Source organism: Xyrauchen texanus, chromosome 31 (genome assembly GCF_025860055.1).
Source record: "Xyrauchen texanus isolate HMW12.3.18 chromosome 31, RBS_HiC_50CHRs, whole genome shotgun sequence".
Classification (NCBI taxonomy): domain Eukaryota; kingdom Metazoa; phylum Chordata; class Actinopteri; order Cypriniformes; family Catostomidae; genus Xyrauchen; species Xyrauchen texanus.
In genome coordinates this window covers 23,434,862-23,506,950 of record NC_068306.1, presented here as the reverse complement: position 1 = coordinate 23,506,950, position 72,089 = coordinate 23,434,862, and the positions used below count along the sequence as shown (strand labels likewise).

General features: G+C 40.2%; 1 long non-coding RNA gene across 1 annotated transcript; it reads right to left on the bottom strand.

The window, feature by feature from the left end:
• Positions 1-34,063: 34,063 nt before the first annotated feature.
• LOC127624568 (uncharacterized) lies at positions 34,064-71,273 on the bottom strand. Its single transcript, XR_007968195.1, has 5 exons — positions 70,919-71,273; positions 70,430-70,589; positions 69,959-70,073; positions 69,190-69,279; positions 34,064-34,565 (listed from the first exon to the last, which is right to left on the bottom strand). It is a non-coding gene; the product is annotated as an uncharacterized LOC127624568 (long non-coding RNA).
• Between the last annotated feature and the right edge of the window lie 816 nt (positions 71,274-72,089).

Here is a 72,089-nt window from a genome sequence, read left to right as displayed (position 1 = left end):
CACTTAAATGAGCAGAAGATAACCACGCTGGCCGAAGCCGCTGTATGCGCGGATGAATTTGTGCTTACGCATGGTAAGTTGTTTTTGCAGGAGGTACCAACTTACCAACAGCATAGTTATGTGTCATCCGCTGATAAATTTGTAAGAGAATATGCCCCTTCTCAAAGTTTTTCTCGCTCGTGGAAAAACGATGCTCGTCCAAAAATGACTGGTCGAAATTCGGCGCGTCAAGGGTAAGGAGCAGCCTGACTTAGGTGTTCAGTTCCCTTCTGCTTTTCCAGCATGTGCAGTGACACGGGCTCAAGTTCAAAAGTTTCGAGATGTTGTTAATCTCTCTGATTTGTTTTTAAAAACAGAATCCAAGACTGAAGAGTCAGATTTATGTGAGGTGAGCAATATGACAGATACTTCATTGATCCTTGAAGCTCCCTTTAATGTTGAAAAGGAGAAATTGTCAGCTGAGCAAAAAGCAGATGTTTCCTTAGCAGAATGTGTTAAAGCAGCGGTCAACGTGAAAGACAGAGTGGACGCTAAAATAGGTTATTTTTGGGAGAATGATTTGTTAATGCGTAAATGGAAACCGCTTTATGATGAAAAAGGTTTGCAGGAGACGTTTCAAATTGTTTTACCTGCTAGCTATCGCATTCCAGTTCTAAAATTGGCACGTGAAAATCTCATGGCAGGTCATTTAGGAGTGACGAAAACTGTTCGCCGCATTTCTAAATATTTCTTTTGGCCTGGTCTTCGATCCTCTGTTGTTAACTTTTGTCGCTCTTGTGATGTGTGTCAGCGCATTGGAAAGCCTAATCAGAAGGTACCCATTGCCCCTCTCTATCCCATACCGGTAATAGAAGAACCATTTGAACGACTTATTGTTGATTGTGTGGGTCCGCTTCCAAAGTCCAAATCAGGACACCAGTATGTGCTAACGATCATGTGTGCAGCCACTAGATTCCCTGAAGCCATTCCCTTGCGTTCGTTGAAAGCACAGACGGTGGTAAAAGACTTGGTTACGTTTTTTACTACGTTTGGTCTACCACGAGTAATACAGAGCGATCAAGGAACAAATTTCACTTCTAAAATATTCACACAAATCTTGAAGGAATTGGGAATTGAGCACCGAGTATCTAGTCCTTATCACCCTGAGTCACAAGGGGCCTTAGAAAGGTTCCATCAAACTCTAAAAACTATGATCCGCACATATTGTTTGCAGACGGGAAAAGACTGGGTGGAGGGGTTACCTTTTCTGTTGTTCGCTGCCAGAGAAGCAGTTCAGGAGTCCTTGGGATTTAGTCCCGCCGAACTAGTGTTCGGACATACCGTGAGGGGTCCGTTAAAATTGCTGTATGAACATTTGTTGATGAAAAATCCTTCTTCTGTGTCTCTCTTGGATTATGTGAGTTCTTTCAGAGAGAGACTTCATAAAGCGTGTGATGTCGCTAAGGCTCATCTAGTTGTCGCACAGTCGAAAATGAAGCAGCAGTTTGACAAAAAGAGTGTCAGGAGGAATGTGCAGGGTGATGACTCTGTTCTTGTGCTTTTGCCAGTGCCTGGTGATGCTTTGCAAGCAAAGTTTTCAGGACCATATGTCATAGAGAAAAAGCTCAGTGAAACTGATTACGTTATTCAAACTCCTGATCGTCGGCGAAAAACTAGAATTTGCCATGTGAACATGCTTAAGGCATATGTGGAGAGGGAACCGAAGAATGCTCTGTCTATAGACATGCCATTGGTTTCTTCCGCGGTCACCATAACTGCCTCTTGTGCGGTAGAGGATGATGGTGTTGCTCAAACTTCTACCCCTCATCTGAAGAATTCTAACATTTTGGGTGACTTACGCAGTTATCTGGTGCATTTATCTGAAAAACAGTATGAGGATGTGTGTAATTTGATCCAGTCTTTTCCCTCACTTTTTTCAGACGTGCCTAGCAGAACATCCGTATTATGTCATGACATTGAAGTGGGAAGTGCATCCCCGGTGAAACAGCATCCGTATAGGGTGAATCCAAAAAAACTTGAAATTATGAAGGGTGAGGTAGAATATCTATTAAAACATGGGTTAGCCGTACCAAGTCAGAGTCAATGGAGCTCCCCATGCTTGCTAGTACCCAAACCAGACTCCACATATCGCTTTTGTATGGACTATAGAAAAGTTAATAACCTTTCAAAACCTGACTCATTTCCACTGCCTCGCATTGAAGATTGTATCGATCGGGTGGGAGCAGCAAGATATGTGACAAAGCTGGATCTGTTGAAAGGTTACTGGCAGGTGCCTCTTACGCCACGGGCTTCAGAAATTTCCGCTTTTGCCACACCCGACAACTTTCTTCAATACACTGTCCTTGCGTTCGGGATGCGAAATGCTCCTGCGACGTTTCAAAGGCTTAGGCAGAAGGTTTTATCTGATGTACCGAAGTGTGATGCATATATAGATGATGTGGTATTGTATTCAGACAGTTGGACAGAACATATGACTAATCTTGAGTTATTGTTTACTCGATTGTCAGACTCTTCCCAGACTGTAAATCTCGCAAAGTGTGAATTTGCGAAAGCAGAGGTGACATACTTGGGAAAGAAGGTGGGTCAAGGAAGCGTGAGACCTGTAGAAGCGAAGGTTTCTGCGATAATAGCCTATCCATCTCCATCTAATAAACGTGAGCTCAGACGTTTTCTTGGAATGTGTGGGTATTATAGAAGTTTCTGCAAAAATTTCTCCAGCGTTGTGACCCCACTTACTGATCTACTTAGTGATAAAAGGAAATTTGTATGGTCTAATGAGTGCGAGCATGCCTTTTTATCTGCTAAAGACCTTCTGTGTTATGGCCCTGTTCTAAAGGCTCCGGATTTCCACCGCCCTTTTAAGCTGCACGTAGATGCGAGTTCATCTGGGGCAGGAGCAGTATTATTACAAGAGGACCATATGGAAATTGATCATCCTGTGTGCTATTTTTCCAAAAAGTTTTCGAGGTGCCAAAGTAATTACAGCACAATTGAGAAGAAAGCTCTTGCTTTAGTGCTGGCACTCCAGCACTTTGAGGTTTATTTGGGAGGTAGTAGTGTGCCCATTATTGTATTCACCGACCATAACCCTTTGACGTTTCTTTCCCGTATGTGTAATGCCAACCAGCGTTTGATGCGATGGGCATTAATTGTACAGGAATATAACCTGGATATTAAACATCTGAAAGGCACTGACAATGTCGTCGCGGATGCGCTGTCCAGGGTATAGTGTGTCCTAAGCCATAAGAAAGGTTGTTGTTGTTTTTTCTTTTTTTTTTTCCCCTTCCTATAATAAGGGGAATGGTGGGGGTGTTACGTCCAAGGACGTATTCATTGTGTGTCTGTAACATACCAGGAGTGTTATGTGCATGTGTATTTTTCTTTTCTCTCTCTTTCTCTTTTCTTTTTGTGTCTTTGATAGGATTAAGGGCTACCACCTGTGCTCGTTAACTCGGGAGAGCTGTCCGCGCACTGATTGGTGCGTGATTCCTGAGGAGTCAAATAAAGCAGCAGAGAAAATGCTGAGAAAGGGGGGAGAGATATTGCGGCGTTTGGGGTTGTTCCGCTCTCCAAGCCCAGACAAGCGAGTGCTGGTTGCGCTCTTTGGTGTGTGTGTGTCACAATGTGTGTCCTAGTGTGACTTGAGCTTACTTTTTTTTTCTCTTCTCCTTTTCTTTTTTTTGTATGATTAGTTAAGAGTTTGTGGGTAATGTAGGGTGGAGGATACCCATCATTTTTCTCCTGTTTAAAGGTTAGTTAGGGAGTGAGGGAAGTTATTTGTTCTTTTGTTTTGTTTTGTTTTCTGTTGTGTATAGGTAAGTTAATGTTATTTCTCCTTTTAGGTAGACGTTATTTTGTTTTCTTTTGAATTGGGCCCTCCTCCCGAGGTAATACTTTTTGTTTTAGATTTATTTGTAATGTGTTTCCCCACTTAATATTAATTATTTTCTAGCTTCGGCTAGAGTGTAGAAATAAAAGGCAGACATGCCATTTCAAGGTGAATGTTGTTTGGCTATTTTGTGAATCTGGGACTGGAGAGCTGGAGATCCTCAAAGTCTCTCCACTGTTTGTTCGTCGTTCCCTATTTTACCCCTAGACAAAAGGGGAAAGACGTAACACTATTTACAGGTGACCTGACTGAAGTGCCTGCTGAAGTTTTAGTAATTTGGTAACTAGAAACTCGTTCATCTTTAAACATAATTACGTTTCTTTAAAGGGGGTTTTTCATGTTTTCTGCTGTTTTGTGCACTTCTGCCAGACAGAACCACACCCTCCAAAGACAAACCTTAAGTCGGCAAACCAGAACAAGCCCAATGATTGTAGACAGGTAATTTCACAGGATACCTTTTTCAGTGATATCTTTCAGGTAAGAGCGTAATTTAATGTGTGGCATTCAACAACAAAAAAATCACTTTCACCTTTAATAAACCAATTTTAACTATGCTTCCCATAAAGAAATTAGTCACCTTTTTTTGTCTAATGTTTAAATACCTGCCGCTCTGTTGCGCAGCTCTGCCACAGCCAGATAACACACATGGAAATTAAGATATTTAGCAAGCTTTCTGGATTGTGCCAAAAGAAAAAAATTGCTGCTTCTAAAAGTGTGAGTAACCAGGGTCTGAGAACAGAGTGAATGGTGCTTCTGTAGTCATTGATTAACACAGCCATTGCCAACAGTGCCAACTGCATCATAACATTTTAACAGAACCATGAAAGCCATTTACTTTTCAAACAAATATATATTTTTTAACAGATAGACAGATTCAGTTGACTCCTACTGCGATCCAGCTGTGGAATTGAATAAACTGATCTGACAGCAGGTGGTAACAGTGTGTTCAAAAGAGATTCAACATGACTAGCTGGGCTGCACAATGCGGTTGTTCCCCACTTAAAATGTGTTCTTTGTGCCAGGTAGCAGATAACATGCTTCTAATTCAGCCACACTGCTCTTCTGGAGGTTGGAGCTGATATGTGGTAGTGTAGCACACCTCATTGATTTTAAATAGAATAGAACAGAATAGAATTTAATTGAAAACTTACATCCTGTCTGCACCAGACACCAGTGGTGTGTTGTGTCAAAAGCAATAGAACCCCTTAAAGTCAATGATGCTGTCTGCACTGGAAACCTCCATTGCTACTCACTACTACTGCAACAACAGAAGTAAATGGTTTAAAACATTATTGTTGATGCGTCCAGTTTAGGCAAGGTGTTTGACAGAATGACAACCCCTCACACCATTAAATTTCATTGCACACACACACACAGAATAGAAGCACTAGTATACTAGGCTTGACTAGCCTAGACTAAACTACACTAAACTAGACTAGACTAGACTAGACTAGACTAGAATAGAAAATTTGATGTTAGACAAAATGGCTACCTCAATCACCATTAACTTTAATTGAACACACACACACAGAATAGAACAGAGTAGACTAGACAAATAATAGAATGGAATAAAATAGAATCGAATAATTATGTTAGGCAGAATGACAGACTTAGTCACGATTTATTTTCATTGTATGGAATAAAAATGCATGAACAGAATAGAATTGAATTTAATTGAAAACTTACATGTAAGGCAGAATGACAGCCTCAGTCTCCATTTACTTTCATTGTATGGGAAAAAGAATTGTGACTAACACAAATGCCATGTCCATACTAATAAGTTTTTGTTTGAAATACTAGACATTTTGTGTTCCACAGAAAAAAGTAAGTCATACAGGTTTGGAAGTACATGAGGGTGAGTAAATGATGTCAGGAAGCCCAATCTTGGAACACTATTTGTCCAATAAAATTAGAGGACCAAAACTAACCATGTATTATAAAAAAAAAAATTTCATCACATGGTCAGATATAGTGTAACTTTTTTCCACAAATTTCACATGATGTCGCGATAGAAAAATGCCATGACAAGTAACACAGTCCCCATGGAGCAACCTTGCTCAAGGGCACAATGATGATGGCTCGTGGCTTGCTCCATAAGGGCATCAGTCTTAAGATTAACAGCTCTGAGCTTTCCAACCATGCCACAATTTATTCTTCTGATACCATTTTAAAAAAGGCAGAGTACATATGTTGCTGAAGTCTAAATGGGATGAGATTTCCATTTGCAGTCATACAGTCAAGAGACATACAAGTCACACTTAAAAGACATTTACTTCACAAGTTCCATTTCCACTTGGTCCTCGTAATCTATAACGCAGTATTGATCTAGATATAAATAAATGCTGTCTGGCTGCATTTACGTAAGCTGACATTTGTGTGGATCAGTGACAGTAGATAATAGGTCATTCACAGAGGACATCAAAGCTAACTAGACATAGTCACATTCTGCCACTGTGTGTTTGTCACCTAATCATAATTGAGGGCAGCAGGGCACCAAAGGCACATCCTTTCCTTTTTAGCATCTATTAAAAACTTCATAGAGATTTTTGCAAATGGATCCTTAAGAACCCATTTAGGACTTAATTGAGGGCACAAATGATGTCCTCTTTTCTAACTAAAATTCAATGTGTTTCTAATTGAGAGATGCTTTTCAAAGCTCAGCTGATGATTGATGGGTTTTTTATCTGTTCCTTTTCAGTCGTCTGACGTTAACAGGCATTTTAACGTGCCTGTCAAGTCATAACACCAGGGCTTAGAGCTGTAAAGATGGTAAAATCCTTTACATGTTAGGTGACATTAATTAAGTATTAATACATACAATGCAGAATCTATGAGGGAAAATTAAACAGACTAACAGAGCCAATGGGATTCCAACTGAACTGTACTGTATGTTCTGCTGTACATTACCATGTCTGAAATGCATATACAACAACTTTACAACAGTTGAGAAATGAGAACTAGTATTTATCTACAATCAAAGATCAGGAATCTACTTTAAAGTAAATTTTTTCAGACAATTTAAAAATCTGTGTAAACTGCCACTAAAAGAGGCCCTATTATGCTTTTTTGGATTTTGCCTTTCCTTTAGTGTGTAACTCTTTGAGCATGTAAAATGTCTGCAAAGTTACAAAGCACAAAGTCCATGCAAAAGGAAGTTATTCTCTCCCATGGACAACACTGCTCAAGAACTACACAAAACGGCTGGATTGTAGTCCAGTCATTTCTTCCATAAAGTATCTACGTCACTATGTAATACATTTGCATAATGCCCGCCTATGGGCTAATTTGGCCCTCCCTCAAACAAACATATTTAAAGCTGAGGCCAGGATGAGTTGGGTTAGTGTTTTCGCCATGACAAGAAGATGCTAACTTGCTATGTAATGTTATTGTTTTGGTAAGGGTTTACTATTCAGCTGTGGGCTGGCTTTTACTTAAAACTGTGTAACAAAATGGTCAATCTCAAGAATCTTATATAATGATATAATTACAGGCTGTAATGTTACAGCTAACTTGTTCACTACCTCTAATACAACTCGGTAATGTCCAACTGGGAGTAAGACTCTGGGGCCGGTTGCACTAGCTATACGTATGTTACAAATTAGCCTTGTTGTGGCGTAAATGGGCACTAAGTCAGAATTTACACACTATTAAATATTTAAGCATTGCTCTATTACATTTAGGACGTAACTCTACGTATAAACTAAATATTTACAGCATCCTCTGACCGAATGGAATGAAAAATTAATTCCATTTAATGGAATGCTCATTTAATGACATCAATGAGCTCATGATTTGCGTGACAGGCTTCAGTCCTTTCGACAAATGCAGCAAAATAAGAAACAACCCTTTTTAAGGACACTGTAATTTAAAGATAATTTTGTAAAAATCCAACTAACTATACAGATCATTATTGTAAAGGGTTTAAACAAAGTTTTTCATGCTTGTTCATTGTACCATAAACAATTAATGAACATGTACCTGTGGAACAGTTGTTAAGACACTAACAGCTTACAGATGGTCGGCAATTAAGGTCACAGTTATAAAAACTTAGGGCACTAAAGAGACTTTTTACTGACTCTGAAAAACACCAAAAGAAAGATGCCCAGGGTCCCTGCTCATCTGTGTGAATGTGCCTTAGGCATGCTGCATGGAGGCATGATGATTGTAGATGTGGCCAGGGCAATAAATTGCAATCTTAAAAATGTCTGTACAGTGAGACACATAAGACAGCACTACAGGGAGACAGGAAGGACAGCTGATTGTCCTCGCAGTTGCAGACCATGTGTAACAACACCTGTAAAAGATCAGAACATCCATAACACCTGCGGGACAGGTACAGGATGGCAACAACAACTGCTCGAGTTACACCAGCAATGCACAATCCCTACATTAGTGATCAGAATGTCCTCAATAGGCTGAGAGGGGCTGGACTGAGGGCTTGTAGGCCTGTTGTAAGGCAGGTCCATACCAGACATCACCGGCAACAATGTCGCCTATGGGCACAAACCCACCTTCGCTGTATCAGACAGGACTGGCAAAAAGTGCTCTTCACTGATGAGTCACACTTTTTTCTCACCAGGGGTGATGGTCTGACTTGCGTTTATCACCGAAGGAATGAGCGTTACAGTGAGGCTTGTACTCTGGAGTGGGATCGATTTGGAGGTGGATGGTCCGTCATGGTCTGGGGTAGTTTGTTATGGGCTGAGCTTGTTGTCATTGCAGGCAATCTCATCACTGTGTGTTACAGGGAAGATATCCTCCTCCCTCATGTGGTACCCTTCCTGCATGCTCATCCTGACATGACCCTCCAGCATGACAATGCCACCAGCCATAATGCTCGTTCTGTGTGTGATTTCCTGCAAGACAGGAATGTCAGTGTTCTGCCATGGCAAGCGAAGAGCCCGGATCTCAATCCCATTGAGCATGACTGGGCCTGTTGTATCGGAGGGTGAGGGCTAGGGCCATTCCATGGTCCGGGAACTTACAAGGGCCTTGTTAGAAGAGTGGGGTAACATCTCAGCAAGAACTGGCAAATTTGGTGGAGTCCATGAGAAGGAGATGCACTGCAGTACTTAATGCAGCTGGTGGCCACACCAGATACTGACTGTTACTTTTGATTTTGACACTGCACTACAGTATCAGTACAGATAAATATCATATTATGCGACTACGCATTACTTTACGGAGAGCTTACAACCTACTAGATAAGTCTTGCCTTAAGAACAGGTGGTCCAACCAAATTAAGCACTGACTTATGGGGCTTTTCCACTGCACAGAACAACTCGACTCGACTCTGCTCGTTTTTTGTGGGATAACAGCTAGCGGTCGTGTTATTGTTTATTGTTTTGTGTCATGTTTAAGATAATGTCATGGCAGTAGAGGCGGTGCAACTATGACGATCAGCCTATAATCCCTCCCACTTTGAGGTGGCACTTAACAGCAGAGGAAAAGCAAACTCAGAAAAGTAATGCTAGTAGAGTCAAGTCGAACTGTAATGTGGAAAGTGCCATTAGTTACAAACTAACAAGTAGATACTAAGCCCTTAAAATGAACTTTACATCTCAATTTAAGGGAGAACTTACACACAGCTGGTGCAACCCAGCCCTGTTCTCCATTCATAACTCGAGCTAAAAAAAAATTGGCTACACCCATTACAACAAAAGATAACTAACTTGCTATGTAATGTTATTGTAAGATGCACTATGTGTCTTTTACTAGAAGCTTTGTTAGGTTCACAATAATCAACAGCGTACTCATAAGAAAGCTACAAAAGTAAAACTTACCACTGTGAAACGTCCTGCTCAAGTCATGCTTGGGAAGGTGGTTTGGGTCGATCAGCTTGTTCTTCCAAACTTTCATTATTTCATTCATTATCAGACTAGGGCTAGAGCTGGTACAGCAAAAACCAATGACACTTTTACCTTAGTTACAGTAGTGTACAGTAGTGCTGCTCAGGAATATTTTCAGTTGGCCAATCACAACAGACTAGGCTATCTGACCAATCAGAGCAGACTGGGCTTTTTGGAAAGGGGGGCTTTAAAGAGACAAAATCAGAGTTAAATCAGAGCGTTTGAGCCAGTGGATGAAGAGAGGGGAAAAGAAACGTACAGTATGAGAAAAATATGTGTTTTTTTGAACATTAAAGCATGTAAACCTATTTAAGTAGAGCCCCAAAATAAACTTATGAACCTGTAAATTAGCATATTATGGGCTCTTTAACAAACATGACATGTCTCAGACAAACTAAATCAAAGGTACAGGTTCAGGAGAGACAAAGATTTCAAAGTTTCAAGAATTTTATTTAGTTATTCATTTTACAAGAATTGTATAATAGAGGAGGTTTCAATGTTTTTTATGCCATAGAAACCTAAATATAATTATCTACTTTCTAGAGCCTCTACATTATCAACATGATTAAAACATAGCTGAAAAACCTGTTGTAGCTGTGTACTAGATGTTTACTGCCTCCTGGTGAAATATTTCATGCTCTTTTGGAAATAGAAGACCTAGCAATATATTTTCCAAAATGGCTAATTTCACAGTATAATGTTCTCGTCTTTTTGATGTGAAATCTCAGCTGATTTTGATAAAGTAAAATGAACAATAATGATTATATTTTTACTGATATTTCAAAATGTGTATTTATTTAATTGAAGCATGTGCTCACTTAAAATGTAATTATTTTATAGACAAATCATATTGAAAATGTGTGTATCAAATATTATACAACAGGCTTTTGAGGTACAGTTGTGGCCAAAAATATTGGCACCCTTGATAAATATGAGCATAGAAGGCTGTGAAAAATGTCTTATCCTTTTGATCTTTCATTCAAAATATTCACAAACATCTAAATTAATTGAAGTAAACTAATTTAATGGGGCTTGGGGGGGTCATAATTAAATACATTTCCACAATTATTGGCACCCTTCATAGGAATTCATATGAGTAAAATATATCTGAAGTATGTATATTCCCATTCATATTTGACATTAATTTCATTGTCAATTCCATTGTACTAAAACACCTGGGTGACAAGGAACATGAACTTGTTCAGCCATGACTTCCTGTTTCACATGGGTATAAATATGAGGTAACACACAGGCCAAATTATCTTAGTCATCATCACAATAGTTAAGAAAAAAGAACACATTTTTGATGTGCAGCAAAAGCATGTTGAGCTTCACAAGATGGGAAGTGGCTATACGAAAATAGCTGAAGTATTGAAAATACCCATTTCCATCATCAGGGCAATAATTAAGAAAGAGGATGTGTGTCAATATTGTCTCCATGCATGGTGAGGAGGATAGTTTGAGTGGCCAAAAATTCTCCAAGCTGGACAATTGCAGGAATTAGTTGGGTCTTGTGGTCAGAAAGTCTCCAAAACTACAATCAGACATCATCTACATCCAGTGGCGATTTCTCAGGTCCAGCAAAGCCTTCTCTGTAGGCCTAACATGCCAAATAAATACATTTATGCAAAATATGCATTTTTATCTGCTTTCCACTCTTACTTAATCTATAAACAAACAGTCAAACATCTTTGCCCCTGGGCGCTTCGATAGCACTTCTAAAAGAGCTATTTTCTCTCATTAAAAGAGTTTAATTTCTCTAAAAGAGTACACACAGCAGGCTTTGAACATCCTTTTCAGGACACGTCTTTTTAAAGATGCCCTTCCGCCTCTGTGTAGTTCCTGGATGCGGTCGATATCTCTCTGCTTCTGACGGTCATAGACGCTGCCTCGTGTGTCAGGGCCGCGATCACACTGAGGCGGCATTTGTAGATGGTTCTTTTTCTCACTGCGAGAACTTAATCTTGGTAACCTTGGGGTCGTGGCTTTCCTTCCTAAAAAGCAACACCACTCCAGCCGCCCCACGTCGCTCCTTCTTCCCACAGGATTGAGGACGACCTGGCTGGTGATTGAGGCGATTTGGGGATGCAGCTCGCCTCACGGCCAGTCTGACAACTCCCTCTGACCCGCCGAGCTGGATGATCAATTCGCCGCTGCATCAGAGCGCGTCCCGGTGTCTTACACGGAAGACTCGACTGGGCTGCAGACTTCGGGTCGGCCCACTTAGTCTGAGGCTGACGCCCAGATGGCCGACATGCTTGCCCGGGCTGCCGTGAGCGTGGGGTTGGACTGGAACCCTCCGTCCTCCCCGCAGCCCTCACGGCTAGACAATTGGTTCATGGGTTGCGACAGCACCTCCCTGGCGAATTTCCCTGAGGAAGGACCTTCTTTCTCAGGGATGGGGCACCCTCTGGAATCTGCACCCAGACCTCTGGAACCTCCCCGTCGGGCCCCTGGATGGGATGTGGAAGATCTAAGTGGCCTACCACCTGCTGTCGTAGACACGATCAACCAAGCCAGAGCTCCCTCTACCAGGCAGCTTTATGCCCTGAAATGGCATTTGTTCGCAAATTGGTGTTCTTCCCGATCTGAAGACCCGCAGAGATGTGCAGTCGGGTCAGTGCTCTCATTTCTGCAGGAAAGGCTGGAGGAGAGGCTATCTCCCTCCACCTTGAAGTTTTATTTAGCTGCTATATCAGCTCACCATGACGCATTGGACAGTAAGTCCTTCTGGAAGCACGACCTGATCATCCGGTTCCTTAGAGGCGCCTGGAGGCTGAACCCTCCCTGGCCATGCCTGTTCCCCTCACAGGATCTCTGCATGCTGCATCATATGCATTTTGAGGGTGACAAAATGACTACCGTAATCAGAATGATGGGAAGTTTGAGCACGCTCGATTTAATCTAAACAGTAAACAAAAAAGTTGTTTGACCTTAACCCGTTCGGCAATTTTAACTGGTCTAATGAAAGCTTCATGCCGCCAAAAAACTGAGCACGTCACAGAATGTTTTTTTTTTTTAAATAAAATTTTAAAGCGGGAAAAATCCATATATTAGCCGCGTCGTTGTTTAAGCCGCGAGGTTCAAAGCGTGGGAAAAAAGTTGCGGCTTATAGTCCGGAAATTACGGTATTCTCTCAGGTCCGAGCACGTAGAAATTGGGAATACAGAACGTCTGACCGGGTGTTCCGCTTGCACATAGCGCCCTTCCCCTCCACTGATACGATCACGTGCACTCTTCTCTCCCAGGAGAGTCCACTAAACTCGCACTCCCTGGATGTCCTTCCTCCCTAGCCCTCCGGTCTGCGAATTCAGATGAGGAATTCCCAACCAGACCCACTACTGGTACTTACTACTCTGTACTGGAATAGGTGCTCCACAGGGTTGGCCTTCATGGATAAATCCCCATGTGTGTATTTTTCACGGTTCCCTCCTTTTATACCCGTATGTCCGGGGAGGGAATGCAAATTCTGTCTGCCAATTTCTCATTGGCCTTTTCTCAAGTTCAGAGGTAACCAAGGCCTTCAAGAAAGACCCCTTGTGTCGCTTCATTGGACACAATGTCTCGTTCCCTCCATCAGGGAACGGAGGTTACAATAGTAACCTAGATGTTTGCCAGACACAACAGGAATTTCAATTGTGACGGGTTCTATGGTCAGATAAAACAAAAACAGAGCTTTTTGGCAGTAAACACCATAGATGAGTTTGGTGCATACAGAGAGGTACAGTAGCCATATGTAAAAGTACCTCATGCCCACGGTTAAATATAGTGGTGGATCTTTAACATTGTGGGGCTGTTTTTATACCAGAGGTCCTGGATATCTTGCTCGGATGCATGGCATCATGGACTCTATCAAACACCATCTGATAAAAAATCAAAACCTAATTACCTCTTTCAGAAAGATTAAAATGGCTGTTTTGGATATTCAAGCAGGACAATGTCATCAAAAAATCAACACAAAAATAGTTCACTCAACACATAATCAAGGTTCTGCCATGGCCATTCCAGTCTCCTGACCTGATCCCCATAGAAAACATGTGGGGTGAACTGAAGAGTAGAGACCAACAGCATGGACCTCTGAATTTGAAGGATCTGGAGAGATTATGTTTGGAGGAATGGTCTCAGATCACTTGCCATGCATTCTCCAACCTAATTAGCCATTATAGGAGACATCTCAGAGCTGTTATCTTGGCAAATAGAGGTTGAAAATTATTGAAATCAATGGTGCCAATAATTGTGTCACACATATATTTGACAAAAATATTTGTTTTTGATAAATCTTGTGTTGTGTTTGGAATTGTTTGATATCTATTTGAGGATAGATTTTTGTGAATATTTTGAATGAAAGACCAAAAGTATAAACAAAAAGGATATATTTTTCACAGCCTTCTTTTCTCATATTTACTATGGGTGCCATTATTTTTGGCCACTACTGTATATCTCTCAATTATCATTCAATTCCATTCATGTCCACCACAATAAAAAAAAAAGCTTTTAAAACACTGACATATAATTTTTAAAGATATATTTGAAGTGTGATTTTTTTTTTTTACATATGCAGCTTGCTCTGTCATTAAATAGATCTTGTGGTTTTTATACATATCTCATGCTTTGTTATTATAATGTGATCTTACTAAATACATTTTTATTTAGTTTACATTTTTTTCAAACATCAATAAAGTGTTTGGGGTATAAAACATGATAATTGATAAAAAAAATAAATGTAAAAATCATATTGCATTTGAGGTGCTGAATTGCAATATCATACATTTCCATGTATGTTTTCATGGCCAAACTCCGAAACATTTGGCATCTCTGAAAAGCCCAGGGTGTCCTCTTAAGATACACAAACTATATACCATTAATGCTATAACTGCATGTTTGCTCTAAATTACAATAAATAACTTGGCTTTGGTGGTTGGGAAAAATAAATTTGTATATTTAATTTTGTGTGGTACAAATGTAATGATTTAAAGTTTGTCAAGACAAAATATAATGTTGGTTTGATAAAACCTTGTCTTAAAGTTTTAAATTGTTTTAAATAGGGTACAGGGATGATCACTTCTGAATGAAATGCTAATGAGTTAGAAAAGATATGGCAGTGCAAGCCAGAACTGCCTGAACTCTTTGTGGAGTTACACCAAACCCATACTATAAGATGCTATAAGAGAATATTTTTTTAATTCTTCAATATTTTAAGTTTTTGATGAATTTTAAATATTTCATAATATATTATTGCTCCTTTCAATATATAAGGAAGGGCCAAGGGCCCTTGCTAGTCATAATCCACCCTTGGCACCAGTAATCTCTGCGACAAGGGTTCTGATCGCACAGAAACCACAAAATAATTCAAATGTTGCATTATCTAGAATTACATTTTTACTCCACTGATGATTTGGTTTAGGGATTTGGGTTAGCAAAATATTCATTGCTGTTGACTGAATTAGTGCTGTCAAATTAAAATTCAAAATTCAAATATTCTTTGAAAAAAAAACTTGAATGCTAAAACTGTGCATTAGAATTTTGGATGTGTGCCAAACACTGATGATGACTTCAGACCAATTGCTTTCTTGTACTAAAAAGGCTAGATGCAGCACAACCAATAGACCTTGTTCAGGCTAGCACCATCTTTTTAATGGGAATGACAATGAGGCTTTGATGGATATACTTCCAGCTCTTCAATGCATGAACGGTGAAAAGCTGTTTAAAAGCTCCTAGATCGCATCTGATTTTCCACAACTCTGGAGTTCTTTTTATACTGAATGTCCTTGGACAGATATTTTATCAATGTTTTGTCTTCTGAACGATCCAAAAACACTTTAAACTGCAGTACAGCCTCGTTGTCATTCCCATTAAATATCAAAGATGGCGCTAGCATGAATAAGCTCTGTATACAGTTAACAGAAAGCAGGCTTATTTAGAATAAAATTGATTTCCAACCATTCTTTAAAAAGTAGAATGAAACAGTAATAATGTAAAATTACTGTACAATTCTGTACATGTTAACTTACAATTAGAATTTGTTTCCACAAACCCCCCAGCATCACCTTGTGGCCCTCTGGATAATAAGTAAAATAATCGTTAATAGAGTTGCTAAGGAGCCGGATACACAAAAATATTCTTCAGAAAAAAAAGACAGTTCTTAAAATAAATTATAAGAAGTTCGTAAGAATGTTCCAAAGTGCAATTCTTGAAAAATGATTAAGACGTTCTCAAATATTTTCCTATAAACATTTGTCTTAGTAGCAAGCACCTTGTGATCAGAAAAGAAAGAAAAAAATTTAAGTAGACAAGAGCTAGAGGTTCTCATTAAGAAAATTACTGCAAGGAAATAATTCTCCTTTGGAAGCTTGATAATTAGGCTATATCACATCTTAAAGTAAGAGGCAGGCATGGAAAAGGTGGCGGAATACAGTCTCAGCTTTCTAATGATATAATTATTATGTTTCTAAGGACTCTAAAGATCATAGAGAGAGTCTGTTTGAATTGACTTGCATGAATGGTCACCACATTAAGAAGCTTCAATACAACATTTATTGCTTGAGTTTCGTTATGAAATGTGTATGGTTTGAAAGCTGAAATTAAAACAACATAAAACCCAAAACAGTAAAATAAAAATGTGTTTTGGTATAAAATCGTGTTTCTACATAAGCAGCCCATCACGACTTCCGACTCAACATGATAGGACACGTCACATTTGAAACAACCCTGTAAATTCAGTGTACCTTTTGGGATTTAAGAAAATTGAGGTTATCCTAACTTTAAGATGTTATCTATAAGGGTTTTTAAGAAGTTTTTTCTGAAGAGATTTTAAGAAAAATTATAAGAACATTTCTTAAGAAGTTTTTTTTAGGAATACAAAACAGTCTTCACTTTTTTCTTAAGTTATAAATTAAGAAGAAATTTCTCTTTGTGAATCTGGCCCCAGAGTATTTAACTGGGTTTAATCACTTCATCATCTCTTTTTACTTTTTATTATCTCTTCTCTGGCTTTTAACTCCATTCCCTAGCTGGGGCGCTCATTCTTTCCTTGTGTCCCAGGTCTCGATGTTCAGAGTGCTTTTCTGCCCAGAGGCTCAATATGTCCTGAACTCTTTGGCTCATTAGTAAAAAGTACTGCCCTCTGGCTCAGAGAAACATGACATGAGACAAGCCCAGACTCCACTGCCTTTTCAAGCCATCCTGTAAATAAATCTGTCCCTGCTAATCACAGCTGACCATCACCGTGACAACACACAGAGGGGATAATTATGGGCAACATGAGTTTAACTGGAGGGCAGAGTTTTGGATTCAAACTCAAAGTACTGAGAAAAACTGCACTACAGCTGTTGACATGCAAGGGCAGCAGTGGTATATTTTACTCACTCTCTATAAAACTATGTATTAAAGCTTAGATGAATGGTCTAAGCTTTAGTTATGGAGCTGAAACAGCCAAACAGTGGGAGGAAGGGGCTGTCATTTTCAATTGGTTCGCTGGGTGACACAAGTGCGGGTGGTAATTTGGAGTGCTCATTCTCAGGTGCAGCATACAATCTGATGTAAAGATCTGTCACTCATTTCTTTGGAGTAAGTCTAAGTGCAGTGACTGATCTGGCTCTCCACGGCCACTTCAGAGAACATGACCTTCAGAGGATGAACTCCATTAAAAGAGCCCTACTATTTCAATGCTTTACTCACTCTATGCATTATAACTCCACAGAGATGAAAGGTTTTCATTATACTCTATGGAGTTCCAAATGAAAGTTAGAAAGGAAAGTGTATTATGTCAAACTCAATGAACAAATTGAAAGCCACTTTCCTCACCTAATTCCAATATTTCATTCAGCATCTCTCCTCCACAACACCAACTCAACCTTTATTTTCATAAGCAAGGCTGTGCAAAGGGGTCAAGATTTGGCTGATTAGCATGGGTCAGTTAATCACTGCTGGTCAACATAATCATATGAGAAATCGACATGCTGCTTCCGAATGTTCACATTCCCTGAAAATGACCAATTTATGGCATTAGGCAACCAGACTCATGTTTCCCAACAATAAAGAGATCATATTTAAGTGCCATATGTCCAATAAGCAACCGAGATATTATTGTGTACTTTTTTCTTCCACCATAATTCCTCCTCTCAACACCAACTTGCACTTATGACTCAATCACCTGCAACAAATTAACAAGCTTGTGCATTGAAGTGCAGCTGTTATTAATCAACAACACTGGTATATAAAATGACACAATCATTCATTTTTGTTGAAGATACTACAAGTACAGAGTTGTTATGAAAGATGAATCACATTAAATAAAGAAATAAAAATATAAAAGGAGTGTATTTTAAACCTTTTAACAACTCAAATATTTGTTTGTGTCCCTTTCATTTTGATTATGAATGAGACATTACAAACATCTCTTTTTAAGAGAAAATAAGTCTTGGACATAGTTTTACACTTGTGCTTGTCTTAAAACGACTTCATAGACTTCAGAAGACATTACGACATTTCCATTAAGGGAACATAGTAGTTGCATTACAATCCGCAGGGTCCCTACGCAGTGCTCACTGCTCTCTACTCACTGAGCATGGGATATATGTTGAAGTCACGTCACTTCACTTCACTCAATTAATTCATTCGGATACATTGCAACTTCATCAAACACGATCGATGATTGAGTCGCGCTGATCACGGGGTACAAGTAAGATGACACAAAATACTTGTGTTAATACAAATAAATGTACAATAAATAACCATATATAAAAAATACATTCACATGCATAGCCTGCTTATACAAATGTATTGTTATATATTTAAATTAATATATTTCTCTAGACTTGTCACCCATAAGTTAAATGACTGTTGCTGATTAATTAAAAATGTATGCGTTATGTTTAATATGTGTGTCTTCTTAACTGATATAAATCATGATAATGGATGTAACGGTCGCATCTAGTGCGCTTTGCACTCCAGCACAACTGCATAGAAAGCACACCTGATGTAAATTAAGCTTAATTTAAATGACTCCTTTCGTTTATTTGATTTTAGCGTTTATTTTCGACAAACCACGTCAGTACTCTGTTGGTTCACAATGACTGATGGGATGCCTTTTTTAGCATTCTTCGGTTTGGAAACACTTTTTGTCGATAAAATTGGCATTAACGCGAAAATGTAGATGACAGAGTTTGCCCCAATCTCTGTGTTAATCATGATGACAGTATTGAAAGCCAATTTATTGTACATGATTATGGATTGATCTTTACGGCATATAGAGCCGATCTGCAAATGTGACACTTCCAGGAGTGCCAACACAAATAACTTGTGCACGTTGAACAAATGAATGGCCACTGTTTGCGATTAATTTAATCGCCGTATTCATCCGTTTATTTATTAAAGTTTCTTTTCCACACCATTCAAATTAATAGACAGCATTCACGGAATTAGCCCACGGTACACATATCGTTTCTATGCATAAAGATGTTTTAAATTAAGAATTAATACACAATACGAAGTGAAAAGCTTCAGCATGTTTTTTTTGGAACACTTACAGCCCAATTCTATAAAATTATTGTTTAGTCTACTTTTGAAAAAATGCCGGCAAAATCCCCTGTATTAAATAAATTACCAAATGAAAAAAGCATTAAATTAAAAAAATTCAAACCCCCCCCCAAAAAAAGCATTAAATAAAAAAATAATAATTACCAAATGAAAAAAAAAACAATTTTTTAGACCTATATATGCCTTTTCTTTTCTCAAACTTAAATTAGCTTTACCCTGTTCTGTAGATGATTAAAGTTGGATGAATGACGTTCTCAGAATGTTATGGACTTTTTCAAGACTGTAAACTATCAGAACAATTTTTCCAATGCGGAGTTCATTTTCAGAAAACAAGCTTTTGAACATTTAAAAATGTTTAAATATTTTAAATCTAACCCTCTTTACCTCAGATCGCATTTACTGCTTCTTCATAAAATATACATTTTTGAAGTTAAAATATATTTGAGATGATAATCAAGTTCAGTTGGTCGTTAAAAGTTGCTGGAGAAATATGCAAGACATAATGCATTTGTGATGGTGATGCTTTTGATTAGAAGATTGTACAAAATATTGAATATCAGGAATGTATCATATTTAAAACCTGATATAACACTGCATCATTTTTTTTCTTTAATAGCTGTGCACAGCATATACACATCGATTGATGGTCCTTATACTGAGACCGAAATTTTCCGCCTCTACTTGGTGCAGGTTGCCAGTTTGAACAGGGCCACGATGATCCACTTTCGGGTCGGAACCAGTGCCAACCTGCGATAGGTGCAACATCAGGACCAATATTACAGTCCCATCAGAAGGGCAACTGCTCTCTTTTAATTGCAATTCCTCATCTTCTGGTTGCGTTTATTTGTGAAATTAAAATGACAGTAAGCTGACTAATTTCAATGAATTGCCAATACTCTCCCCATTTTACCCAACCTTTGGATGAAACAAATTAGGGACATCTGGGAGGCAAATTAGCGATAAACACACATTTCTGAATGGAAACAGCTTCAGGGCAGATTTCGTTTGCGCTAAACCAAGACTTATGTGACAAAGTGTTTCTTTAGGCATGACGTCATCACGCACACCCTTTTATCGATAAAAGGCCATTTGAATGGAAAAGGACAGAAGGCAGCAAATGTCGCAATTTTTGTTTGTGTAATAAAGAACTTTATTTTGAAGAGATATTGTAATGTGTATTTTGCTACAATAAAATGTTTGTCATATTTTGTCATTTAAGAGTTATATCGAATGGAGATTATATCGAATCGTGAACCTTATATCATATATCGAACCAAATTGTGAGATAAATATATTGTCCCATTTTTAGAATGCACATGATCGAAAAAGGGCTGAAAGCGCATCACATGTTCTTGCCTGGAGGGTCATATGCCAGACAAGCAACTGCAATTGATATGAATGGAAATGTTAAGGGACAGCATTGTGCAGGTATTATAGACCTCCTGGAACAGAGGGAACCTCTGAATTGAAAGCCAGTCAGTGAGCAAAAGATTTTTGTTTAAAACACCACCTATATAGATTAAATGAATGTGTTATAATCACATAATTTTTAGATTAAGGAGAATAAGACACATTAGTGACAGTTATTTCAACAGACTGCATGGGTCTATTGGAGAAGATTGACTGGAATAAATGCAGTAAACTTACATGAAATTAAAGGAACAAGAAATTACATAGTATTACTGTGGCACTGAAGAAATGAATTGTGCCATAAAAATCCCTAATTTCCTCTGTCTTTGAAAGCCAAATAATATTTCTTATTTTAATAGGAATGAGTTCATTTGCATTACTATTGAACTGTACATTATAGAATATGCTATCAGAGGGGGATTTCAGATGAATCTGTGAACTGGTGCTAAGTAAATAGTTTGTGAAGGAACAAAAGGAATGAGGAAACAGACAGCAGGTTCATTCAGGGATTGCATGGATCAATCTAAGACAACAGCAGCCTGCAGATTTGAACATAGCTGATTTCCCTCCCCAAAATGAAATCTTCGTAAAGCTGTGAGACTATGAATATAAATAGAGGCATAGCGCATTTCTTTGGTATCCTCAGGGAAATTTAAGCTCTCCACATTTATAAAGTATTCCAGAATTTTCCACTTAAGTTTACTGTGATGCCAAGACTGTAGGCCTACCCAAAAACTTACTAATGGAGGACAGCAAAGGTAAAATTTTCGATTTTCTGTAGCTCAAATTGTAAAGAGTGGCACTAGTAATGCTAAGGCCATTGGTTCGAAGACAATCGCTGATAAAAAATGCCTTAAACACACTAAGTTGCTTTGAATAAAATTGCATTAAAAATGCATTAATTTACATTTGACCAGTATGCTATATCCGTAAGGACAAATCCCTTTCAATGTCTATGGTGGTAATATGAACCATACCAAATGTGTCAAAAAAATACTGTAATTGTCAATTTTATAAATAATAAATAGTTCCATTTCAAGTCAGTCACTCAACATTACATCAGTAAACTTATGCTAGGGGTCACTCCTGAAAGCTCTGATCTCTCTGAACGGTTTTCTATCACTACCATTTCATTGGCAAATGTCTTTCAAAGTCCCACCTTCCATGCTCAGTGGATTGGAAGACAGCCTCCTCAGAACTTCTTCTTCAGAGGTGAGAACGGGTCTCTCTCTGTGGATCACAACCTACAAGGTTCAGCAGAAGACCTTCTGTTCCCTGGGTGCCCAGCGAAGAGTATCCATCTATTTACTAAAGATGATTGGTAACCCTTTTGATAAAATACACTTTTGAGTGTTCTATTCATTAATATCTAAAACAAATAAATGCAAACGATTGTGATATATACATCCTTTTCAGCACAGAATAATCTGTGTATTTCACTAGAACGAATGCTGTCTTTCAGCATTGGGCAAAGCCCACGCTGAAGTAATGTTTGATAATGCAAAATTTATTCTCTGCGACTGCATGAGCATTAAGAGGGTAGTTCATGGTAGGCGTTCTTTTCAAAGAACGATGCTAGGTCTACAGTTTCCGGCAACACGTCCTCTTTGGAACACATACAGATGTTGCATAAGGCTCAGATGTGAAGTGCGGAGAATTCACGGAGGCTCCTGCCAGTGCAAGCTTTGTGGGCCTCTTGCTCTCCATTTATAGCATTTTCGCCCATGGATTTTGCCAATGAAATTCAAATGATGATCCAATTTCATTTGGCATTACCCCAGATGATTGTGTAGTGTCTATCCTGGCGGTCGGAACGAGGGATCGGGCTCGAGTGGTCTCCTTCATCGAGTCTGAACACTCTCGATTGGGAGAATGGTATCTGAATGCATGGCGTCAATCCACTCTTCAGCGTAAAAGTGCTTTTTTTTTTTCATATTATTTTATTGCTCCATGGTAAAACACAAAACATTTCAGTTTCTTCTTTACATAATTTAAATTCCCATGTGCAAAAGGGAGCAGAAAGAAGATAAAATCTTATAATATCTGTCCCCTATTCCAAAATACAAAATAACTTTCTTAAGCAGCTTACAGCCAAAATTACACTGACAAAAAACAATGTTGGTTTAAATAACAACAATTCATGCAGTATAAAAAAGCAGGCAATGCCCAGACAGCAAAACAACAAGTAATCCAATACATATAGAAAAAAAAAAAAGAAACAAGATAACAACATGGATCTCACCATATTAATACTAACCGAATTTACTTTGCTTATATCTCTGCTTATGCTAACCAGTATTATTAGACCCAATAAAATAAAAATAAAAAATAAAAAAACTAAACAAAACACAACAACAAACCAAACCAAACAAATCCAGAAACAACATAAACCTCACCATATTAATACTGACTGAATATACTCTGTTTATACTTATACTTAAACTGACCAATGTTACTACAACCTTTAAGATTATCATGCAATGAATTCCACAATTTTACTCCCATAACTGAGGGGCACATTTGTTTTATAGTCGTACGTGCAAATTGATGTTTAAAATTATATCTTCTCCTACTATACTCTTTTTCTAACTGATAATAATGTTGTATTATCTCTGGTAAGATTTTCAGTCTTACTTTAAACAATATTATTAATGTTTGAAACTTAGCCAAATCTTCTAGCTTTAATATTCTGGATTTAGCAAACAATTTGCTTGTATGTTCTCGATAATTTACTTTATGAATAATTCTTATAGCTCTCTTCTGTAAAATAGATAAAGGTTTTAAATTTGTCTGATATGTGTTCCCCATACTTCTATGCAATAAATCAAATATGGTATGATGAGTGAACTATAAAGTATTTTCATTGTTTTCTTATTTAATACCTCCTTCACTTTGTTTAAGACAAAAATATTTTGGGAAATTTTTCTTTTAATGTGTGCTATGTGAGGTTTCCATGTTAATTTATCATCCATAGTTACACCAAGAAAACGAAACTCAAACACTCTCTCAATATCAACTCCATCTATGGATAAAACTACAGATTCATTTATTTTCCTATTTCCAAAGACCATAAACTTTGTCTTTTCTAAATTCAATGACAACTTATTTACATCAAACCATTTTTTCATTTCATATTCAATAGATTCTACTAGTTTCTGTATATTATTTCCAGAGCTGAAGAAATTAGTATCATCTGCAAATAAAACAAACTGTATTAATTTGGAAACATCACAAATGTCATTAATATATAAAAGAAAAAGTTTAGGTTCCAAAATAGAACCCTGTGGTACCCCACATTTAATTTGCATAAGTTCAGATTTGACATCATTTAACTGTACATATTGTTTTCTGTTATTCAGATAACTTCTCAACCAATTTAAGGCCATTCCTCTCATACCATACAAACTTAATTTAGAAAGTAAAATTTCATGATCCAAAGTATCAAATGCCTTTTTCAAATCAATAAACACTCCTACTGTGAATTTCTTTTCATCTATTGCTGTTGTTATTTCTTCAACAATATTCATTAAAGCAGTCACTGTGGACCTTTTTTGCCTAAAGCCATACTGGCTTTCACTCAACAAGTCATGCTTTTCTAAAAAACTATCCAACTTATAAACAAAAAGTTTTTCTAATACTTTTGAAAATTGTGAAAGTAATGAAACCGGTCTATAGTTATTGAAGCTTTGCTTATTTCCTGCTTTAAATAATGGAATAATTTTTGCCCTCTTCATTCTATCAGGAAAAATACCCCTTCCAAAGGAAAGATTACAAATATAACAAATGGGTTTAACAACACAATCAATTGTCTTTTTTAATATAACCATATCTATCCCATCACAGTCAATGGAAGTCTTACTCTTTAATTTAGAAACAATAGATATAATTTCTGATTCACAGACATCCCCTAAAAACATTGACTGCAGTACTCTACTTTCTCCTCTCCACCCTCTTTGTAATGAGGTGTCATGTATCTTGATACTATCCGCCAAATTTGGCCCCACATTTACAAAAAAAAGAATTAAATTCATTTGCCACCTCATTCAAATCATACAGTGTCTTATTATTATAAATAAAATGATCAGGCAGGGCTGTATGTGCTGTTTTGTTACCCATTACTTTATTCAAAATGTTCCATGTACCTTTTATATTATTTTTATTATCATCCAGCAGTTTATTATAATAATCCTTCTTAGCCTGTCTCATAATTTGTACTAGCTTATTTTTATACACCTTACATTTCATTTCAGCAGTATTTGTTCTATATTTTATAAAATTTCTATAAAGTTTATTTTTCTTTTTACATGCATACATCAATCCTTTTGATATCCACGGTTTTCTATTTTCATTTACTTTTTGTTTGTGTACCACTATTGGACAATGTTTATCATAATATGTTGTATACATTTCCAGAAAAGCACTGTAGGCAGCATCAACATCCTCCACATACACCCCTTCCCATTCTTCATTTAGGAGATCATTCCGAAACCTATTTATAGCATCATTGTTTCTTACTCTTACAAGTCTACACCCTATCTCGCACGTGCTGTGCAACTTACTCAGCTTGCACGCAACATTTGACCCAGGAGTGAACGTCTCTACCATGCTCAAACACACAGAGTAGAAGGGTTTTTGGAAGTATACCCTTCACACCCCTAGCCCTAGGACGAGCAGCATCTGCAGGTCTTTCAGGAAAAATCCTGGAGGACAAAGACGAGCAGAATCCCGACTTCTCGCTCTGCAGATAGTTACTTGCGCCTCGCATTGTGCACAACTGAGATGACTGCCCAAACCACCTGAGGATCACTGGACAGTTTGGTTTTACAGTGATGCGCAAGGCAAAGAAGAAAAGGCTTTCTGACACGCCGGTGTCGCAGCCAAGCTTGTTCGGATACGCAAATATGTTTTCTCAGAAAAACTGTAAGCTGCAAAGAAGCACTTGCAGGCTATGAAACATTTGTTGGTAGAGAGATGCATTGTTTCACACGCTAACTTGATTGCAGTCGGAAGCTCATAGTGGCAAGCACAAAAACATTTTTACTGCCACACTGCTGGGCTCACTGCACATGGGACCCCTTCAATATGGGTCAGTGCAAGAGTGCTATGGAACAAATGATTTTTTTAAATTATGTGAACATTTTATAAACGACATGCCACTGTTCATCCAAACTGTCTATTTGAAAAGAAGCACTCATTTGCAGTATGATCACCATGAACAAAACCAATAGGGCTAAAAATGGCATATAAAGTACCAAAAATAACTGGTAGTATTTCTGGCTCCAAAATCATTCCTACCAGAAGTGTGATTCAAAATGGTGTTTTATTAACAAAGATCGGGAGGTACAAGTTAATTTAATCTGACCAATCACACAGCCACAGTAAGAGTATATAAACAGCTTACGTAGCATTGAGAGTGTTTCAGGATTCAGCCCTGAACTGTGCCCACGAACAGACCCATGCAAGTGACTCAGATCATCAGACTGCAACTCCTCTGCCTTCATCATGTAGTAGAATGCAGGATTTTGCTTTATCTCTCCCCCTGGGTTGATTACCCCAACCCTTAGGTGTGTGTAGATCATTGAGTATATCACAGTCCTGGTATACCGGAGGGGTATATTAAGGTGGCTGCAGGCCATCGGGTGTGACGTCATTGTTGGTCGATCGCTCCTTTCCCATGCTACACTCATGTGCTAAAGTTATGTTCTGTGGGATGTCTTGCGATAATTTGTTCTTTTGCATTAGCATTTGACATGTTTACACTATCCTCATTGCAGGATTCCATTAAGTTGTAAACTACTGAAATGGTGTTTTATTAACAAGGTTCAGGAGGAGCAAGTTTATTAAATCCGAACAATCACACAGCCAGAGTAAGGGTATATAGTAGCGGCTTACCTCTACATAGCATTGAGTGTTTCCGGCATCCCTCCACCTCCCCATCTCCTCCTATCTATTCCATCAATACTAATCCAGTCCGTGGGGGGGCTTTCGAGCTCAGGTCAAGTCTTGAACATCGAGCCCTCCACCAGTGACAGCAAGTCACATATGTTTACGCTATATTCCCTGCAGGATTACATTAACTTGCAAACTACTGAATTAACAACACGTCAGTTGTGACACATTTAAAATACACCAGAAAGGAGGTTGGTGGCATCCATTGTTGAATTTGATGCACCATCTTCCCTTGTGTTATTAAAATGATTGGTCCAGGCAGTTCAAACTTTCCTGGCCAATTAATTAATGGAGCTGGCATTCGCCCATGAGTCAGGCTCCTCCGGATTCAGATGCTGTGTGTGATTCGGATCGGTGTGGGATCTGTCCCTAGTTCTGAAAGCACCCTAAGGCCTCAATACTATATGAGAACTGTCCATGGTGGTGGAAGCATTATGGCTAATTCCATCTAAATTGAATAAGGAGCTCTTGTAAAGACCATCTTGCTACTTATTCAGCCTTCTATAATGTGTGAGATTTACAAGCTCTATCAGTAAACACACAAAGTTCCTGCTTAGAGTTGGGTCACAATAATAAACTTTCTGGACCCAGCCTTTCTCCTTGGACTGCTGGTTGTGTGGCTGCATTTATGCTGCTCTCCCCATGCTCACTGGAATGAGAAACAGATGTTAGGCATAATTTATCTCAGGTGCCAGCGCTTACCTTTCTCTCTCTCTCTGGACTGGTGCTTGACCACACCCCTGCTGCCACTGTTACTAAGCTTTACTCACCTCCTTCAAGGCAGGTGATAACCTTAAAAACATTTTCTCATCCTCTCTTTTGATGCGCATGTTTGGCAGGTACCGCTCTTGTGGCATGAACGTTTGTGTATAATACCCCATAAGGTCTAGTTACACTAAGAAGTAACTAAGGAAGGTGTAAAGGGGTTAATGGAAAGGAGGAGGTGAGAACCGGCTTGTCAATATAAATAATAGTTTAATATAAAACTTAAACAAAAGACAAACACACACATGACGGACATGTCCGTAAACTATCTCTCTCTCCCGCACGATCCTCTGCAGTCAACCTTTATCCCTCTCGAAGGCTTGATTAGCCTAATACGGGACCGAGTGTGTAGGATCACAACCCGGCCCCGCCCTCCGCCCTGCCACATTCCTCCCTCGTTCTCTCAGACTGGAAAGCCCCCAGTATGATGTAAACCCCCCCCGCTTTCCCTAGGGGAGGGCGTGCCCTAAGCCCCGTCTGCTGGCAGGTCATCCCCGTCTACCTGGACGAGGGAGGGGGACAAGGGGAGGGAAACAGAAATAATTAAACTGGGGGGGGGTACTTCCTGTAACAGTGTAGTACCCCCCCCCAAAAAACACTACAATTTAAAAGAGAGGGAAAAGGCCAACGCAGAGCAGCAGTGAGAGAGAGAGAGAGAGAGAGAGAGAGCGAGGAGAGATTCAGATTCTGACTGTCTCTGAAATTGTTTTCCCAAGTAGATTAAATGATTTGTATGTTACCGCAAGTCTGCGTCAGATTAGTGACGACTAATATTTGGCATCAATTCAAGTGTACTTGGTTTGCAAAGACAAAAGGGGAATTTCCCTTTAGAACAGCAAATGCTGCTTGACCAATCAATCAGGTGTGTTTTACCTCTGTTTTAATCTGATGTTTCTCCAGATATGTGTATGCGGGAACCACGCATGGCCAATCCAAAGCTATTACAAGAGAAGTTATGTTGGTCAACTTATATCTTTAACAGTGGCCGTGACCTCTACTGAAGAAAACGTTAAGTTAAATTCAAGTGTATGCAATTCCATGGGGGCTATACTGATTGTGTAAACGTGAATGTCACCGATCTTAGGTATAGAGCAATTACCTCTGTTTGATGAACCAAAACTGATGTGCTTGTGATCGTGAGACCCGCATAAAAGAGAAAAACATGCGAGGACCTCAAAGCGACGTAGTTTTCTAATCTGAACGGGTAAAATATAATTAAAGTGTTAAAAAGAATAATCAAACATTTGCTCACTTTTAATGATGCTCAGATATCATTAAAACCTTTTTCATTTATGGAGTCAGATGAAATAACGAGGTAATACATAAGAGAAAATGTATTTCATTTAATCTTGTTGTGTTGCGTAAAAGGAAAGACAGTAACACGCAAAGACCTTCACCCATATTATTGGAGACCGCCATTGGACTGATAAACGGGCTCACAGATGTGGCTTCATAATGTGGCCTCAATGACTGTTTATTTGTATAAGGTGTGATTGTGCTGGAGAACATGTATTTTTCACATGCACTGCAGGCCATTCTCAGTATATCTCTCTCTTTCTCTACATTTTGCAACACTTGTGAAAGTTAATACATCACTAAGTGTTGTAATTTTTTGGTTGAGTTGAGTAAAATGTAAATTTTTTATGTAACAATTTGGCTCAAGTCCTTCTCTGCTGAGATATTATATCTGCAGAAGTCACTAGAAACCTCTTGAATGTATAGAATGGGCAAGTTGCACCTCTTTGAGAAAAACAAACAAACAAAGGAAATAGCTGAGTTCTGCCTAATCACTGGGGATGATACAGGATTTTTACAGTGCCGGAGTATACAGAACATGAGACTAACCTAATCTCATGACATCCTTACCCTGACTTACCCAGCTGTGCATGTAAATGTTTTATGTTTATAACCCACTTGTGTTTCTCCTTTGACTTCTGTCCAGGAAGCCCATCGTGCACTATTTACTGGGCGGTTTGTGAACACCAGTAGTTCCTCTGCTACACCTTAGGGCCACATGCTGCCCTTACACAGTGTCTTTTCAATAGAAGACTGACTGGAATGCAAGAGTAGGCAGCTTTCTCTGAGGAGTTAAGCCCTGCAACATCTGAAAAAGAGCTTTGGCACTGGAGAACTCTTTTGAAAATTATATATATATATATATATATATATATATATATATATATATATATATATATATATATATATATATATATATACACACACACTACCTTTAGTATTATAACTTTTGTATAATCAATTATAAGCTTCACATTTCTGCCTTGAAACCCTCCAGAAATTGGTCCCATTCGCTTCCAATGTACTGTAAGTGCCTCACTGAAACCTTGATTTTTGTCTTTTTTAAAGAAAAGGAGGGACAATAAAAATATTTTTTTTGCTGTCAATTGAGTTTAACTTGTATTGAACCTTGAAAATTCCTCTAATAATCACAGTTTTCAAAAAAATTTCAGAAAAACTCCACACGGGAACATTAAACTAATCAACTTAAAAAAATGCTGCAAAACTAATGTTCATAGTGTATGATACCTAACACATTACAAATGTAAAGGTTTAGACATTTATTTTAAAAGTGTTTCATATCTTTGTTTTTTTTGTACTGTATGTATGCTATTTTTTATTTATTTTTTTTTTTTTTTGTGATGTATGTCCTGTTGTTGGGCCTAGAGCCTGTAATAAAGTTTAAAGTCTATTTGCAAATGTTATGTAAAAATCCTTGTAGGTTATTGTTTTCTACTGTTGTAAAGTCTTATTCCCCATTTGTCGCTCACTTCAACGTTGTGTCGAAGAAGCGACACTAGGGGTCTCTCTTGAGGGCCGAATATAACTCTGATCTATGAAAAAGGCCAATGAGAAGTTGGCGGACAGAATTTGCATGTCCCGCCCCTTGACATACGGGTATAAAAGGCGGGAAATGCGTCTGTTTCATTCAGAAATTTTCTTTGGAGCCGATGGTCGTGCTTGCTACGAGTCACACACACCTGTTCCTCTTACCTCTGGTCAATCTGCTGTTGGATCTATGGCGCACATCAGCGGCTTTCTCCTTCTCTGCACGGCAGTGCAGTTTGCCCCTGGGCGCTTTGACAGCGCAAACTTAAGAGTTTAAAAGAGTGACTTTCTCTAAAAGAGCAATACACAGTTGAACGTCCTTTTCAGGATGCGTCTTTATAAAGATGCCCTTCCGCCCCTGTGTAGTTCCTGAATGCGCTAGAGTGCGCTTCGCTTCAGATGGCCACAGGCGCTGTGTCTGGGCTGCGATCACACCGAGGCAGCGTTTGTGGATGGTTCATGTTCTCACTACGAGAACATGACCATAGCAACGTTGCGGTCATGGCTTTCCTTCAACCGAAGGAATGCCACTCCAACCGCCACCCGCGTCACTCCTTCTTCCCATGGGATTGAGGACGACACTGCTGGCAATGGAGGCGATCTGGGGGTGGCAGCAGGCTCGGTTTCGCCGGGTACATCCCCGCGAACCTCCCGCCCCCCGGCATGCTTGTTGAATTCCGTCCGGGCTCGAGGCAACAGCGGCTCGCCTCACAGCCAGCCTGCCTATCCTCTAGAGCCCCCCGAGCTGGATGAGCTCACCGCTGCATCGGAGAGCGGTCCGGCATCTGACGTGGATGATGGGGTCTGGGATGCCGCCATCGGGCCAGCATGCCCAGGCTGAGGCTGACGCCCAGATGTCCAACATGCTTGCCTGGGCCACCGCCAGCGTGGGGCTGGACTGGAACCCTCTGTCCTCCACACAGCCATCGCGGCTGGATGATTGGTTCCTGGGGTCTGCGCACCGCTCACAGCCACGCCCCCCCGGTCCCTTTTTTCACAGAGGTGCATGATGAGCTGACGACTGCATGGAGAGCAGTCCTCCTGCGGCTAAGAAACGTGCTGCTCCGCCTCAACCTGGGCCCAGCTCTCGGCCCCCACGTCGAGCACCCAGCAGGAAGCGCACGCACCCCATCTCATGGACCCCCTTGAGGAACCGGAAGGCTCCCAGGCGCTCCTGAGACGAACGACCCAGAGACCGAGACTGTCGCTCCGGAGCTGGTAAGAAGACCACTCCGTCCCCGGTGGAGGAGAATCCTTGTTGAGTTTGAGCGGTACCCACATTCTCAATAAAAGAGCTATTTCCTTTTGTCTCTGGGTCACCTGGCCCGCAAATGCCATTCTCACGGCACTCTGCCGCCAGACCTCAACAGTCCCCTGGATGCGGAACCCCCGCCTCCAGCCAAGCCACGACTGTCCCCCGGCCGGCCAGTTCTGACAAGTCTAGAGGACGCCGTAGCTGGGCCTCCTCCTCAGTCACTAACCCGGCCCTGCCGGGTGTGCAGAGCAAGGTAAGTGCTTTGAGTCTTTTCTCAGCTCCAGAGCCTCGGGATGCACTTTCGTCTCCCGACGCCATACTTCATGCTCAGCCCCGCTGCAAAGTCCCGCCGGGTACATCAAAAATAATCGTCCTTTTAGTGCCCCAAGCACGGAGCTTGGATAAGTGGCTTTCACTTCCCAACCCGTCTCGCTGGCTGGCCATCCACCTCCGTTATGCAATTCAGTTTGCCAGGCCCCACCCCCCTTCACGGGGGTCCGCTTTTCCGCAGTACATGGCGAACATGGCAAGTCCCTGCGCGCGGAAATCGTGACCCTTTTGCTCAAAGACGCGATAGAGCCTGTCCCTCCAACTGAGATGAAGAAGGGTCTCTATACCCCTTACTTCATCATACCCAAGAAAGGCGGATCTTGGACTTGCGAGTTTTCAACCAGGCCTTGTACAAACTCCTGTTCAAAATGCTCACGCAGAAACTATGGGACTATGCGCCCACAGGGACCAGGTGCTCAGGCACCTCAGCCGTTTAGGGCTTCAGGTCAAGTGGGAAAAGGGCAAGCCTGCCTCGGTTCAGAGCATCTCTTTTCTCGCCATGGTTAGACTCAGTCTCAATATCAGCGCGCCTCACCAACGAACGCGTGCAGTCAGTGCTGAAATGCCTTGCCACCTTCAGGCCAGGCACAACGTTCCCTTTAAAACTTTTCCAGAAGCTCCTGGGGCATATGGCATCTTGAGGGGCAGACAGCACCACCGCGGTGGCGTACATACATCGCCAAGGCGGCATGCACTCCCGCCCCATGTCACAACTCGCCCGTCGTCTCCTCCTTTGGACTCAAGTCTCAATGTGGTAGCGGACGCGACAATGCTTGCCCAGTGGAGAATGGAAGCTTCACCCCCAGTCACTCAAGCTGATTGAACGGTTCACCAAAGCTAAGGTAGACCTGTTCGCCTCCCGAGAATCTGCCCACTGCCCGCTCTGGTATGCCCAAACAGAGTCTCCCCTCAGGGCAGACGCACTGGCACACAGCTGGCCCATGGGGCTGCACAAGTACGCAATTCCCCCAGTGAGCCTTTTTGCACAGGTGCTATGCAAGGTCAGGGAGGACAGGAACAAGTCACTCTAGTGGCTCCCTACTGGCCCACTCGGGCTTAGTTCTCAGACCTCATACTCCTCGCGACAGCCCCTCCCTGGCAAACCTCCTTACGAGTGGACCCGCGTCTCCCTTGGGCAGTTCCCGCTGCCCCCAGTCGCCGTGTCTGTAGCAACTCCTCCCTCCAAAGAGGCGGGATCTACTACCGCGCCACTTCCCACATGTGACCTAAAAGCCCATGTGGTGTATTTCGCCACTATTACCTCCCCCTCTCTGGGCGGGTGTGGTCTCCGCATGGTCTTTTCCCCCTGAAAGAATAGGAAACTGGGTAAGACCCCCTTCCCACGATGCATGTAAGGGCCCCAGCCACTTTGCTCCATGCGAGAAACATAGAGAGAAAAGAGGCCCGGCTAGGCTCGGCCCGTTCCCAGGTTGGCAAGCGTCTCCTTGTTCCCCTGTCTAGGGTAACTATAAGGGTTCCGACGACTTCATGGGGCATTGGGGAAGGGTACATGCAGTCTGGTACAGCTGGTCGTTTTGGCACATCAAGTACCTGCCCGCTCCTGTGTCAGCAGTACACGTACACGTCGTGATTTAAATCGGACCCCTCGTGTCGCTTCTTCGACACACCATCAAAATGAGCGACAGACGGGGAACGTCTAAGTTATGCATGTAACCTTCGTTCCCTGATGGAGGGAATGAGACGTTGTGTCCTCCCGGCCACGTCGCTGAGCCGAGCCACTGTTGTGGCCGGACCATTTCCGGCTCCTCAGAAAAATTCTGAATGAAACAGACGCATTTCCCCGCCTTTATACCATAATCTGGAGGCGGGACATGCAAATTCTGTCCACCAAATTCTCATTGAATTACATAAGTAACCTAGACGTTTTGTTTAAGGTTTTATAATAAAATATTAAAAGAACCACTTCTCTGAGTAGCAGAAGGAATTAAAGCTGCTGGCAAAATATTCCTGTATTTCAAATTAAATCACAGATAATTATTTCCAGGAAACAATTGACTCGTAGGTTTGCTTCATCCCACAATTCAGTAATTGGTATCTTAATTAATAGAGGATTTGAAGGTGACAAGGAGGAAACTGTTTGAGCTACGTCTACTCTCTGGTATAAAAACAGAGCGCTTATAGAGGGTTCAAAGTAATTAAGTCTTCACTTCAGATCATAGCATCCCCAGACAGCACCTCAATGTCACAGATTTAGATTGTACAGTGTCATGAGATATTTAATTAAAACCAAATGAGCAAATGTGGAGTGTTACAAAAAATGAAGAGTTAAGAGAGTACATTGAATTCCAAGCTAAATGTACACCTGCAAACAATCCTCACTGTTTTTGTTCACTACTCATTCACTACTTAAAGGAAAAGAAACACATGCCACCTCTCATTACAGTGATACAAAGGCTTCACTGCTTTCTCCAGCTTCTGTGGCCATACTGTAATAAAACCCAGCAATAGAATGATAACAGCACCTTTGAGAAATTATATCAGATTGATACACATATAGCAAAGCATAAAATGGACAGGCATGATGGTACCACAGCCTTCTGTATATGATCAGCAAGTCCCACTGGGATCTATTTCTCAGTCTTGAACTGTGTTCTTGGAGAAGATGTGCACATTTGGCAGTTTATCATGCGTGAATGGATGAGAGAAGGGAACAAGACTTCCGCTGTCATGGATTATTGCTACTCCACTCCACAGGGTCTGATGTGCGACACATGGCCTAAAAACAATGGAGGAATCATGAAGACAGCATTTTTTTAGTGTAATACAAACAGTACATCTAACAAGATGAGATCTACATCATAGTATTGTCATAGAAATATAGGCACAATACACAAAACAGCCATTATTTTAATAACACATTCTTTATCAAAATCATGACACAAAAGCCTGATAATTTATAATTATATATATATATTATATATACACTGGCAGTCAAAAGTTTGGAATAATGTACAGATTTAGCTGTTTTGGAAGGAAATTGGTACATTAATTCACCAAAGTGGCATTCCACTGTAGTCAGGACATTACTGATATAAATAACATCACTATTTGGAAAAAAAGAAAAGTCATTTTTTATCAAACAGACAGGCCCCATTTCCAGCAGCCATCACTCCAACACCTTATCCTTGAGTAATCATGATAAATTGCTAATTTGGCACTAGAAAATCACTTGCCATTATATCAAACACAGCTGAAAGCTATTTGGTTCACCCCATAGCTTTCACCTGGATTGTAACATACCGCGGGCGGGCCTCTGAATGTTACAAAAATAACTATGCGATGTACTGCTGTGTGTACATTGGTACACATGCCACATATATTTGGAAAGCTCCATTTCTTGATTTTCTATTGATATAAACCATTTTAAGATACAATCACAACAGCAGGTACAATCTATATCTTTGTCAGACCACCACCATATAAACAAACAATAACAAAATTTAGGCAACTCACATATGAAGCCTCATAGTGGTCCACTGATCCATAACTTCCCGACAAAAACGGTGTTGTTACATTGCCAAATGCCCAAACGATCAAATCAAGTAAGATTTTTAGTCCAAATCACATTGTTACATCAATAAATACCCACGGACTCTTGTTGCATCATTTCAAAGCACCTGGCAGCTGTACCTAATCTTTCACATATTATCAGTAATAACTTCAGTTCAGATGTAAACATTTCCTATATCCGGTATCAAAATGGATGCTGCACTCTGACCTTTCGATTGACACCTCATTTGACCCAATAGGAGCTTCCATGTCCTGTCCAAAGCCTTCAATAGCCAACCACAGTCTGTGTCAAATGTAAGGGCCTCCCCCCTTTCCTTTGTGTAAAGATCAAGCCAATTACAGCCAAGTTTGCAGATGACTGGTGTATCGTATAGCCAATGAAATTCTGAAAACAATTATATGCAGCTTTAGTGGGAAGTTTAGAGAATGTTTCTGTAATGTGTGTGCGCAAAGTTGTCTTGCCATTACCGAGTGTTTTGTGCGTCTGTGCATAAAAGCTGAAGAGTGTTGTTTTGGAACTGTTTACACATTTTGGAGATTTAAATATGCTGAAACGGATGCGAAAAACAGGATTTTCGCTCCAGGATGTGATATAAGAAGGCATTTGTTGTGAAAACGATGAGTCTGGAGATGAAATTTCTGAAAATACGGATGATTCAGAGGCAGAGGAAATTATTATGGAGGGATGAGACATTGCTCTGGACAAGTAAGTGTTTTCTTGTGTTTTATAACATATATACTGTATATTCAGCATAAATAAGCTTTAGTTTGTTTCCTCAGTGAGTGTTTGAACTGTTTATGGGAGTGTTTTGTATTTGTTTGTGCGTGTGTGAGGTTTTAGTTCACTGTTTGTTTCAGATCTATTGACATGCTATATAGATGTTTTGTATATTTACTGTAAATATTTATATATAAGTTGAAAATAAGAATATATCGTCCCCTTGGAATTATAAGGTTCTATCTGCGTTCTGAGCAGTTTTGAGATACTGAGCTTTAAAGTTTTTGCATTACATATAGGAAAATTTATATGGGGAACAAGTTTCTTTCAAACATGAAAATAACAGGGACCCTATATGTATTCTAAATATACAATATCAAAATCCTCTCAAATTTGTAAATGGGGATTTTTGGAATGGGTCTAATGCAGATAGAACCTTCTAATTCTAAAAAAAACACTTTTCGCTTAGAATTATAAGGTTCTATCTGCCAAAACATTATTTGAACATTAAATATAAAATGAATGTTGTAACAATGTCTCAATATGTGTTAGAAAGTAAAATGTTATCCTTTCTATGACATTTATTTAATATTTTTAGCACTTTCATGCATTTAGGACATTTCAAATTAAGCAAGGTAGGTCTAAATATTTTGTCCAGAGCAGTTACTTTTTGGTACCAATTTGGTGGGTAATTAAACACATTATTGCAGAAATTGTTACTTTAATTTTTCTTTTGTTTAGACAGAAAGCAGCTACTGTAATACATCTGAGCAGGACTTTATTCCACCTAAAGTGGGCCAGGTAAAATGGCTTTCTCTCTAGACATCAGTATGGCTGAAATAACATGGTAACGTTTATTGTTGTAATTAAGACCCCATGAATTCAACTGTTGACTATTTGACCTTTAAGGCTTAATATTGTAAAAATTAAGACATTTTAAGACTTTAAAAACGGCAAGAAAACAGACATGCTTCAGCAAATTAATTCATTAAGTTTAATAATCATTGAAAAATTATACACTGACTATATCAAAAAATCACAAACTCATTTTTTAAAACACAGAACTATAATACTCTCTATCTGCTAGTGCCATGAATTTAAACATGGACTTAATGTCACTCATCTTCGCCTCTGAGATGATGCTCTGTTTGGGGAGTACCCTTGGTTTGGGTAAAATGGATGTAGGTGCCAGGCTTCTCGTGTGTTTGCTTGGTCCTCTTATGTCTACTTTAACTCTTGGCTCTGCATGTGATTTTGTGTAATGAAGAGTATATGGACACTGATCAAACACAAGCTGTGACACTTCAAAAAATGGAACCTGTTTGTACTGAAACAGCTTTGAACATGCCTGAAAGTCATAGAAATCTATTCTCTTCATCTGTATGATTTCATATGGGTTGTTCCTGTTCACCTTCAGTAAAATGCTAAGAAAGACAGTGGTGAATAGAATTCAGACACTGCCATTGCCTTTTCAATATGGCTGTGCATATTGTCTACCTCCTGCACTGCGGAGTGGCCTGGAGTAGAGTATTTCATTGTTATCTTTTTAATTTGAGGATGCCTTGTCAGGAAATCTGCCATAGCAAAGACTATTATGGAATTTCTGTTCTGAGGCACACAACTATCACTCCATGTAATCATCTCAGTGGCATGTGGATGATCACGTACAACACGTTCTAATATTTTCATTAGTGCACTTGCAACATCATTTCCTCCCTTACCTGACATTGCCTCTGTCCACAAAGCACAGTAGCCTTTTTTAGTCTGCGAACAGTGAGCAGTAAGATTATACAAGTTAAGTTTCCGCTTGTAGAAAAAAGAGCTAATTTCGGCAAGTGGACATGAAATAACATTCTGTAGGTCAAAACAGACTGTTAGAGTATCTTTATCCTCTCTGTCTTGTTGGCGCTCTTGGCGCATTGCCGTCTTGTTGGCTATATGCTTTGTTTGATGGTATTCATCACTTTGGCCTACCATGTTTTGCTTTACGGCCGTCTCATATGCTTCACACTGATCACACCGATCCTTTTTACGGGTGTGAAAGCTAAGGTTGAACTCTGTGTTGTATATGAATCGGTAATAAGATTCTTTCACAGGTGTATTTCCATTCTCGTTACATTTAAGTCTGTAGAGATCATACATCCTTGAAACATTGAGTACCGGTTCAAGGTACTGTCTTTCTGTGCTGGCACGACAGTAATGTGACTCAACAACAGGAAATGAACTGATGTGTGCCTTTACCTGCTCTTTCTGATTTTCAGAAATGCATTTTTTTTGAATGCTTTCCCCTTGCATCTGATTTTGGCATGCTAGTCATCTGATTTTTCTTCATGTGTGTATTATACACAGGTTTCTGGCTGATGGCAAGTGTGCCCAGATAAAACTGCTTACAGACTCTCACCTTTTCACCCTCTACGTTTAGATAGTACTTAAATGAGTAGGTACGATTTCTGTGTGGTTCATCACAGGATTGTCTTTCTTTTTCTGTGCAGTCTGTAGTCATGGCTATAAAGTCATATTTCCTGTTTTGACTCAACAGGTAGAACTGTGTAAAGCATTTCTCCCTTTCAGCTGGGGTTACTTTCTTTGCACATTTGTATTTACATGACGTACTACAGTTCTTCAAAGTTCTCACTTGTTTAGCAGAAGCCTTTTTATTTGCAGAGTTGACATGTTCCTTGCCCTCCTGATAAAGTTTCTTGCAGGTACTTGCTTTCCATGTTGAAGGATTTGAAACACGTCTCCTGTTTCTTCTTTTCTGAGTAGCCCCCAGCTCTTGTAAACTGGTAGGTGCAGTCACTGGCTTGGTCACTAGCTCGGTCACTGGCTCGGTCACTTGCTCCACTGGCTCCACTGGCTCGTCTGGTAAGACCCTAGGCCCTGCTGCATCTACCTTGTCACCTGGCTGGAGAAAAAAGTACATTTGAAAAAATACAGGTGTAATCCTTTTATTGTCATTGTAACCTGTACAACGAAATTTAAAAGTGCCAAACAGTTGGTGCATCAGTAAAATCAATATCAATAAAAAGAAAAAAACAATCCCCATCTTATTGGAGATACACACACACACCACCATTCATTCTGTCATAGTTATTGCACAATCTAACTATATGGTATTGTTTTATGAATGTTTTTTTATGGCATTAAGGGTGGTTATTGCTGTTGGATAAAAACGTTTTAAGTCTGTTTGTTCTTGATTTGATTGTCTGCCTGATGGCAACAGTTCAAACAAGGAGTGACCGGGATGGAAAGTGTCTTTAATAATGCTCTGAGCTTTTTTGGCACAGCGAGCACTGTGAAGGTCAACCATTGTAGGGAGGGGACAACCGACTATCTTCTGGGCCATGTTAATGACCCGTTGGAGAGCCTTTTTCTGGGCTACTGTGCAGCTACTAAACCACACACATAGGCAGTATGTTAAGATAGATTCTATGGAACACCTGTAAAAGGATAACAGCAGTCTCTGAGTGATGTTGTTTCTCCTGAGGACCCTCAGGAAGTGCAAACATTGTTGGGCCTTTTTTAGCACCTTCACACTGTTTACGCTCCATGTCAGACCCTCCTCAATGTACACACCCAGAAAACAGAAGTCCGACACCTGCTCCACCCGATCCCCGCTGATGATGAGTGGTGTGATGTCAGTCTTTTCCCTCCTGTAATCAATCACCAGCTCCTTGGTCTTTACAGTATTAAGGAGAAGGTTATTCTCCATACACCACACCGACAAATGTTTAACCTCCTCTCTGTAAGCTGATTCGTCTGCTCCAGTGATGAGCCCCACAACTGTAGTGTCGTCCGCAAACTTCACTATGATGTTATTGTGGTGGGTGGAGGTGCAGTCGTGCGTGTATAGAGTGTACAGCAGGGGGCTCAATACACAGCCCTGTGGGGAGCCGGTGCTGAGACTAAGGGCCGTAGATGTATGATGGCCAACTCTCACCCTCTGGGTGCGACAAGTGAGAAAGCTTTTAATCCACATACAGGTGGGGTATGGAATGCCTAGATCCATCAGTTTGTTCATCAGTTTTTGAGGAAGGATGGTGTTAAACGCAGAGCTATAGTCCACAAAGAGCATCCGTACATAGCTCCCCTGCTGCTCTAGATGGGACAATGCAGCATGCAGGGTTGTAGCTACGGCGTCCTCTGTGGATCTATTAGCTCTGTATGCAAACTGGTGTGGGTCCAGGCTTTTTGGCAGGCATGATGTAATGTGACCCCGGACCAGCTTTTCAAAGCATTTCATCACCACTGGGGTGAGTGCGACTGGCCGGTAGTCATTGAGGCTGGAAATATAAGGTTTTATTTTTTTTTAGGCAGGGGGACGATGGTGGAGGACTTCAGGCATGGTGGGACTGTGGATTCAGCCAGGGACTGGTTGAAAATCCTCATAAAGATTCTAGCCAAATGAAAGACACTTTCATTTGATGGCGGCGCACATAGATGCTGCGGCTCGGTGCTCTCTCAAATACATATTTAAACATAATATTTAAATACACAATGTAAAAAATAGGCATGCAATAAATTCAGAAAAGTTTCTTATTATTAGCTCACTACCCCTGTAGCTCAAAACTAACCAATTCTGAATGACTGACTGACTCTTACCTTTCCTCTCTCTGTTGTTCTCTGTCTTGGCATTACTGTACTGCTTGTTTCTCCCTCGGTCTCTAAAAGTCTGATTTTACATTGCTCCTTTACAACATTGCTCCTTCCCTCTTCTGCCTCAGTTTCTCTCCCATTCTCTGATGATGCTTTTTTCATATTTTCTTTGCCTGGTGCTTTCTTTCTCAGTCTCCTGCTATTGTTTTTAGCATTACTTTTTCCCCTCCTGGATATGTCAGGTTCATTACAAAAATAGACAAAAAATATATATATTTTTTTAGTATGGTATACCATTGAGTAGCTACAGGCTACAATCATTCTGAAATAATTTTAATACTGAGGTAAGTTAACTGCTTTTTTTTTTTTTATCTTAGTGCTTGACTCTTAATATCAGGAACTATGAAGCTAGCGCTGCTGGCTAGTGTGGTGTCTAACTATGAAAACAATCTCCTCAGCAAGACCCAAAAAAAAAAAAAAAGACTGAACTTGCCTGGAATTCGGGCTGCTGTCCTTGAGAAGATCTTCAATAAAGTTGTCGATCTTGAGGTTTCTTAAAAATTTTGCGTTGCGTGCCATTATCCTCTCAGATATTTTGTTTCTGCGATCTTTTCTGTATTCAAGGAAAAAGCCGGCGACACGACATATAAAGTTGATCCTGATTAGTCCTCTTCTGTGCATACGAAGTGCTGATTGGCTAACGCAGATAGAACCTTATAGAGCCAAGTTAGAGTTCGACTTTGTAGATAGAACCTTTTTGTTTTTTCAATAAAAAGGTCCCAGAATGTACACAACTTAAAAAAAAACATCACATAATGTAAATAAGTTGTCACAGAATAAGAATATGTGAATAACTCAATTTTGACAAAAATGTCTGATAGAACCTTATGATTCCAAGGGGACGATATGTTGTGTTTGAGAATCTCTTTGTTACAATGCTGAATTTTTGGGGGAGGTGTGTATCTCTTTGTTCCATAGTACATTGGCAAAGTATACAGTATTTACAGTAAATATACATACAATAATACATATTTACACATTCGAAAATAAAAACTAATATATATATATATATAATACAGAAAAGATGGAAAAGTATTGTCTAGCTTTGTAAATTACATTTATTTCTTTATTTTCACTATAGGCAATTATCTGATGAATCAGATAGCGATTGGGAGCTGGATACTTCTCCCCCACTCAGCAAGCGGCCACATAGAGTGGAGCAGCAGGACAGCACCTCATCAAGAGAGGAACCCCATGTAAAGGAGAGGTCCCTATGAACCAGAAGGCTTTCAGAGAGACCCTTGCTGAGGAGCTGGCAGAGTTGGGGTCTCACTCCACAGCCAGACTCGTACCTCCTGCTCCACGAAGAGCACATCACAGGCTGGTGCACATCACCAAATCTTGCACCACTGGTCGTCTAAAGTGCAGGCAGTGTCATGCAAAGACACCAGTGAAGTACTCTTCCTGTGATGTGCCTTTGTGCTTTGTACCTAAATGTGACTGCTACAATGACTGGCATGTTGCTAGAAACATGTAAAATTGTATAATTGTTTGTAAATACTTTGTGTAAAAATTCATGTAAATAGTTTGTTGTGTATTTGTTATATAAACAAATTTTCCACCATAGCACTAGTTTTGACTATTTTATATGCACAACGTTTAGTTTCAAGAAGGGAAAAGGCACTCTAATGTGTTTATGCACATTAGAGTTACTCTGTGTCAGCAAAACTAATAGTGGATCTGAATATGGAATATGATAGCTCTAAGTGTCATCTTTCATTAGAGCCCAAAATTATGACTGTACGTTGAAGCGTTCAAAAGTAGTAGCCTTTTTGTCCTAGGTATACGTCCATGGTTACCAAAAGGTCCTTTTGGAGTATCCAAATATTCTACACTTAATTATATGTATAGAGAAAATGCACTAAGCAACTTTTAAAAGATCAAACTGTTTTATTTTTTTTCTATAGGATGGCATTCTTGAACATCACAAGGGTTTTCCTCAAGTCATCATCTGTTTTGAATGCATATCTACAATCTATCGCTATCTTTCCCAGTACTTGTAGTATGAGAACATTGCCGAATGAAGAGAGATCCATTTTTTTTTTTTTTTGTTCAAGGTTTTTTTATTATTACTATATAAAGTCATGACAAAAGTTTCAAACATTGTACAATAGTAATACAACATAAATGAGGATAGAATAGAGCTTTCATTTACCCGAGCCCCTACCATCCCCAATCCCATATCACCCACCCCCCAGGGTAGGTCTTACATGTCACGCACACACATAAATGCACAAACAAACATTTTCTGAGAAACCAAATTAAGTGAGTGTATAAAATAAAATAAAATAAATAAATATATAAATAAATAACTAAATAAATAAAATAAAAACAAATGGCGTAAAAAGTGGTTGTGAGTGAATGCGCACCCTAATCAAGGAAGTGTTTGTAGCTCATTGAAATAAGTAATAAAAGAGTTCCAGTGTTTAAAAAAGTTATCAGTGTTCCCTCTGAGAGTGAATTTCACCTTCTCTAATTTTAAAAAGAAAATAAGGTCCTTCAGCCACAGGGACACAGAAGGGGACTGTGAGGATTTCCAGGAGAATAGGATCCTACGCCTTGCCAGCAGAGTAGCAAAGGCAACCACATCTGCCTGTTCTCCATTAAGGAGCTGTGGGACTGGTGTAACACCAAAAATAGCTAATAGGGGGCTTGGGTCTAAGTGGACTCGAAGGACGTCTGAAAGGATATTGAAGATAGAATTCCAAAAATGTTCAAGTTTGGGACAAAGGGAAAACATATGGCTAAGATGGCAGGGAGTTGATCCACACTTGACACAGGCGTCATCAACATCTGGGTAAATTTCTGATAATCTTGATTGTGAAAAATGCAATCTCTGTACCACTTTAAACTAGATAAGACCTAGGCGAGCACATGTCGAAGAGGTACGTATTCTCTTGATGGCTCTCTCCCAAAAATCATCTCCAAAATCAACTCCCAGTTCAGTCTCCCATGCAGCAGAGGCTTTAGAGCTAGTCTGCTTGTCAAAAGACAAAATAGTTTGATATATTTTTGAAATGAGAGATTTTTGATGTGGTTTATGACGAAATAACTCTTCCCATGGTTGCCTTGAGGGTGGGGAGGGAAAGTCGGGAAAGGTGTTGGAGACACAGTGCCTAGCCTGAAAATATCTGAATAAGTGAGTAGGGGGTAAGTTGTGAAAGGTGGATAAATCTGAGAAGTTGGCAAAAACATTGCCAATGTATAGGTCACTGAAGGTCACTATGCCATTTCTCTCCCAGAGACGAAAGACGGGATCTAACTGAGAGGGTGGAAAGAGATGATTGCTGCAGATGGGCATTAGAGTAGATGCAGAACATGACTGAAAGTGACACCTGATACCATATTTTAAGAGAGGTACAGACAACTGGGTTGTCTGTGCAGCGAGAAGGATAAGGGGATGAAAGAGAACAAGAGAGCAGGTAAGGAAGATGACTCACATGACTCAGCCTCAAGTTGGCACCACAATGTCTGTGGAGCATCCAGCCAAAACAAACACTTCTGGATGTTGGCTGCCCAGTAATAATACATAAAATTAGGCAGAGATAGCCCTCTGCTGAGTGTGCATTGCTGCAGTAGGGATTTCCTAACTCTGGGAGTCCTCCCTCCCCATATAAAAGAGATGAGAGCCTTATCTATAGATATAAAGTACGATTTGGGTAAAAATAGGGGAATGGATTGAAATAGGTAAAGACACATTGGCAGTATGTTCATTTTAACAGCATTAACTCTCCCAAGCATAGACATGGGAGTGTTAAGCCATTTCTGAAAAGTAGTCCTCATATAGGAAAGGAGAGGAGTGAAGTTAGCATCTAATAGGGAAGATAGTGAGCAAGTAACATTAACTCCTAAATATTTGAAACCAAGAAGAATCCATGTTGGGCCATAAATTCAGAGGGTAGTTATTGTAAAAACATGCCTAAAAATTGCAATAAATCAGAACACAACTTCAAAAACAGTTGCTTGTAACCATCAGAACATAAGGGCAGACTGTGCGCTCAGAAGGTAACATTGGTCCACAGTCTAGAGATGGCTACTGGTAACGTTAGCCTTTCTCCCATCAATAAGCAACAAACAAACCCCCAAAAAAATAAACTCAGAGCATGTAACATTAAATCAGCTTTAAATGAGCCATATTGCCCTATCGAGTGAACCTAAACAACATATTAACACTAAAAAGTATTTAAGTAGCCAATGGCCTATTGATGAAAACATTTGACGGCAGACAGAAACACAGTAATGTTAGCCTACCTCAACAGGGCGGGTGTGCAAAACTAATCAGTTGTGCTTTGCTAGCTAGCCAGCCAAACAGCTAGGTCGCCAACTTTATGTTAAAGACTGTCTGAAGCAGGAATACAAAAAACTGTTCCAAAAAACTATTTAAAATGTAAACACTGGAAACATTATAACTGAGTTATGCTTCTGACAGAACAATGATAACCTGCTGACAACAAGGAGAGAATAGGCAAAGAGAAAGGCCTCTAAATACTTCAGCAGCTCTTTTTCGCAGTTCCGATTATCTGACAACTTTCATGAAAAGGCAGGTATTCAGCTGCTGGAGAAAAATATTTTGGGAGAATTTGCAATTACAATTCAGGTTTTGTGTCTGTTGTCAAATTTAAAATTCTGACCTTGTTGTGCAAGCAGTACAGAACTAAAGCAGAAACTGCGACAGGGAAGCTCTGGAAAACCTTTTGCTGAGTTAAGCAGTACGGCAGTGTTTTGAGCATTTTTCCCTGGAGAGAGATAACAGAAAGTGAAATGAACAGCCTCTCAGGTGTGCAACACAACCTGGCCGTTTGACATTTCACGCATTTGCAGCTGTCATTGGGTATAAAGGGAGCTGAGTATGAAATCTTCAGAGCTAGTTAATAAACAGAACGTACAAAGAGAGATAATTAAGAGCAGCATATTTAAACTTGAGCCTAGGAACAGTTTAAGCAACAATTTCCCTTATTTTCTTCTGTTAAAATGAACTACATTTTATTGATGATATTGTGTATAATGTCATATTTATACATCAATACCCAGTCGATGTCTGGCCAGATGGTCACTTAACAGAATATTTTATATAAAAAATTAAAAAAAATATTTAATACTTATAAAAAACAGGTTTATGCTGTTTAGGTTTTTGTAGACAGTCCAGTTCTCCCATATTAATTCTTCCAGACTCAGTACCTCCTGTCATTTATGAATATAACATGACAGATTTCAATGGTTGCTATAGGACAAAGCTGGTTGTAAATCCATGCAAGCATTGCAAAACTTTGTCAGTGGCCTCTGGCTCTGAAGAAGCTGGTCCATCCATCCTAAAATTTTCAATACATATTCTGAGCTTATCTTCTGTTAACTGGATGACATTTTATCCTTACTCCTTACTGTATAATAATATATACACAGTAAGCTTGAACATAATTTTATTCAAAGAAATTAGACAGCTTGGATAAACGTGTGCAAAATTTTCTAAGAGTAGGCCTACAGTCTCTGAGACAAGCATGCAGATGGCAAATCAAATGAAATGTTCTGATTGTTCCTCCACCCTTATTCATATATCAGCTGGGTGCATGCTCTTCGGGAAGTGAAATCAAAATGGCTCTACTTAATCTATCACTCTGAAAATATATCCAGGAAGCTTTTTCCACAGCTTTCTGTATGACTCAGTTATTTCACTGCAGTCCATTTATGCCATCAAAGTTGATCCTCTCAAAGCATGGATGGAATGAGAAAGTCAGCGTACAGATTTGTGCCGAGAGTACTGCTTGTAAGGTCTTCACGAGAGCATGCAAGCACATTTTGTATTTCTTCATCAAGACCAGAAATGGAATAATGGATTTTCATCCCTTTTTTGTTGTTGTTGTTCTTAGACAGCTAAATAAAAAAGCAACATAACATGTACTTTAGAAGTGAATGTCTGTTCAACCCATTGAATTTGCTCACAGAGAAATTGCCAAATTTCAATGACTGTCCTTTCACAGTACAATATGTAATTACTGGTGATACGCTCTTCATCGATTTAGGTGGACTGTTGATTGGAAAATGTCTAGACTCTCGATCTTAAACCTCACAATTTAAGATTAATATGATTGAGCCAGCCATGAAAATGCAGTAAAAAAGACAAATGGCAGTACTGGCAGTACTCTGCATTGAAATTTGTGCCTATAACTTTAATGACTCATCCAAATAGTGTCTAAACAAATGGCTTATACATTGTAGACTCTGAGTAAATCTATGAGAAATAGTCCTCTGTGCACCAACAGATCCATTTATTTTCATTGTCTTAATCACAAAATCAATATGGCGCCAAATGCCAACATTTATCTCAGCAGAAAATAATATACGGTGTTGCACACAAATACAGTGCTTTGCAAACGGCACTTGATTGCAGTGCAAGACCAGATTAAATTTACATAATGGCAAATCATTCAAAATCATAGAAGGAGGGAGGGGCTAAATAAATTTATCTTTGATGACAGAGTCATGGAGAGGCATCACACTTTTCAAAGAGCTTCCTGTTGTTATGTTAATCACAGTGCCAAGTTATAGTATATATTTTAAAATTGGTGCTAAAATGTATAATGAAAATGCTATTACTAAGGAGGTGGATGATATAATCCTCAACTAGGCCTAATCCCCCATCTGATGCAAAGGTTATGTGAAAAGGTAACTAAACAAACATGCTTTGGTTTCATTGATTTTACATGACAAACTGAACAGTTTTAAATGCAGAAGTATAGTGCACAGAACTACTTTAAGCATAGTTGCATAGCACAAGTTATGTATCTCTGATATTACCATATCAATAACTGAGACTTAAGTGAAAACATGTTCATTATTCAATGTAAAACATAGTTGTTAGCCAGAAAAATAGAACAAAACAGAAAAAAGCTTGCAAATACTTTCTGCAAAAGAGTGGAACTACTTAAACTGTATAATGTACAGTAGTTTGTCCATAAGAAAACTACCTCTTATCCAGTTTTTCCTCCTGGATCATTATCTGAATTCCATCAACATCTTCTACATCCCTAACCCTTTCAGTGAGAATGTGGATCTCATCAAAATGATTTCCACTGCCCCTATCTCCATGCTTCTCCATGTTTTTTACATGACCTGACAATCATGATGCTTGGGGGCAAAACAAGAAAATACTCACATACATAATAATAGCACTTCCATACATAACAACAACACCGTCTGAATAAATTAGTTAGGATAAGTAGTAGGAAACTTTGATGGAGAAACAGTGACATGTCTGTAACCTGCCAGGAGGGATTGCTCAGGAATCCTGTTGTGATGAGAGGTATTAACTCCATCCCAGAGAGTGGAACATGGTAATATGTGGAGCTCACATAATCTGCTTATATAGGGTCTGGATCACAGGGGTTTATTAGGCATTACTCTCGCTTTCATTTATCTTTGACTCCCTGTCACTATGTCTCATGTACGGTTCTACTCAAAAGTTTACATACCATTTTTATGATCCTCACACCCTTTTCATATGATTTCTATTTATTTTTTTAAATGCAAACCATCTTACATATTCCGCAAAGTGGTATGTAAACACGAGAAGAAAGAACTGCACATAGATGTAACATGTAGTTCTTTTTGTAATTAAAGCGTCACTCTTTGTGAATCAATGAAACACCCATTTTTGTGGAACATTTCATTGAAGCCATGTTTGCTGAACAGTTGTTGAGGTATAGTTAATAGTCAACCCCAATACCACTGCCTTTTTTTTTTGCCCTTAAGCAATGACCACAGACTGCACACATTGAATAAAGATGCTCCTTTGTGCCTCCTGCAGATGAGCTCTGATGCTCTTCTGAACAGAGCATATGCTTTGCCTCTGCAGAAGTCTATAGCTCCAGGAGTTCAACAACACACAAACATAATCTTTCTTAAAGGGAATATATCAGTGGCCATATGAGTAAAGTGATATGGAGTACAAATACTGATCTGGGATTAGTTTTTGTCAGCATTTCCAACATCTTTCCATATGTCTTGGAAAGGTCTTTAATTATTTTAAATGGATGGGAAAGCCATTACCCTGAGACATGTTGTACATATGGTCCATGTATGATCGCTTAAACTACAGAATTAAATATGAAAAACCTTCACATTGATTTGCATCCTTAGACAAAAACAATGCATTCCCTAGTTGAGATGTCTTTTTAGGGATACGCTACATATTCCTGAATAATAGTGAGGCTTCACCTAAAAATATTTAGAACAAAATATCAAACCAAGGGCGTTTATTTTAAAGAACTGTAGCACAAACATACTTCTTATGAGTACTTGGTTGTATATGCATGTGGAACTGTAGTATGTCATAAATAAATGTTACACAAACATATCTATCTCTACATAAGAAAAAAGTTAGCCTCATGAGTTGAGTACTGATGAGCGAGAAGGACTGTACATTCTAGTGTGATGGATGAGAGAAGAATTTGTAAAAATGTCAATGATTTGGACTCACTCTATACCACAAAATGTTCATCCAATTGCTTGTAATCTGGAGGTCAGGCTTGGGTGTCTCTGGCAATTGGGTCCATACTATTTAAATGCTATCAGTATTTATTTATTTATTTCAGTTTATTGGCTAAACCTCCTAATGGATCCAATGGTAACACTTTACAATACAATTTTGATAATTAACATTAGTTAATGCATTAGGTATCATGGATTAACAATGAACAGTAATTTATTAAAGAATTCATGAATCTTGGTTAATGTTAATTTATAAAAGCACTATAGTTCATTGTTAGTTTAATGCATGAAGGTGAATGTATTTGGCTTTGCTGTCCATAACGGAGAGGCTTGAGCACAGCTTTGTACCTTAAATGGTACCTTTTTTTCTAAGAGTATATATACATATATACCAGTGGAAAATTCTCAGGGCCTAACATGCCAAATAAATCAATATTTTTCATCCTTTCATTCTCAGTCACCTTTTTGCCTATGTATTTTGAATTGCTTTCCACTCTTAATTAATCTACAAACAAATAGAGAAAAACTGAAAGTTTATCCAGTCAGAATTTATTCCTTGATGCTTACTAACGAAGCATGACAACTGTTTCACAAATCACATGCCCAAAGTCATGCTCTTTAGCCGAAGCACCGTGTGATTCTGAGCTACACCCCCCCCCCCAGGCCTTCAGAAATTCCACAGAATCCCTCAACAGTGCAAATGAATTGGGGGATATGTCCCAGTCGAGGCCTTCTAGCTGGCCTTGAGTGATGCAATCACGCTTTAAGTGACGTAATTTTAAAGTGAAATGCGCAAGATCTTGCTGACGAATCGACTGTCATCTGATTTTCATACCTGAGATGTTCTGCACCGTGTGATTTATTAATCATGAAAGGAGGACTGATTTTCACTCCAAACAAATTGGTAAGTGCTTTTTGCATTATTATAGTAACATCAGGAGTTTTCTAAGAATAAATTAGGCTGCTGGAGCACTTGGGGTCAGATCAAGTTTTGAAAAGTAGTGATGTGTTCCATTCAACTCGGAAAGTTGGATTTTACAACTTCCTACTAGGAAAAGTGCAATGGAATGCATCTTGAAGTCAGAATTACAACTTGTAAGCTTGTACATAAATTCTCAACTTTCATCGCCGAGATGCAGGGGCATGTTGTCACACAAAAACTTCAACACTCAGGGAGATATACAAAGTAAGTGAAAAGCGTTCACTTTATTAAGTAATATCGATAAATGAGTTTGTTTACACATGCCATGATATTAAAGCTTGTTTAACAAACGCCTGCAGAAACAGGTGTATAAAACATTATAATCTCTTTTGATAATCGTACACCTGAAGCACAAATGCTAGCACTACAGCACTGTTCATCAGTTGGGTTGCTAGGAGACATCTCTAATGAGAGTCAAACCCCTGCTAAGCTAACTGTATCACACATCCTACTTTAATGGTACGCAGCATTACCGTGTTCCCTGACTAAACAAAATGTATTGCAAGCAACATTTAAATCGCAAATATTATTTGATATATTTTCCAGGTATTATATTATATTAAGGTATTAACATCCTTGGTAGATTCATATGAAAAATTCCGATTTTTGAATGTCTGTTCAGGAGACATTTATTTGTCATGCTGCAGTTAAAATTAGGCTTGCTTGCACAGTAAGTGTCATTTCAAGTTCTGGCTTTCGTGCGTGGATGTGTTTTTAAAATGTAAATTGGTATTATTAGATAGCTGCGACATAATGTGTGATGCCCAAAGGCATACGGCGTCTTATTCATTATGAAACTGTGTTTTCTTAATGGCATGAATCTGAAGGCCTAAACCTTTAATGCAAGGCCCCTCACATACGCATATATTTCAGGACACTTCCCTCCCCTCTCCGCTCCCAAAATCTCATTACCATAACATGTAGGACCAGGACATGCTATTAAGAGGTTTTGTGAGAATCACTCCACTTTATTGAACAAAGAGTGTGAAAAGTCCTAAACCACAAGCAGCCTCTGATTCTTCTTTGTGCTTCTTCATAAACCTCCTGCTTATTTAACAATAGAATATGAGGGCTATATTTCATACACCCACACTTCCTCCTGTCACTTTTCCAAAGAATTCCCTTCTTTGTGAGATTAAAGTTCATAGTAAAAGACAGATGAAAAATATGGAGCAGTAGGTGGCAAGGCATTCACAGCTGAAACTTTTAGATGATAGATGTTTTGAGCTGGTGATTCAGATCTACTTTAGCAGTCACTCCTTCTCTTGTTTTCCCTGTGCTCTCTCAAAGGACGCTGAAGCTATAAGCAGAGATTATGCATATCACATAAAAACAAAGCTGAGAAGTATTGAGCGATGGGCCATTCTGTTTATTCATCAATGTCCCTGTGGGGCCTCCAAGAGAAGTGTGATGCTTAGTCATTTTATTTGATATAACAGCCATAGATTCCTTATGAAGTGGGCATCTTTATATTGAGTCACACCTTTTGTGCCTTTAAATGCTTTTTTCTTTTCTTCAAAAATGTGGCCTTTTCCTGTCACATTTAAAGTCATCAGAGCTTTCAAATGAATAGAATTAAAAGGCACATAACAAAGACAGGCACCAACTTCCTAAAACATAAGCGCCATGTAAGACACTCATTTACACCCTCATTATATTAGTCATTTAAGTTCATCTAATCCAATCTAAACCAAACCAGACTGTCTTTTCTATGATTAGAATGTTTGTGTTGTTGTTAAATGGAAAATGCAGGAAAACATGCACTCCAGGGATATAAATCATCAAGCTATATCTCTCTTCTCTCTATTTCTATTCCCTGATTTACCAACACACCACAAAGCTCTCTTGGGCACCAAAGGTAAAACTTAGACTACACAATAAAGACTCTAGGGACTTTGTGGTTCAGATGTTGCCAACCGCCATCCCTTGGGTATTTTCCTAGGACAGTTATTAGTGTGTCTCCATCAAAGGTTGTTTGAGCAACCAAAGGATCCTTCCATCACACAGGACACCGTCCTGGTTACTTCCAGGTATGCCTCCCAAGGGGGGAGGGAGAGGGGTCTCTGTGGACGCAGAGGGGTCTCTGCCCAAGGAAGATGCCGTTTTCCAACAGGGAAACGATTTTCAGCAGAATATACATTGCAAGGGTTTACCTATGGGGAACCAGTGCATGCGGAGCACCTGTTCCAGTACAGGGCTTAGTTAGCACAAATACTGAGCTGGCGGAGAGTTTCTCCGCGAACTCGCCAGCCACAGGGCTAGGAGGAAGTCAACCAAGGAACACATTTGTGAACGCTCCTGGGAATTAAGAATGCACATCTTCAGCTCAAGGGAGGTGAAAGGTGCTATGTGCAGGCGATATACCGGGCCAGATGACCCAGATTTACCTGTTCGTTCTTGCTAAGACACAAGACGAAACCAGCTCGACCCGGAGATTATAGAATCTCGCAAAGGTGTTTGGTGTAGCCTAGCCTGCTACTCTGCAAATGTCTGTTAGAGAGGTGCCACTGGTCAGGGCCCAGGAGGCCGCCACACTCCTGCTAGAATGGGCTCATAGCCCTGCAGGGGCAGCACATGCTGGGCTTGGTAAGCCGATTCCTTTCCGCTGTCCGCCAAAACATACAAAGAGCTGCTCAGAGACCTTAAAGCTCTGCGTGCGATCCAAATAGACGCGTAAAGCATGCACCGGACACAGCAACGCTAAGGCTGGATCTGCTTCCTCCTGGGGCAGTGCTTGCAGGTTCACCACTTGATCCCTAAACAGGGTCATGGAAACCTTGAGCACAACCGGACCGAACTCCAGGCATGTTTTGCTGACAGAGAACGCTTGTAGGTCCCCTACCCTCTTGATGGAAGTGAATGCAGTCAGGGAGTGCCTTTAAATCTGCTGACTCTAAGGGCTCGAGGGGAGCCCCTCGTAGGCCTTGCAGGACTACAGAGAGGTCCGAAACGATGCACGGTCTGGAGGGATTCAACCTCCTGGCACCTCTCAGGAACCTGATGATCAGGTCGTGCTTCCCTAAGGACTTACCATCCACTGTGTCGTGGTGTGCCGCTATAAGCAGCTACGTACACCTTCAAGGTGGAGGAGGACAGCCGTCCCTCCAACCTCTCCTGCAGAAAGGAAAGCACTGAGATGATTGCACATCTCTGGGGGTCTTTGTGTCGGGAAGAACACCACTTAGCGAACAGTTGCCATTTCAAGGCATATAGGCCCCTTGTAGAGGGGGCCCTGGCCTGAGTGATGGTGTCTACCACAGCAGGTGGTAAGCCACTGAGGTCTTATGCGTCCCGTCCAGGGACCAGACATGGAGGTTCCAGAGGACTGGTCGTGGGTGCCAGATGGTGCCCCATCCCTAAGAAAGAAGGTCCTTCCTCAGGGAAATTTGCCAGGGAGGGGCTGACGCGAGTAGTGTGAGGTCCAAAAACCAAGTCTGAGTGGGCCAGTAGGGTGCTACTAGGATGACCTGCTCCTCGTCCTCCCTGACTTTGCACAGGGTGTGTGCAAGAAGGCTCACTGGGGGAACGCATACTTGTGTGGTCCAGGCAGCCAGCTGTGTGCCAGCACATCTATACTGAGGGGTGCCTCGGTCAGGGCGTACCAGAGCAGGCAATGGGAGGATTCTGGGGAGGTAGGTCTACCTGTGCCTGCCCGTATCAACTCCAGATCAGCTGGACCACCTGAGGGTGGAGACTCCACTCTCCTTTGCGGGTGACCTGACGTGACAGCGTGTCCGCTGCAGTGTTGAGGTCACCAGGGATGTGAGGGGCTTGCAGCGACTTGAGGTTCTGCTGACACCAGAGCACGAGACGGTGGGCGAGTTTTGGGGAGCATAAACTGACTTGGCGGTTGATATATGCTACCGAGGCTGTGTTATCTGTTCGAACCAGCACGTGGTCGCCCTGGATAATTGGCCGGAACCTCCGCAGGGCGAGCAGTATTTCCAAAAACTCGAGGCAGTTGATGTGCCAATGTAGCCATGGGCCCGTCCAGGGGCCGGCGACTGCATTCCTGTTGCTTAAAGCATCCCAGCCCGTGTTGGAGGTGTCAGTTGAAACCATGACGTGCCTGAAGACCTGTCCAAGGGGAACCCCGCCTGTAGAAATGCAAGGTCGTTCCAAGGGCTGAAAAGGCGGTGACAGATCGGCGTGATGGCCACGCTATGTGCACCATGCCCATCTTGGGATTCAAGTCCAGAGCCAGTGCTGAAGCAGTCTCATATGCATCAACCCGAGCATTGTGGCCAACGCAGAGGATGCCATATGCCCCAGGAGCCTCTGAAATAGTTTCAGTGGAACCACGGTCTTCTGTCTAAACGCCTTCAAAAACAGGTCAGCACCGACTGGGCACACTCATTCATGAGACTCGCCGTCATCGAGTCTGAGAAAAGAGATGCTCTAAACCGGGAGGGGCTTGCTCTTTTCCAAGTTGACCCGAAGTCCTAGTCGGCTGAGGTGCGAGAGCACCAGGTCTGAGCGCACACAACGCGTCTTGAGAGTGAGCTGTGATTAGCCAGTCATCAGGGTAGTTGAGAATGCGAATGCCCACTTCCCTTAACGGGGCAAGGGCGGCCTCTGTGACCTTCGTGAAGACGCGAGGACACAAGGACGTTAATGAAGGACGTTAACGGAAATGGTGGCGTTAAGGAACCATTCTTTGTTGGCCTCTCTCATCTCATCCAGGTTGAGCCAAAAGGTGGACATCGCCTGCCCGAGAGACTGTGCCATGCCCTTTGTCACCCACGCCGAGGCTTTCGCGTCCGACTGGACCAGCCCGCTATCAGATGCTGCGCTCGAGAGCTCATCACCTTTGCGGGCACAGAACAAGATGTCGAACTCACCCTGGGATGAACCGGCCCACTCATCCGAGAACCTAATTGGAGCAAACGAGCGAGCCAGGGAATGGGACGGGGATTTACCCGGCGGAGGTGGTGCCATTGGGGTCCCCAAATCGCCCCCAGTGCTTGCTGCGCTGGCCTCATACCCGATGGTAGGAAGACCGAGGCAGGGAGCCGCTGGAGTGGCTTGTTTTCATACATAAGCGAGCCGCGACCGCAACGTTGCCATGGTCACGTACTCGCAATGAGGACATGACGCATCCATGAAAGATGTCTTGGCATGGGCAGCTCCCAGGCATGAAAGACAGAGATCGTGGCCATCAGATGGCAAGAGATATCGACCACAACTAGGAATAACACACAATCGGAAGGGAATCTTTACAAAGACGTTACGATGTGTGCCGCTATTTTAGAATATACTCTTTTAGAAAGGAAAATACTCTTTTAGAATACACTCTAAATGATCTGCCGAAGCACCCAGGGGTTATATCTGCAGTGCACCCGTACAGAGAGTGGAGAAAGACGCTGTAATGCGCATTATTTTATATAATTTTTACAAGAATTCAAATGTGTTTACTTTTTCCAATGGTGCTGCTGATCGCGTGTTATGCAAGAAGCCTCAAAGACACAGGTTTTGTTCCATGGAAATCAGGAATCGTGTTCATGTAATCAATTATGAGCATGAAGTGGAGTTTGCATTTATCTAATGGTTAGATTAAGGGTTCGGGTTTGGGTTAGGGCATATGGTTAATAAAATATGCATTCTGTTGACTGTATTATATCATTTTAAATCAAAATTACATTTCGCTTTTGGCACCACTTAATGGAAATTTCACCCAGAAACAGGAGCTCACATGTCTGCGCAGGACTGTTTTTTTTTCATCCCGCTCCTGTCAGCTCCCGCAAGTTTCTTTCCCCCACCCGAATGCTCCAGCTGAATTTTACTCCATGTTCACCCTGCTCTCTGCCCACAGTGATTTTCTTCCCAAATGCTCCCATTCCAGCAACTCCGCATTGTGGTCCACATAGGGCAAAAGTCATGCAAACAGACAAGTGTACACAAATTACATCTTATTTTTCTGATATTCTTATTATCAGATAACACGTGACATGATGCCCATCTGACTTACATGAAGTTGGTTTCTTAACCCTTAAAGGGGTCATGACATGGTTTTTTTTTATTGTATTATTATGTTCCCTTAGGTGCAATTATAGTATTAATATATTTTTTTTTAAGAAAAACTTTTAAAATCTAGTGATTTATGACCTTTTCCCACCCTGTTTCTCATCCTCTGATTCAAACAGTCTGTTTTGGGGGCGTTTTCCATTTAAGACTTCAGTGTTAACGCCCACTGTTATGATTGGCTAACGTCAGTGCCTATGTATCAATTATTGACGCCCCCAGCCAGAACAATATGCAAGTAAACTAAGTAAAAACACTGTGATTATTCATAATGAATGAAATTGCGCTTTAAAAAGTAGTTTAAAGTTTAAAATTTGATTACTTACACTTTGCGTCGTCGTTGTTCCCAGAATAGTCGGCACGGACTTATCTTTGAGCAACAGTTTTCTGGCAAAGCCAGCATCATATTGAGATTTGTTCTCAAAACAGTCATCCTTAAAATGACTGGGACGTCCGCAAAAAATAAACTGCATCCATTTTTCCCTGACGTCTGGATCTTTCGGCAGCTTATTCAGAGGTTTTGTTTGACCACAGCCAGGAACAGCACATCTGTGTGGCATCGTAATTTTCCTGTGCACAAGTAGTCTCTGTCAGAGCTCGCTGTCCATCGACTGAACACTTGTGAGGCGCACGGCGATACTGAAATGAGCGTAGTTGTCTTGCGCTTAAAGCGTAGTTATCTTGTGCTGGAGGCGGTCATATGCAAACGCTGGTACGTCACTTCTAACCGTCACGTCACTTCTAACCATGAATCCAGAACGAGCTGTATTTTGAGCTTGATTAAATAAATGATTCGTTTAGAATGGGGAGGACGTCTTAAAATATTAAACTTGCAGGACATTTTAATGATACAAAGACCTCTTATATACCAAAAGATCAAGGCAAATTTGGTTTCTCATGTCATGACCCCTTTAAATTGACCATTTTCCAGTTTCATATCCTTTGATGACATAGCATGCCATTCTTGAAAAGCTCTGTTAACAATAGAATGCAGATCTCTACTCACACAAACCCATATGTTCAACACCACTTCCACCTTCGGCCACTGGGAGCAGTGGTTCAAACTTCTGTAACAGATCAATTTCAGCACAGACCGAAGAACTTTCGACCTACCTCATTCACAGTCATTGTATGTAAAAAAGATGCACTGACAGCAAATGTTGACTGAAGCTGTCAATCACACAGGTTTGGAGTGTAAATGATGACAGAATATTAAAATTAGGGTGAACAATTCCTTTAAGCTTCTATTTTAGGTGTAGTACGTTTTACCAGCAGCTTAAACATTGTGAAGTTTTAACCTTTATTTACAATGGTTGGTGCATTTAAAAACATATTTTTACTGAAAGCATTGCCTTGGGGAGAAAGAAAGATCTGATGAGGCAAATGCCATGTTGAATCCATGGAGAAATTTAAAGGTAGGTGCTTCTCTTGAGGGCAGTTACTCATGAATGAGTCCAGATTTGTTTCCCAAATAGAGTAGACCTTTTCACCTCTCACTTAACTTTTCAGGCACTGTTTGTAAAGAGATATCTGAGCTACTGCAGGCAAATCAACCTCGTAACTAGCTGACAGGGGAGAAAAAGATAAGCACCGGAAGCATGCTGTGGTACGTCAAGCACAGTGCAGCATTGTAATGGAGCTTTACACTTCAGCGCTTATGTAAACCCTCCTTCACATACACAGTGTGTTTATGTAACTGATTGTAAGCGTACACACCTTTAGACACCCTATGATGTTGGAGCTCTGATCGCAGAGCTGTCCCTAGCATACAAACTTCTCTATACACCCCATGTGCGCACAACTGGGCATTCAACACTGTAACAAACACATCCAGTCTTTGACACAGTCACACCAGAGTGCTTTTCCTGCACGAAAGCAGCCTCTCCTCCATCTCTGCTCTGCTTTTGTCCTAAAGCATTCATAGCCTTTGCCTGTGACTCTGTCAGACCTGGGCACCGTGTGCAAACATTTAGTCATGACTTCCATTAGTACACAGTTGCCATGACGACTGGCTCTTATGAAAGCTCTCTACAGTTTCCAAGGATCGATGTTCTATTGGCTCTTTTAAGATTTAAACTAAGCTTTTTAGCTCAGACTGACTCGCACGTCAACGCTGCCCTAGATTAGTATAAGCAGCAGAACGCATTTCGATTCATACCTGTTGATTGTTTGAGGAGTTTAGGCGGTATAAGTCATGAGTTTTTCCACAACAATTCATAACAAGGTACAAAGTACTGTACAACATGAATAAAAATTACAGTACTGTACAACATGAATAAAAATTACAGTACCTTGTCTGCTCTTTGAATAAATAGGGTTATTTGGTCAGTAGTCCATTGAATATCAACATGATCACACAGAAAGTTGGCATGTTGTTTCCAAGAGTCCCGGTATCCTGGAATCAGCCACATTATGCAGACTCACTGACAAGCACAATATCTTATCAGACATTTTTGCATCAGCTACAAAATTTTGACCTCACTTATTGTGCAGCCAGAAGTGCGTTGCTTCAGCAGCATGGGAAACCTTGGTTCAGATCTCGTGATGAAACCAGGAAGTAATTGTGTTTGCATAATCAGTGATAAGTGTGATTTGGAGGTTGCATTTTTCCCTCTAACATTACATTTTTACTCCACGGATGGTTAAGTTTAGGTTTGGGCTTTCTGTTGGAGGGTTGAGTTTATAAAATATGCATTTCACTTCACTGTATTACAGCTTGTTACAGCTGAAAACAACTCACTTCACCACTCGCTTTTGGCGCCCCTCCATGGACATTACACCTGGAAAAAGAAGCTCACATTTGCCCATACACCCAAAAACACTTACCGCTTTTGCCACTGGTTAAAGCGTTAAGAAAAGAGTGAGATCAGTAAACACAGACTGTGACACAGAGTGTTTCAGAGTAATGGAACCAAGAAAGACCTGCTTGCTTCCATCTTTGCTCATGTCCCACTAAACTCGGAATGTCTGTATTTCAACTTTGCAATAGAATTTAAGCTTCACCTTTTAATGTAAAGGCTTTTGCTTGAAATCAGTTTTGTAGACAAGTCTATATTTATTTACATTTACATTTATTCATTTGGCAGACGCTTTTATCCCAAGCGACTTACAAAAGAGGAAAACATATGTGAATCATCTTAAGGAGACAGTGGTACGAAAAGTGCCATATTACAAAGTTTCACTATCATCAGAATAGTATACAAAACAGATTTAAATGCAACAAGAATTGTAAATATATCTATATATATATTTATTTATTTATTATATTTTAGTGACCGGTTAAGTGCTTTTGGAAAAGATGTGTTTTTAGCCGTTTTTCGAAGTACTTTGAGCATTGTATGCTGTAATGACTTACCTGACCACGATGACTGACAAATCAATTGTCATTAATGATGAGGGTGGTAATGAAACTTCTGTAAATATAGCACCTTTCAAATGTGAGTTGAATACTTTATTTTCACCCCACACTGAGTGACTATGAACTATGTATACAGTATTTAAGTTTATTGGTTTATTGGTTAAATTTAAGGTTTGGCTAATGAGCTAAAGCTAGAGGCAAAATATTGCATGCTTTTGAAACATCATTTTCGTCAACTTATAAACAGTTAGTGCTTCGATGTAGCAAAAAAACATTTTGTGTTCCATTTGGGTCAGTCCTACACTTTTAAAGTTCATACACTAGTATGCAGAGTGTATAGTGTGTAGTGCCTCATTTGGGACCCAGCCTCTGTTTACAAACAACTATGGGGACTGTGATGGCCATTTTAGAGCAACTCCACTGTAACTATAGGATTAAGTGTCATTCTCAACAACAGTAGTCAAAGGATGGGCAATTACTTTAAAACCAACCAACCCTGATTGAATGGATGAATAGATACCCCAACTGAGATTTGAACCATAAACCATCTGATTACAGGTGTATAGCCTCTATCCTGCAGCTACTCCAACACATCACAGAGCAGGTGTTTGCTACGTTAGACAAATACATTTCATGGACCTCCAGAACACTGTTGTTCTATATCTTCCCTGCTCTTGGAGGTTTGTGGGTATAAATCCATTCCAAGTACATTTTATGTGTGGCTGCCTTTTAAGAGGCACTACAGACAACCCACTCAATGATGATGGTTGATGTTGAATGGATGAAGCATTAGCTAAGAGGTGCAGGGATGGAGGCAGGTACACATATGGGAAGTGGACTTTGAAAAGGAGGAACATTGCCTTGCTCTGCTGAGCACAGATGTGGCGTGGTGAGTGCAGTCTGCTTGAAATAGAGTGGCAGAGAGGAGGAGACGAAATGGTGCAGGGCAATTTTTCTGCAATTGTGAGATTTGCACAAATCTCTTAATGTAGCCCTGGGCCTTTCCTTGGGTTACTCATAGGTTATGAATAAACAACACTCATTTCCATTATCCTCTTGTTGCTGATATTCAATAATTTGTTGTTGGATTGACTGTCTAAAAAGCCAATTATAGTTAATAAATTAGGATTGCTGTTTCTTTGTGGTAAGTACAGTACCCTATATGGTCAAGACAGTATGTGGACACCCACTTCTAAATAACAGGTTTGCCTATTTCTGCTATACCATCACTAACTAACCAGTGCATAAAATCAAGCATACAGCCATGCAATTTCCTTAGACAATCATTTTCAGTAGACACACCAACTATTTCAGTGACTTTAAACATGGCACTGTCATAAGATGTCTGTAGTGAATGGTTTGCTGAGTCTGGTGTGTAAAAACTTGACTGGGCTGCACAAAGCCCAGACCTGAACCTCACCTTTGGAATGAATTGGTACACCAAGTGCCAGACCTCACTGATGCTCTTTTGTCTGAATGGGAGCGAATCCCTACAGCCATGTTTCAACATCTACTGTAGTGAAAAGTCTTCCCAGATGAGTGGAAGCTGTTTTAGCAGCAAAGGGAGGACCAACTCAATATTTATTGTCATGGTGAAAAATGTACTGTTCAACAAGAGTTGTGTTCAGGTGTCCACATATGTTTGGTCACGTAGTCTATGTTCACATGTTCAGTGTTGATAAAGTAGGTGTGATTTGAATTATTTTGAATCTGCAAACTTAAGATTTCCAGTGTTTTAGAATGACATTTGAGAAAAGCTGAGAACTCTTCAGTCCATAATTACAAATCTACGAGGATAGATTAAGAACACATGCACAATAGATTAGCAGTCCATCATTTTAACCACTCAGCCACCTCATCTCCCCCTACTGGCTGGCTGGAACTCTCTCACACTTCTCATAAGATATGTTTCCCAAGAGATTCACCCAAACTTGTTTTTTTATAAACCAAAAACATGTTGAACTAATTGGCTCTATTCCAGAAACAGTCAATAACAACCCTGATGTGGAAGGAATACAGACAAGAGTCAGAGCACGGCTAAATAATGCAGACACTGAGTAACAAAACAAATTATACTTCCTCAACATACATACAAGTTCTCAGAATTGGTCTTTTTAAATAGTAGACTTTGAGAGAAATAAAGATTGCGTATGCTTTGAATCATAAATGCCCATGGATCTCGTGGTTTCATATTTCAAGAAAGGGATATAAAAATTCATATTTCACCCAAAACTCTCACAATGTTCCAAACCCATATGAATTTCTTTCTTAAATGGAACACAAATATAGATGTTAGACAGATTGTTAAGGACTGTAAGCATCAGTCACCATTCATTTTCATTGTGGGGAAAAAATGCAACATCAACATACTGGTTGGAACAACACAATGGTGAGTAAATGACGACAGAATTCTCATTTTAAGGTGAACTATCCCTTTAAATTCTATCCACTAATCCTAACGCATTATTCCTGGGAAAATGAATTCAAGGTGCTTGTGCACAGTTAGCACTGTCGACCTTGTATTGTAGGCCCTATTTCTAAGACACTGGGTCCATCTTGTGGTGAGTATGCATAACTGTGTAGAAAATGATGTTGAAATATTTGTAATGAATAGATTCTTGTGATGATAGCCAGTCAAGTATTATAAATCAAAAGCTGGAAAATAATGTATAAATCATCAAAGTAAATAAGAAAATAAAATATGTATTTTATAAATGTGAATTTTGGAAATATATCTATTTGAAATACAAAATTATGAGTAAGGTCATAAGCGGTTTAAGCGTAAACCGATCGGCATAGATTTTACCTCAATGTCTTTCAGCATGTAAACACCTATACCTGCGTCCTAACCGGCTTATCCAATGCACGCAAGTGTTGTGTGCATGCAGGAAATAACACGATTGTTTCAAATCACCTGATCTTTTGAATAAGCTGATTTAAATAGAACTGTTAACAGTCTTAAAAAGCTAAATTCACCATGGGTTCACTCTGGAATTTCCTTATAATGGTGTTTTTAAATGTATTGGACATTTGCAGGGCTGTTTCCAGCTATAAGTGGTAGTAGGGTCTGTGTGTATATACACTCACCGCCCACTTTATTGTGTACACCTGTACATCTACTTATTAATGCGATTATATAATCAGCCAGTCGTGTGGCAGCAGGGTAATGTTTAAAATCATGCAGATATAAGTCAGGAGCTTCAGTTAATATTATTATCAACCATCAGAATGGGGAAAAATTGTGATTGCGGTGATTTAAACTGTGGCATGATTGTTGGTGCCAGACGGGCTGGTTTGTGTATTTCTGTAACTACTGATTTTCATGTGCAACAGTCTCCAGTGTATAGAGATTGGTGCAAAAAAGGGCAAACATTTTATTGTTGTTTGGTTTTTCCTGTAAAACTATCTAAAAATCCTTAAAAAACGATCAATTTGATTTATCTTGTTTTAGAAACAACACTGCATAAGATATTTAGGTTTTTCAGAGAATGTATTTTCAACATGTGTATATTGTCTTGAAAATGTTTCACTTGTTTTTATAGTCAAAACAAGTGAAAAAAATCAACCAGTGTTATCCATATTATTTAGAAAACGTTATTGACCTTGAGTAATCTAACGGAATACGTTACAAATTACATTTACAGCATGTATTCTGTAATCTGCAGTGGAACATATTTCAACAGAAACCCTCCCAGCCATGCTCACTGTTTGTTTTTAGCACCATACTCTATACACTCAAGAGACTGTTGCATGTGAAAATCCAAGGAGATCAGCAGTTACAGAAATACTTAAGCCAGCCCGTGTGGAATCAACAATCATGCCATGCTCCAAATCACTGAGATAAAAAAATTTCCCATTCTGATGGTTGATGTGAACATTAACTGAAGCTCCTTACCTGTATCTGCATGATTTTATAAATTACACTGCTGCCACATGATTGGCTGATTAGATAATTGCATGAATATTTAGATGTACAGGTGCACATAATAAAGTGGCCATTGAGTGTATATATTCACAGTAAAGTCACAGTATGTGTGTGTGTATGTATGTATATATATATATATATTTACATACAATATATGTTTTAAAACAAAGTGTCCAAGTATCATAAAGTAATGTTTACCACTTACATAATTTTATGTAGAATTCTAAAACTGCCATTATATGGAAGAAAACTATTCCCAGAGGGAACCCATAGCCAAAAATGTTAATTCTCTTCTTAATGTTTTGACTCCAGGCTGAACAACTCTATAGTTATCAGCATAAAGGTGTGCATGTAAATGCGATCAATGATGCAAAAAGAGATGGATTAGTGTTCACAGGTATGTGATCTCTACCCCTTCTGAAAAGCCAGAGGTCTGTCTCTTGGCCGGCAGAGCAGGAACAGCTGCGTAGTACTTATAGATCACTGGTCACTTCTTTTCCATATGGAGTAGCTCAGACACAGCTGCTGTGAGGCACGTCTCTGGTGTTTTAGTCTCTGTGTACACTATGGGATATACCAACTGAGCCAGGGCGCACACCATTCAGAGGTCTGAAGCAGTTGGTACACACTAAACCATATGTTTGCCCACTTGTTCAGCATCATGCAAGACAAGACATCCTCTGTCTCAGAGATTACACATGACTGTGTTCTAGGTATTCAAAGGAAATGTACTTGTAATGAGATCATAAAGATCTGAAGATTGAGTGAATTGCTTTATTTTAGTAGTACAATAGTACCAAAAACTATTTGAACACTTAAAAGGATAGAGATGAAAGTTGAAAATGCTCATCAAAGATGAAAATGCTCATCATTTACTCATGCCACACTAAAGCTGTATGATTTTCTGACCAGAAATGTTAAGCTCCCAAAAGCCCATACTGCAAAGGCAGCTTAAAAGTAATACGAATCCAGTGGTTTAATCCATATCTTCAGAAGCTAAATGATAAGTGTGGGTGTGAAACAGATCAATATGTAAGTCCTATTTACTACTTTCACTTTCCCATTCTTTTTGACGATTCACATTATCGCCACTTACTCTACAGGGAGGAGAATTTATAGTAAAAAAAAATACTTAAATATTGACCTGTATTGACCCACTCCTATCATATCACTTCAGAAGACACTGATTAAACTAGGAGGTCTTCACTTCATCTGAAAACCCAAGGTCCGACCCAAGACCGCGCGTGTTTGGACAAGGGTCGAGACTGATATTTGTAGCCTCAGTCTCTGGTAATTTTAAATAAATTTGCTTTTACCAAATGGATCGGAAAAGACCCAAATTATTTTTTAAATATGCCAACTTTCCATTATTCATTTTGTTTATTATTTTAAACAAATATATATAAAATGATTCTATAACAACATTGTTGTCTCACTTTTTCTATGAAAATGAAAAAACGAAATATCAAAGTGACATTTATTGTAAGTGAAGATAGCACAAACAACTTTCAACAAACTTTTTACAAAAAAAAGTTTTGTTAGGTTCATTAATCAATAGACATGCTGTTCAAAATTAAGACAGAAGTTATTTGGACACTTTCTGGAAGTCAAATGTTAGTGTAACAAGTCCATAGTGAGTGTGAGGAGTTGCATCTGTGGTTAATTTGCTAGGACAGTGTGAAATTCAGGGGAACTGACTTTATACACCCACTAAATATCATCTTGGATTATAAACCGTAAAATGTATACATAAATTACATCTTCATGGATTATATACATAGCATTTTCCACCTTTAAAAGAGACACAATTCTCAGACGTCTAGCTAATGTGTTCCACTCCCTTAATCTCACATAACTGGCTCTCATTACCCTAACTGGACAAGATCTTGTACACTTTTGCAAGATCAGCAGGTTTACACATAAAACCTTCCCCGTCCCTTTCAAGGTTATGAATATTTCATGCTATGTGAGTGGAAAAGGCAAACAAAGAAAAGGAGGGGGTTTGGCCATTCAGATTGCCCTGTGAACAAGCTGTGCAGCCTCCTCATCACAGCATACACACAAATAAGGCAGACCCTGCAGTTTCATCTACAAACAAAGAGACAGACACTTCCCATTCAACTCATGTGTCCACAGAGTACATCACATTTCCATTTTTATAATTCAATCATCTATAAATCAAGAATCAATCATTCTTTATGCTTATTTTCAAAGAAAGATTTGGGGGAAAATATATCTAGAGATTTTAAGTTAGAAGAAGGGAAATTATCTTGAGAAACTGTTCACAGAACAAAAGCTGAGACGAGTCATTCCCAGTTCACAGACAGAGAAAGGATGGCCATCTGCAGTCCTAAAAATGGCTGCCAAACCAACATGACAGAAATCACAACCTTTGATAAAACTAAACTAAGGAAGACTGACATCCAAGAGAAGAACCCTTTGCCAACTAAAGAAAGTGAGTTTTTGATCCTGAAACATAGCAAAGGACGTCTTATGTTGTTATTTTATCCTCAGTGCATTGCTTTTTGTCATTTCGAGGCATTGTTCACCCAAAAATGTAAATTATTTTATTATTTACTCACCCTCATGTTGTTCCAAACCATGACTTTGTTCACCATTCACTTTATGAACTGTATGAAGAGGGGAATAAATGCAATGAAAGTGAATTGTGACTGAAGTTAATGGCCTATATTTCCCAACATCCCCTTTTGTGTACTCAACATTCACTTATTTTTCTCTTTAGAAAGAAATTGCTTAAATTTCACTTAATTCATTTAAAACTCCTCAAGGTCTGAAATCTTAGTGAAAACCCTTTTTATCTGCAGCTATTGAACAGGAGAAGCAAGGAGATTCCATGCCATGAATGTTGTTCAAATCAAAGCGGTTATTATAAAAGTAGCCAGCATTCCTAATGAGCTCGTTCCACTTTGAATCGTGTCCTTCTTGCAAAATGCTTACAAAGCAACGTATACCAGCAATTTCTCATTCATAAGAAATTCCTTGGTATGAAAGAGTCCACTAATCAAATATTTGTGTTTAGCATTTTTGTACAATTTAAAGCTGATGTAAGATTTAGAAACCCTTTGTGATTCACCAACATCATGCTGACTGATGAGGTAGCATAATTAAAATGACACAGTAATGATTGTTTTACTACAAACTTTGAGACTAAACTAAAACTACTTATCAGCTAACATAGCATACTGATACACATTATTACTGAACAATACCAGAGAGTTTACTGTTGCACTGCATTGTTATTTTGCACTATCGTATGTCATTGTGGAGCGGAGGGGGTGGGGCCGGGTCGGAATATCGCGCGCCCGGTCCCCAATCGGCCTGATGAGGCGCGCGAGGGATAAAGGCGGCCGGTGACGATGGTTCGAGAGAGAGAATTACGGGCATGTCCGTCATGTGTGTTTATGTTTGTGCTTTTGGTTTAAGTTTACATTAAAACATTATTTATGTTGACAAGCCGGTTCTCGCCTCCTCCTTGCCCATCCTTTAACTGTTTTACATTGGTGCCGAAACCCGGGAAGGAGGAGGGAGTAGCCCGACTGCCCGGATGCGGGGTACGGCCGTCGTCCGCGGGGCAAGTGGGGACACTCCTCCGCCCCTGGCAGCGGCTCTACCACTCCAGGCGGTCGGAGAGTTTCTTCCCTCCTCCCCTCGTGGACGGCGGTCTTCCCTCGACCCCTCCGCGTCTCTGGGGACGGCAGGGCACTCCTCCGCCCCCGGCAGCGGCTCCCTCGCTCCAGGCGGTCGGGGTATCCAGTCCCCGCTTGCCCTGCGGACGACGGCCGTACCCCGCATCCGGGCGGTCGGGCTACTCCGTCACCCGGCAGATGGCAGCGGCGCTCCCCTGGGTGGACGGCAGTGTCGAGGACTCTGCGACAGGCATCCCTCCTCCTTCCCGGGTTTCGGCACCAATGTAAAACAGTTAAAGGATGGGCAAGGAGGAGGCGAGAACCGGCTTGTCAACATAAATAATATTTTAATGTAAACTTAAACCAAAAGCACAAACATAAACACACATGACGGACATGTCCGTAATCTCTCTCTCTCGAACCATCGTCACCGCCACCTTTATCCTCGCTGCTCATCAGGCCGATTGGGGACTGGGCGTGATATTTCCGACCGCCCCGCCTCCGCTCCACACTCCTCCCGGCATTATCTCAGGCCGGGTGCCACCGGCATGACGTACACCCCCCCCATCCCTGGGGCGGGGTGTATCTTGCGTCCCGCGTGGTCATCCCCGCCTTCCTCGCCCTGGGAGGAGACAGGAGGGGAAGTCAACAACAACAAAACAAAATAGGCGAGGGAAAAGGCCAACACGGTGCGACAGGGAGAGAGAGAGGAGAGAGAGAAAAAGCTCACTCACCGGTTCTCTGATGTACCGTCGCGTGGTCCTCGAACACTCCTCCACACTCAGGCGGACGACAGCTGCTCCACCCCCGGGCAAACCGGAGTGAAACTGTCGACCCCCAGCGGGTAGAACGCGCCTCCGCTTTTCTGGCGGCAAATGGGGACACTCCTCCGCCCCTGGCAGCGGCTCTACCGCTCCGGGCGGTCGGAGATTTTCTTCCCTCCCCCTCCGCTCCACAGTCATATATTGTACAACGAATAAGAAACCAGCGTATTTGCTTAAATTTAGCCTGTATACCTGACTTTTAGTATAAAGAGAATATCGTTGAAATTATTTGAAAGTTACGAAGCAAGGTAGTTTGCAATTCGTCAGCATTAGCAGGCAAGATCAAGTTAGCTACAATTACACAGATCAATCCTTATGGCACTATATTTCACATGCGTTGCAGTTATGTACGCTTACCTGTCCAATAAGAAGAATGCCAATTCAGGGTCAGTTTTGATCCCCAAAACCGAACAAAGGTCCCTCCAGGAATCAAATGCTCTGGCGATGTTCACTCTAGTTTTCACTCGATCACGTTCACGCTTAGCCAAACGGGATTCAGTAGATAAATGTTTTTCTTTTTTGCCGAGTCAGTGTTGTGCTGGGAGCGACATTTGCTGGATTCCATCTCTAAGATAACGTTACCTAGTGTTGCAGACAACTGTCACCGTTGAATAGCGGAAGAGAAGCTATTGGCAAGGCTCTCGGGAGCACGCATTGTCACATCCTTTGGATTTTCCTGTCAAAAGCGACCTGCTCCCATCGCATAAAAATCAGTCTACAGGCTTTAATAGGTAACCTAGGAAATCCGGGAAGGCAGGGCCGGCCCAAGCCTTTATGAGGCCCTAAGCAGAATTTGATTTGGGGGCCCCTCGGTGCCGCCAATATGATTGAATATTGTCAATGCTTGATTATTCACACACTATAAATCTAACACACCCCTTATCAATTGTATTAGTTGTAGCTGTGTTGCTTACAACATACCAATGTCTGCCTGGCATGATTTTATCCTTCTATGCTTTTAATTGTAACAGTAGCACACCTATATTTACCCAATCTTGTTATCCCTCTGTTACCAGTTTTGTGGACTTCCTAGAGAACAATTTGCAGCAGAAGCTGTAGACTGCATCATTTCTTTTTGAAAAAGTGAGCCAGCTCCACTTACATTATTTCCCCATTAATTAATTTTCTGTAGGTGTAGTGGTAGTGGAAGCGTCGGCCATCAGGTTTTTCAGGGAATGTGAAGTTTTCCTTTATAGGCAGTGGCCCTCTGCTTACCAGATCAGTCCTTTCGGAGTCAGACAGGATAGATGACAACATCAGTGGATGCACGTGCTGGGAAGCGCTCCTCGCCTGCAGAGGATGGACCTGATGAAAGATGAAAATAATAATAATAAAAGCTAGCCATGTTAGATGTCTGTCTGTCAAAAACAAACAAAAAAAGGTCTCACAAAAGGCATGGTTCATCCATATAAATATATTGATCAGGGATAGTTGAAAAATCATCATCAGCTGTAGCACTGGCACTTGGGGCAGGTGGCGTTGGTTGTGCCCCACCTCCAAAATATTTCAACAGTGCTCCTAGGGAAGTTTCATAAGAGTACATATTTGACAGAACAGAATGTTATTTTAATAACATAAATTATTATACACAGCAGAAAGTCATCTGTACACCTAAACAACAACTCTTAATCTATAACTAGCTAACTGAGACATAATGATATTGGAATATAATAGCAAAGTCCCCAAAACGGTAGACTAATGTAAATAATGTTAAGTTGTTATCAATACCAAGTTTATGGAACAGAAGTTTATTTTTATTACAAAAAATATATACACAGGAAAGTTATTTTTACACAGAAGACCAAAACTTTATTCTAAAACTAGTTAAGTAATATGTTGTACTATAATATATTAAGATGTCAAGGCTATTTACGGATGTTTAATCAAACTTTCCTAAAAAAAAAAGAAGATATGCTACATAGGCTATGTTAACTAATTAGTCAGCTAATGTTAGCTCGTTACATAGCCTAGCTACTTAACATACCTTTATCTCGCTGTTTATCTCTTCCTCTGTTTTATTCTTTTTCCTTTTCTCTGCACCAGAGGGATATGTCCTTTTTTGTAACATTGCTGATTTGCTGTCTGAATGTGCTTGCATCCTGAAGCCCATTAAATTAATATTGCATTTTTGTATAATTATCATTGTCCATTGACATAGTATATCACAAAAACAAAATCAAGCTGTCATTGCATGTGCTCTTGGGGGCCCCTAGCAGCCGCTTAGTTCGCTTATGCCTTGGGCCGGCTCTGCGGGAAGGCCTAATTTTTTAGGTTGCATTACAAGTCGTTCACACATGGGCCAAAATGAAAATTGTTACATACTGAACCTTAAAGGGCACCTATTATGGCATTTAAAATGTTCCTAATATTGTTTTGGGAGTCCCCAACAACAGTTTTACATGCATGCAATGACAAAAAACACTTTTGTTGTCTTATAATATGCATTTATGTTTACCTGATTTGCTCACCGACTCCCAAATGATTCGTTCAACGACTCATTTTTCCAAACCCCTCCTTTGCGTGACGCTAATCTGCGGTGATTGGTCAGATGACCCAGTCAGTTGTGATTGGTATACTTTGTGCAGAGATTGTCGGAAACGGAACGCCCATCACCGCTTTGTAGTTAAAAAAATCAAAATTAGAGAAGGAATTTGAGTTGATTTATGTTAGCGATCATAGCCCAAAGTTCGGTGGTAAACACCCAATCAGTTATTGTTTGCGTTAGCCCAACGCATAAACATATTGGTAAAGCACTGCATTACTACAAGTTATTGCTCTATTCTTTATGACAACTCCAATAACATCGACAAACATTTCACATATTTCAAAAAAATTGACATTGGAGACCTAGAAGCTGCGCTGAGCGTAACTTACACAACACACACAAATACTTATTAAGCATGCTAAAAAACACATAAAAGCAACAATTATTAATAATACTTACAGGTTGTGATTCGGAGGAGGAAGCTGATCCAAATAAACTTGGTACTAAACCTTCCTTCAGTATCAACCGGCTCGCGAATCCACACTTGAAAGCATTCATGTTCGTAAAGCAATCGTCATTAAAATGACGCGAACACAGCACAAGGTTCGGGCTATACTTGTGTGGTATACAAGGGCGAGTCTAGCCCCTTAATTGGGGTGCTTCAGCACTCCTAAAACTTGGATTAATAAATGATGTTTTTCTAAAAATGTTGTTCGTGTTTGACAAGGTTAAATAATGTCCAAAACATACTCCGTAGTTTGTGGTTTAAAATGTATGTGTTAAGGATGAAAATGAAAACACCCCCCCGCTTAGCAAATGGTGTCATCCTCTTCTCGTCTTCTACTTCTCCTCTGTACCCCCACCGCTCAGCACGACCGTCATCCAGCGCGAAACACACGCAGAGGGAGAACCCGTTATGTAGTGTTGTGAATCAACTAAGTTGCTCCAAAGCTGTGTCTCACACTTCTTTCCTTTTACCTAGAGTTGTTCCGATTCCGAAACCATATCGGTGAGTACTGAAGTCAGTATCCTGAATCACCATTGGTACACCTAATAAATGTTTATTTTCGGACTATTTTAGTCCAGCGGGTCGCCTCCGCTGTGGAGTAGCTCAGGACCTGGGTGACTCGTCCATAGTCATAACGGAGATGTAGCGCCGGTTACAATGTTCTTCCGCAAGACGCGTGCAGTTCTGTTTATTAACTGCTAGAGCATGAAACAAAAGCAGCAGCGCGACAAATAAACTGCGTACCTGTGTAGTGCGTACGTGTGTCTCTGTTGTTAAAGTTTATCGTTAATTTGATACTCATTTTAACAATCGGGAGTCATGTAAACATGACATCACGTGCGTCTTTTCTGGTCAGTCGTCATATCACTGTATACCACCAGTATGTGTGAAAACACTTACTGTGGCTTTTTAAATGAATTGTTATTCATTCCTAGATTTATATCTGTTATTTTTCAGTTGTGGCTGACTAGACAAACTAGACAATAAAAGAAAGTTTAATGTTTTTCTTTTTCTGTATTTATTCATTCCTCACACACAGAGGATTTAACCTGAACCAGGCTTAACTCCTGAACTCCTAGCATTACTCTCTCTCTCTCTCTCTCTCTCTCTCTCTGTGTGTGT